At 37.8% G+C, this 72,089-nt stretch overlaps 2 protein-coding genes and 1 pseudogene across 5 annotated transcripts; 2 read left to right on the plus strand and 1 right to left on the minus strand.

Moving 5' to 3' along the window:
• Nucleotides 1-4,230: 4,230 nt before the first annotated feature.
• On the minus strand, nucleotides 4,231-24,664 carry LOC145163763 (protein NRT1/ PTR FAMILY 8.1-like). Of its 3 annotated transcripts, XM_079082614.1 has the most exons (5): nucleotides 24,516-24,664; nucleotides 21,845-21,908; nucleotides 6,746-6,866; nucleotides 6,402-6,619; nucleotides 4,231-5,739 (listed from the first exon to the last, which is right to left on the minus strand). In XM_079082614.1, the coding sequence occupies exons 3-5, from the start codon at nucleotides 6,837-6,839 to the stop codon at nucleotides 4,339-4,341; spliced, it is 1,713 nt and encodes a 570-aa protein (XP_078938740.1). In that variant the 5' UTR covers nucleotides 6,840-6,866; nucleotides 21,845-21,908; nucleotides 24,516-24,664; the 3' UTR covers nucleotides 4,231-4,338. The 3 variants fall into 3 exon arrangements, with proteins under 3 accessions (XP_078938740.1, XP_078938700.1, XP_078938683.1); XM_079082574.1 differs by lacking the exon at nucleotides 21,845-21,908 and having other exon boundaries at nucleotides 24,516-24,663; XM_079082557.1 differs by lacking the exons at nucleotides 21,845-21,908; nucleotides 24,516-24,664 and adding an exon at nucleotides 6,937-7,693.
• A 4,393-nt stretch (nucleotides 24,665-29,057) lies between these two features.
• LOC145163899 (purple acid phosphatase 2-like) lies at nucleotides 29,058-32,324 on the plus strand. Its single transcript, XM_079082656.1, has 8 exons — nucleotides 29,058-29,368; nucleotides 30,101-30,301; nucleotides 30,483-30,594; nucleotides 30,678-30,907; nucleotides 31,028-31,166; nucleotides 31,237-31,457; nucleotides 31,534-31,655; nucleotides 31,973-32,324. The coding sequence occupies exons 1-8, from the start codon at nucleotides 29,186-29,188 to the stop codon at nucleotides 32,169-32,171; spliced, it is 1,407 nt and encodes a 468-aa protein (XP_078938782.1). The 5' UTR covers nucleotides 29,058-29,185; the 3' UTR covers nucleotides 32,172-32,324.
• A 1,524-nt stretch (nucleotides 32,325-33,848) lies between these two features.
• LOC145104268 (purple acid phosphatase 2-like) lies at nucleotides 33,849-49,518 on the plus strand (annotated as a pseudogene). Its single transcript, XR_013707048.1, has 9 exons — nucleotides 33,849-34,068; nucleotides 35,061-35,261; nucleotides 35,343-35,454; nucleotides 35,549-35,778; nucleotides 35,900-35,928; nucleotides 36,686-36,795; nucleotides 41,360-41,580; nucleotides 48,916-49,037; nucleotides 49,295-49,518. The product of XR_013707048.1 is annotated as a purple acid phosphatase 2-like (transcript).
• The last annotated feature ends 22,571 nt before the right edge of the window (nucleotides 49,519-72,089 follow it).

The raw sequence follows: 72,089 nt of genomic DNA on the forward strand, positions 1-72,089 counted from the left end.
ACGCCACAGTGGCACTGGCACCAAACAATTCCGACGCTCGATCGGAAAAAGTAGTCAAGCAAGGATAGCCAAAACCCACAAGGCTGCGATTTACCCAGAACCACCGATCTTGCCAGTTTTTCTTCGGAGCTTTTTGATTGATGATGAATGCATGAACACCCCACATTTGGGAAAAAGTCCGAACACCGGACTGAGTGGAAGAATTGAAGAAAGCTTTGAATGCCCAAAATTGTGGCAGAACTCCAAGGGCCCGACAGATGAGTTCAAAGCCAACAATCTTGTTGATATCGGTGGGAGTTAGGCCGTCCACATAAAATCCATACTGACGCATTATCTCGTCAAAAAATTCCGTCGTCTGCAGCCTCAGACCAACCTCGAAGATCGGAATAGGGACCCCACTTTCCCTTCCAGCGGGCGAGAAATTATCGCCCCCTTTTGAGGATACTCCATGCCATGTTCATGAAGGAAACCAGACCGCTCTTGAAGAGCGGCAAACTCGCTCGAAGAAGGAACGATTCTGGTATTCGAGTAAGCCATTATCAGTCGAAGAGTAGAAATAGGAGAGAAAAGAAAAAGAAGAGCAGAAGTGAGAAGAACCAAAAAATGGGGCCCGACTCAAATGGGGGAAGTTTTAAATGCAAGCGGGAAGTCCAACCGTTTACAATGATGAAAACCGCCTGTGAAAACGCCTCCGTCGCGTCAGTAGTCGTCAAAAAGCCATCCCCACCGAACGCGTGTCCAGATCCAATATAGAACAACTCAGCTACCCTAAGCAAACGTTGTCATCTGCTAGCCTAGGGGACTTGTTGACGTATCCCATCAGGAATACGTCAGGTATAACGGAATCGTCAGTTTGATAGACGGTCTGGGCAAAAGACGACGTATGCCTAACGCCACGTCCTCGCCCTCTCCCTTCACAACCCCGTATTCATTCCTTGGCGCCCAAGTGCCAAGGCCAGCGTCAAGAAAAAAATAGTACAAGTCGTCCTCCAGAGTAGGGGTGAGCAAAACCGAACCCAGAAACCGAAAAACCGAAAAAAACCGACGAAACCGAAACCGAAAAACCGAAACCAAACCCAAACTGTCGGTTTTGGGTTTACATTTCTTAAAACCGAAAAATTAGGTTTGGGTTCGGTTTTGTAAATATAAGAAACCGAGCAAACCCAAACCGAACCAAATATATGTATATATATTCTGTGATATAAGAACATAAAAAGAAGCTTGGTTCAGTGGTTAAGGTTTATGATCTCCGTCTGTAATGTCCCGTGTTCGAATCCCATGGGTTCCCATATATCGCTTATTTTATATTGAAAGTAAAGTCGCCTCCCATAAACTTATTATTTCTTAAACTTTCAACTTATTTGTCCCACATCGCCCATGATACGAAACTGATAACCAACATCCCTCTTATAAAAGAGAGGTTAACTCCATTTCTTTTAATGTATCAATTGCGAGGAATCCCACATCGAAGGTGGGATTAAACTCAAGCAAATTTCTTACTCTATGTAATGAAGTCTTTTCCTAAGCAAAACCTGGAAATCGGTTACATTGGGTTTAACCACGAAACCAAACCGATTGAAAACCAAAAATCAAAAAACTGAACCATTGGTTTCGGTTTAGTTTTTTGAAACCGAAGCTTGTCGGTTTGGGTTCAGTTTTAGGTCAAAACCGACCCATGCTCACCCCTACTCCAGAGCGACACGTGTAACGCTCAGGACGATGATCCCTTGGCAAGGCTGCACCAATAGCAAACAACCACTCACGGGGTACGATCTACCAATCGGAAGTCGTCTGTCCCTACAAGACCTGAAAAAGTTGAAGATACGGTCAGGGTTCTGTCCCCCTGATTCCAGTATAAAAATGTCCCTTTTCCTCCAAGAGAAGGGACCAACATTAACCATTTGTCTTATACTTTCTTACCCTCTCACCAGAACCACAAACTAACTTGATCGTCGGAGCCTCGTTCCGGGTGAACCTCCTGGACGACGACTGGCGGTCTTATTTTCTTTGTTGTGATTCTCAGACCCCTCATTTCCATCCCTCGAGGAGAAGGAGTCGAGCCGGAGACATATCACAACAATGATGTTGTAAGAAAACTCCACCATAGGCAAATGGATATCCCATCTCCCACCATACTCAATAACACAAGCTCATAACATGTCCTCTAGAGTCTGTATTGTCCTCTCGCTCTGCCTATCAGTATGGGGATGATAGGTTGTGCTCAAATGCACTCTTGTACCCAATTCCTCCTGAAGTTTCTGCTAGAATCTTGAAGCAAACTGACTATCACGATCTGAGATGATAGATAGTGGTACCCCTTGTTGAGTAACTATCTCCTCCATGTATATCTTGACCAACTTTTCTAACTTCTCATTCTCCCTGGTTTCCAAAAAGTAGGTACTTTTCGTCAGCCGATCCACGATCACCCAAATCATGTCATTACCCCGCGAAGTCTTCGGTAACTTTGTAACAAAAATCCATCGTAATTTTATCCCATTTCCACTTGGGAATCTTTGACTGCTGTAACTCACCATAAGGCTGTTGGTGATCAGCCTTGACTTGCACATAAGTCATACATTCTGTCACATACTTTGCTATCTTCCGCTTCATACCCTACCACCAATAACTGACTTTCAGGTCTCGATACATCTTCGTCGTACCTGGATGGATCGAATACTTCGATCTATGTGCGTCTCGTAACAGCGTGTCACAAACACCACCCACCTTAGGGACCCACAATCGCCCCTGAAAGGTTCTAAGTCCTCGATTGTCCTCAACCAAACGTGCCTGCAGCTTAACCATTACCTCTTCCTTCACATTATCTTATTTCAAACCGTCCGTCTGAGCAGCCCGTAACCGCTCAAATATACTTGGTATCACAACCAATGCCATAGACTTCAGGTGATATGACACCCTCGGGTCCTTACGACTTAGAGTATCAGCTACCACATTTGCTTTCTCTGGGTGGTAACTAATCTCACAATTGTAATCTGCAAGCATCTCTACCCATCGTCGCTGCCTCATATTCAACTCTTTCTGGTTCTAAATATGTTGCATGCTCTTATGATCAATATGTAGCGTGCACTTCGTTCCATACAAGTAGTGTCGCCATAGTTTGAGCGCAAATACCATGGTTGCCAACTCCAAATCATGTAACATCTAAAAAATTAGATTGATACCACAATTTCCTTGTATATAAAAAATAAAACTAAAATAAAAAATAAGTAAATAACTTGAAATACTAAATAAAGAAAAATTTAAACGGTAAAAAACAATGTAACGATGTTTTCATTAAAATGTTAAGATAATATATTTATCAATAATTGTATGAAAAATTCAGTGTGCTTATAGCTTGAGCCAGGGCTGACAATTCTCGACACGACCCGCGACACGACACGAAATAAATGGGTTTGGGTTGAGTTTTTCAACCCGCCAACACGCTAACCTGTTTATTAAACGGGTCATATATGAGTTTCTCAAAAAATAAACGGGTTGACCCGCCAACCCGTTTATATTTTTAATAAAAAAATTATTTTATTTTTAAATGTATTTATGTATCAAGTATTAATATTTAATAAGTATTATATAATAAATTACTTTAGCACTTGAATTATCTATGTTTGTATTAATGTTTAGTTTGAACATGTTTCTATGAATGTTTTAAATCTTCATTTGGATGTTTAAGACTTAAGTGTCTAAAATTTGAATATGTTTGCATCAACCATCAAGAATTTATTCATATTTAATTGTCAATTTTATTTATGGAATCTGACCCACAAATCCAAATATAACTCACGAACCCGCCAACCTGTGAACCCGTATAAATAAATGGGTTGACGGGTCATATATAGGTTTATGTTCCAAACCCGCCAACCCGTGACCTGTATATTTAAATGGGTCGTGTTTGGGTTGACATATTTTGACCCGCCAACCCGCGACACGCCAACCCGAACACGACACGATTGCCAGGCCTAGCTTGAGCTTTATTACATGTTGTCTTTTAACGAAGACTCTCTAACATAGAACAACTTTTGTAACAGTTTTAAACACCCATCATCAAAGATTTATTGAAAATCATTCAAAAGCTTTTATGAAAAAGAATATAAGGTTGTAGTTTGTCCTCAAAGCATATCAATGAATTCAAGTACATATTGTTTAATTATATAACGATTCAAATATTCAATAGTATCTTCGTGATGATATGTGTTCCACCGACGACCAAATATATAATGGACAAATTAACAATTTGGATTTAACAATAAAACGAAAATCAACATGACTTGGTAAATATATAAATAAAAAAACGTTTCATAACAATAAAAATTAAATGAGTTGTAATTAACTTTGATCAACCACTGTGGTGGATTCATCTCTAACACTTCCGATGGCACTTGCTCCATCTCTGCCCTTGTATCGTCGAGCAACCCACATATAAACCACCAAATTTACACCATTAATCGCCATCAATATCCAGAAGAAATAATCCAACTTACTCGCATTCAAATCGTTCCTCAACCACCCTTTCTCCTCATTCCCCGTTGCCCGTTGAACGATCTTCACAATCGCAGTACTCAACCAACTTCCGATCCCGATCTCGCTCAAGAACATAGCACTGCTTAGACTTCTCGTACCATCTGTAGCTTCGTCATAAAAGAACTCCAGTTGTCCCACATATGTAAAAACCTCGGCACTACCCATTAGAAAAAACTGAGGGAACAACCAGAACACGCTTAGGGTTGTCGGGTTTGAATGGGTCCTGCGTTTGTGCTCAACCACTGCAGCCGACGCCATGGCGAAAATGGAAATGAATAGACCTATACCCATGCGTTGTAGGGAAGTGATGCCACGACGGTGGCCGGTTTTGCTCCGGAGGAAAGGGACGATGAGCTTTTCGTAAATGGGAACCAGGATGAGGGCGTTAATGGCGGAAAACACTGGGACGGAGCCTGATGGGATGACGAAGTTGGAGCCTAGTTTCCGATCCATGGTAGCGGCTTGGCTGAGGAAGAAGGTGGATAACTGAGCGAAGGAGATAGAGAGAGCAATGGTGGTTGCCCAGATGGGTAAGACTCTTATGAAGCATTTGAATTCTTCGACTTGTGTCACTGTGCATAGTTTCCATCTGTTTCGAGTGATCGAGGATTCATGGTCTTCGATAACTGCTGCTTTGTCTAAGAATCTGTATTGTGGAGTGTGAAAGAGTTTTCTTGCCCCAAATATGTCTGATTCTTGAGTGGAAACCTCATAAAGTTGTCTATCGGAAACTACACGAACTCCCCGGAGATGGTTCTTGACGGAAACCACCATCACCTGTACAAATCTGGTGAAAGCACTCCCCATCGGCTTCTTGTACCGGTAACTCGAGAATCCGGCCAACAAAATCAGGATGGAGGTGAACATGGCTATGGTGGGGATTCCGAAACCCCAAGCAAACCCTTTTTCTTGTTGTACGTACACCAAAAGAGTGATTCCCAACAGTGCACCCATGTTAATGGCGAAGAAGAACCAGTTGAAGAATGCGTATTTTTTTACAACTTCCCGTTCATCTTCTTCGTCAAACTGATCAGCCCCGAAGGAGGAAACACAAGGCTTGATTCCGCCGGTGCCGACGGCGATGAGAGCAAGTGCAGTGTAGAGGAACGCCGTTTGACCGTCGGATGCTGGAGGGCATGGTCTTTTCAGGCAGAGTGGTGGACGTAAGCTGTCCATTTTTGCTGAAATTGTCAGCATCACCATTCCCTGATGCATTAATTACTTTTCATTAATCTCCAAATAACAATATTCCCTCCAATTACATAATTGAATGAAAAGGTTGAATTAGTTGAAACTTGAAATCGCTACTCGGTATTCAATAGATTAAACACTAAATAGTGTGATGTTAATTCCTTTTCCGTTTCCAAAAAATAAAATAAAAAATAAATATATACTGTAATAAATAAATAAATAGTACTCTTTTCCCCCACATCATCTTGATGTGGTGTTTTTATAATATTTGCCTATTTCCAAAAAAAAAAAAGAAAATAATAAATAAATAATCATGTGAATGTTATATTGGAGTTCAATGAGAAAAAAATTTAAACTTTTTAACCTTAAATAAATATCATAAATTAGATTTTGTAAATAATATTCTTTTACATATTTTTGGTTAAAGTTTGTGGAGTTCTGTACTTCTGTTGTAGATACTTCAATTTATCATATATTTCTCACTAATTTTTGCAGTTAAGTAGATCCTTTACCAATTTATGCTCGTATAAATTATGAATTTTTAAAAAGAACTTAAAACATGGTTGTATAACCGGTGTGAAAACTATATCGTTGCATAAACTGATATAAAAAAAAAATGAGAAACTGTTCTATTTATTTAACTTAATAGTTTAATAAATCCAATATATTGTTCATACCCCGAAGTAGATGAAAGAGAAGACGATGATGGTTAAGAATCGCCCCAAATAAGCATCGGCGATGAAAGCCCCAACCAAAGTAAGCACGTAAGCAGCTCCAATCCAATCTGTCACATGTGTGACGGCATTTGGTAGCGATTGGTGCATCTCCCTCGCCAAATACAGTACCATACTCACTGCAACTGCGAAGAATGCTAGTCTTTCTGCCACCTCATTCACTATCAGAAAAAAACACCATAATTCAATTGGAGAATTAGATTACAAAACTTAGAACTATAAACAAAATATACACTATTAAAAAGATTGTTTGATATATTCTTTGTTAAAGTGTAACTATTTCATACCAATAATGAAAGGAGATGCCCTCCATCCTCCGGTTTTTCGCTTGTCAGCAATTCTCCCTCTATAATTAACACAACCGTTGCTTACTAATGTCATAGTTGAGATTGGTATCGGCTCTTCTACCTAAAAATCCCAAGAAAATATTTGTTAGAACGATGATAGAAAATAAGGATGGTATCATAGTGTATGTTACCTTATACGATTGTTGTTTTTTTATATGATCCATTACAATCGATGGCTCTATATATGATGATTTCTCAGACCTTTCACTAATCGTATCCATGATATTTCGATGTCTTTGAACTTCCAATTTCAGTTCTAACACTGAATATTGTATATCGTTTTAAAATGTGTTTCACATGTGACTTCATTTTGCTTTGTTAGGAGGATATAATTTATATTGTAGGGTGTTCGGATGTTTGAGTAGTAGTAGGACGGCAGGAGTTATGGATTTGCACGACCCGACCCGTATAAATCTTTATTTTGTAAGATTCTTTTGCCAATATCAACGATTGATACCCACTTCAATCCAAAAGCATTTGAGAGAAAGTGATTCTTTAGTTAAAATAGTAATATACTTAGCTTTGCATTCTTTAATCTTCGAAAAAATTAGTTTTAGAACTTAACATCAACATGGGTGATGCACCCAATGCTGGAGTCGTTGGTTATTACTAATTAAGTAGAAGACTTGACAATTGAGATGTGGTCAAACTGCCGCTCCAGATGTCAAACAAATACCAAGTCTTAACCTGTAAAATATCCAGTCACTAAACTGCAAGTTCAAACACAACGAATTGTGCCTCCTACATTAGAATATATTTAACTTTAGTTGATCTGTTGGCGACAACTCTTGGTGGGTTAAATCAATTACTTGCTAAGAGACAGAATACGTACCTAGAAAAAGAATCATATTGAAAGTCCTTTGAGGCTTTGGCATATGGAACGTTGATGGTAGAACTCAAATATTTTTAAAATAAATAAATAATAGTCATTTGTTGATCAATACTTATATATTAAATTCCACTTCTAGATGTTTAAGTTCTACTCAGAATTTATTATGATATAGTTGAGCTTTATAACAAAAATAACATATTAGGCTAATCAAAATAATATTTTTTTTTAAATTAAACATAAATTAACAAAAATTTCGAAAAAAGCCACCAATTTCAAAGTTAGCATATACGAATGGGTGATAGCATTAAAGAATTAACCTGTTTTATTAAAAAATTTCCAAAAATAACCTCTAATTTCACAGTTAGCAGTAGCACATACGAAATCGGTGATTGCATTAGAGAATTAACCTTTTTAATTAAAAGAAAAAAATTCACCCATTTAATGGATGGCAATTGCAAGCTAGCACTATGAAAAAGTCATATTTTAAGTATTTTTATTTTTTCTTTGGAAAATTTACTGAAAAGTCCTTATATTTAGGCCTCATCGATTTAATATTTATCCTTTTTTTATTCAATTAATTTCCAATAACCAAAAATTGTATTCATTTTGACCCATATATCCGGTCAGCAGTCATTAAACTTAAAAATATTAAACTTTTGGCCTAGATTTTATTTATTTATTTTTTAATTTTGGTTCAAATTTTATACTTTTAGCCCGTATTTCAAAATTTTATTACGAGTTCATCCTGAATTTATTTTTTTATTTTATTTTATTTATCTTTTTATAAATATTTTCTAAATTTTATTTTGAATATGTATTTTTGCTTTATAAAATCATATTTATGCAAAAAAAAAACATATTTTTACATAAAAACATTATTTTTTCTATATAAAAACCTTTTTTTAACACTTTTGTATGCGAAATACCTAATTATAAAATTATGTGTTTATTAAGTACATAAATAAATATAAATTTGTTTTTACAAAAAATGAATACAAACAAGTATTTTATAAAAAAAGGTATAGAAACACATATTTTATAATAAATGTTGTAACATTCGTTTCCAGAATAGATCAGTTGAGGACTTGGGGGGGGGGGGATCAAGGTAAGGTTTTTGGGAAAAACCTGGTGCGACGACGTGGAGTATGGAGGACCACAACGTGGTATGTCCATTATGAGAACGCGTGTTTTGATGGCCGCCACGACATGGCAGCTGATGCAGCCCAAGCCCATGATTTTTGGGGTTTTCTCCATATTTAAGTATCTTAACTTCATAGTTAGGTAATTCTATATAGCCTCCACCATCTTATATCGAAAACCCTAGCCTCATTTGAGTGTTCTTGGTGTGGTTGTGGTGTTCTTGAAGTGTTAAACCTTGGATTGCAACTTGAAGAAGAAGAAGAGGGTGCCTTTTGAGCAAAGATCCAGCAAGCAAACCTCCTCACCACCTTCTTCCACATCTTCTATACTTTTGTAGGTCCCCAAGTTTCTATCTTTATGTGATATTCTTCTAGATTTAAGCTTAAAAGCTAGTTCTTCATGATTCAAGGTGGGTTGAGTGGGTGGTTGTTGGATTAGTGTCTAAGCCCGTAACTATATTTGGTATGTGCTTGACCCGGTTGTGCATGGTCCTTTTGGGTTGCCTTCACCAAAGCAACTTGACAAGGTAATTTGATATGAGAGAGAGGATATTATGATTTATTAATATATTATAAGAATAATATATTAAAGGAGAAATCATATTTATTTAATTAGTATTAGTCATAAATTAATTAGGAATTAATTTGGTGACTAAAAGAGATTAATTAAATAAAGGGGCATAAACTGTCAAATGTGTGATAGTTGAGTTTTGGGCTGGGAAACCTAATGGACTAAGGGGGAACAAAATTATGATGAAGGATCATCATATTTTCGTCCAAGGCCTCATTCCAGAAGGTTCCTTGGGCTGCTTGGTGGCTAAGCTATCCATTAGGGTTTAGACTGAAACCCTAGCACCCTACAGTATAAATAAGACCCAAAGGCTTCAATTTTCGGCCACTTGTTCCCAAGAGAAACCCTAGGGCCGAAATTAAGCATCCTCCCTCCTCTCTCAAGTTACCTTCTTGCTTGTGTGGTGTTTGTGATCCATTAGAGGAATTACAATTGTGATTCTAAGCTCAAGAGAAGAAGATTCAAGCTACTATTGAAGAGGTAAACATCTAGATCTGATGTTATTTGTTATTTTGATATTATGTATGCTAGATTAGGGTTTGCAAATCTTGGATTCAAAGCATGTACAATAGAGAAACCTAGATCCAAGCATTAGGGTTTGTATGAACACATAGGATTGTTCTTATGCATAAAACCCATCAGTGGTATCAGAGCCTTGATTGGTTTCTGTTGTATGTGATGCTTTAACTGTTTGCATGCTGGAAATCGTTTTTTCTGGCTTCTGTTCGACTGGACTCGGCGAGTCGGCCCTACTCGGCGAGTCCATGAGTGGCTCGGCGAGTCGGATCGTCTGACAGAGGATATATCGGGATTTCTTGCTGTTTTTGTTATGGAATAGTTGCCTAATCTGTTTTTACTGATAAAATTCGAATTTTAATGATTTTGTGAGACTATCCTTGCCAAAAACAAAAGATATTTACCAATTGATTAGATAATAAATTCCTTATATGATTAAAATTGATTATTTGTATTAATTGGGTAACTTATCTTGCAAGAAATTGAATTAGGTCAAATATAGATAATCACTAAATTAATTGTTTGATTTATATTATTTGTTATTTGATCCCTTGTGTTTTGAAAAGTTCAAAACTTGTCCTCAAGTTTTGAAATTTAAATTTTGTGATTAAAAGTTTAATTTTGAATGATTTAAATTTCAAACCCTTAGAATTTTACAAGTTTAAAATTCAACCCTATACTATTATATTATTACAAGATTAATTAATATATATGTATAAGAATTAGCTAGTCTTATCACTAGTAGGCCTCATTCACGAAGCCAGTCTATAAGGTGGGTATAAGGTTGCTGCCTATAAAATGGCGCTTAATGGGTGTACACTCACACCTACCGCTTGCTTGACTGGTGGAGGGTCGTTAGCCGAACGGATAGGATAGGGCACTTAATTCCTCATTATAAGTATAATGGAAATATTAAAGTAACTACATTGTTTTATAAATTCCCAATCTTAGTCACTTTAGGGTAAAATGTGAAAAAGATGTTATTCCATGGAATTACACTTTGTACCCCTGTCAAACGTTAGTGGAGCGTGCGTGGCTAACCGGCACACTAATTTGGGATTGACATCGGTGACAAAGGGTGGCTCGATGTTTATCATAGATCAATGGAGCGTGCGTGGCTAACCAGCACATTGATTAGGTGATAGAGACATTGGGTGCACCATGTTGATTCGCATGGTTATTCACAACTTGTTTGCGATTCTCGGCATCCCAGTCGCAAATTTGAAGTGCATATCGAGATTTAAACATGCCATTGAAATGTTCAATGAATCTCAAAAGAAATCTAGGAATTTTCAAATACATTTAAAACTTAATCTCTTTTCGTTTTTCATGGTGAGAATTAGTGAATCGTCATTCACTTACCTTCAAATTATTTACTTTTAGATTACGGCATCCCTTTTCTAAGTTGTAAATAATGTTGTTGGATCCTAGCCCTAATTTCTCATTTGGGTGTTTAATTGGGGATTCATTTCTAATCAAACTTTGTTTCTTTCTATTTCAGATGTCTAACGCAAACGCAAACAACAACACTTATGGGTCATTCTCGTTGATGAACCTGTGTCAAAAGGTGACATTTGATGGCTTGAACTTCAACGAGTGGATGAGATACATTCGCATGATAACTCGCTACGAGGACAAAGAATATGTCCTCGACGAGAAGCTAGAAAAGATCAACCCAGAAGAAGCTACTCCTGAAGAGATGGCCGCCTTTGAGGCCCACGAGCGTGATGCGACGAAAGTTCATTGCATCATGTTGGCCACCATGAACCTCGAACTCCAAAAGTCCTATGAGGACATGTATCCATATGAGATGCATCAAGATTTGCTGGACAGGTACCACCAGAGCGCGAGGCAAGAGCGCTATGAGATCATCACCAACATGATCACCGCTAGGATGGAGAGTGGAGAATCCCTAACTGCTCATTTGCAAAGAATGCAAAGGTATGTTGATCGTCTTCTGAAACTTAATGTTAAGTTTGATGAGGATTTGGCTATCGACATCATCCTCCATTCCTTGCCTTCCTGCTACAACCAGTTCAGAATGACCTACCTTATGAACAAAGAAGAGGTCACCTTGAGTAAACTTCAAGGGCTCCTGAGGACAGCTGAGAGCAACCTCAAGGACAAATCTATTGCATCATACTCTACTGTAGCTGCTCCTGTGTTGGCAATTGGCCAAGGAAAGGGAAAGAAGAGGAAGACTCCTTCTAAGAGCCACCATAAGGGTAAGACCCAAGATGGTTCCTCTTCTAGTGGGACCAAAGCAGGTTCTGTTAAGCCCTCTTCTGACCCCAAGGAAGCAAAGTGCTTCTATTGCCACCAGAAGGGCCACTGGAAACGAAGCTGCCCAAAATATCTGCAGGACATCAAGGATGGGAAGATAAAGCCCACCTTTGCAGGTATGTATTTAATTAAATCTAATAACTCATCACTTGCTACTTCATGGGTCCTTGATACTGGATGTGGTTACCACATTTGTTCTGATTTGCAGGGGCTAAGAAAAAGTAGGGAAGTGGAGCATGGAAGGATAAACTTGATCATGGGAAACAAGAAGTCTTCACTAGTAACCAAGATCGGAGTTTATTCCTTAGTGTTGAGTAATGGGTTAGGGCTAGATTTAAATAATTGTTGCTATTCGCCAGATATGGCAAAGAACATCATTTCTTTTCATGGATTGTTTAGACAAGGTTTCAGATATTCGTTTGATAATAGTAATGGTTCTATTAATGCTTATTTGAATGGTGTCTTTTATTTCAATGCATTACCTTGTAATGGGATTTATGAATCTGTGTTAATTATAGATAATTTAGGAAATGATGTTTTGAATATTGATTCGTCCACAAGTTTGGACAAAGCATGCTTGTGGCATTCTCGCCTTGGCCATGTTAACAAGAAACGCATAGCCCAACTCCAAAAGGATGGAGTCTTGGAGTCATTCGACCTTAGGGACGATGACGTGTGTGAGTCTTGTTTACTTGGGAAGATGACCAAGTCACCCTTTACTGGCTCATGTGAAAGGGGTGAGGGTGTACTGGATCTCATACATACAGATGTATGTGGACCCTTTAGATCCACCACAAGGGACGCATGTCGCTTCTACGTGACTTTTACAGACGATTATAGCAGATATGGATATATCTACTTAATCAAGCAGAAGTCAGAAACCTTTGAAAAGTTCAAAGAGTTTAAGAATGAAGTGGAGAATCAGCTGGGCAGGAAAATCAAGATGCTTCGATCTGATCGAGGAGGAGAGTACCTGAGTCTTGAGTTTCACGACTATCTAAAAGAATGTGGAATAGTTTCGCAATTGACGCCTCCTAGAACTCCACAATTGAATGGTGTGGCTGAGAGACGTAATCGAACCTTGTTGGACATGGTTCGTTCTATGATGAGTCGTGCTTCGTTACCAATCTCATTCTGGGGGTATGCCTTAGAGACTGCCGCCCATATCCTTAACTTAGTTCCCACCAAGAAGGTTGCCAAAACACCTCATGAGATGTGGACAGGGAAAGCTCCCTCGTTAGCACATATCAAGGTTTGGGGTTGTGAAGCTTTCGTAAGACGAGAGACTCACGACAAGCTAGAACCTCGTAGTGAGAAGTGTTATTTCATCGGCTATCCACAGAAGTCTTTTGGCTATCTCTTCTATAGACCAAGTGACAATGTTGTCTTTGTTGCTAGGAGAGGGGTTTTCAGAGAGAGAGAACTCATAAGTCAAGGAGACAGTGGGAGTCAGATTGACCTTGAAGAGCTTCAAGAGTCAGGAGATGAAAGAACCTCTGACACTGGCATGCAACCTGAGGAGGAAACTCCTGTTGAACCAATTGACCAGTCCTTACCTCTTAGACGTTCGAATAGAGTTAGTGTTCCACCCCAGTTTTATGGTTTCCATATTACTACTGACGGGGATACGTTAATTAGTGATAGTACACTAATAGATCTGGATGAACCTAATAGCTATAAGGAAGCCATGGCGGGCCCAGAGTCTGCTAAATGGAAAGAGGCGATGGACAACGAGATTCAGTCCATGTATGACAACCAAGTTTGGAATTTGGTTGATAATGTACCAGGTCGTAAGACAGTCTGGTGCAAGTGTATCTTCAAGAAGAAGACAAACATGGATGGGAAAGTGCACACTTATAAAGCGCGATTGGTCGCAAAGGGCTTTACTCAAACTCCTGGAGTTGACTATGATGAGACCTTCTCGCCAGTTGCTAAGATAAAGTCTATTAGGGTAATGCTCGCAATAGCTGCGTTTCATGATTATGAAATTTGGCAGATGGATGTAAAAACCGCTTTCCTAAATGGGAAGTTGGCTGAGGATGTTTACATGAATCAGCCAGAGGGTTTTGTCGATGCGAAGCACCCAAATAGAGTGTGCAAGCTTGAGAAATCCATTTATGGATTAAAGCAAGCGTCTCGCAGATGGAATCTTTGTTTTGACGAGAAGGTCAAAGAGTTTGGCTTTCTGCGAAGCGAAGATGAGTCATGTGTGTATGTCAAGGCCAGGGGGAGTATAGTGAGCTTCCTCGTATTGTATGTCGATGACATACTACTCATAGGAAACGACATCCCAACCTTGCAGGAGGTCTAGTCCTGGCTTGGGAAGTGTTTCGCTATGAAGGACCTCGGAGAGGCTTCGTATATTCTGGGAATAAGGATAGTGAGAGACAAAAGTAAGAGACTGATAGGACTCAGTCAGGATACGTACTTGGAAAAGGTACTAAAACGTTTTAGTATGGAAAATTCCAAGAAAGGGGAGTTACCAATCCAATGCAGTACCAAACTGAGTAAGACTCAGATCCCAAGTACAGAAGCAGAGATAGCTGATATGAGCCGAGTACCTTACGCTTCCGCAGTTGGCTCAATTATGTACGCTATGACCTGTACTCGCCCTGATGTGGCCTTCGCTTTGAGCATGGTCAGCAGATATCAAGGGAACCTTGGTAGGGCGCATTAGATTGCTGTCAAGAATATTCTTAAGTACCTACGAAGGACCAAGGAATGGTTTCTAGTCCTCGGTGGGAGTGATGACTTAAGGGTGCGAGGGTACAATAACGCTAGTTTTCAGACGGATCGGGATAATTACCGATCGCAGTCAGGCTGGGTCTTTACCCTGAATGGAGGAGCAGTGACTTGGAAAAGTTCCAAGCAAGAGACCGTAGCTGATTCAACGTGTGAATCAGAGTACATTGCAGCAAGCGAAGCATCAAAGGAGGCTATATGGTTGAAGAACTTCATAAGAGACCTTGGAGTTATGCCATCCATAAAGGAGCCCATGGGAATTTTCTGTGATAATGAAGGAGCGGTTGCCTTGACCAAGGACCCAAGGGATCATGGCAGATCTCGACATATCGACAGGAAATACCATTTTATTAGACATTGGGTAGAAGAGGGACTCCTCGTTGTGAAGAGGGTATCGTCAGAAGATAACCCAGCATATCCCCTTACGAAGGGACTGAGTAGGGTAAAGCATTTGAAGCATGCTAGGAGCGTTAGGCTAAAGGACGATATTAGTTTAGATTAGATAGGTAGGAAATTTGTAATGGATAATTTTGTATTCAACATTTTGATGATTAAATAAAGGTGTGTTATTTATAAGAAAGTTGCTATCTTGTGTTGATAATTTATCTGTTATTTCCAAATTTTGCATGTTTTGACTTCCTGAATAATAAGATTGTTCAAACAGTCCACAATCGCTCATATGTTGGAAGTAGATATGAAAGAAGATTGTCATAAATTTGTTTGTAGATTGTCTTAAAGGTTTTAGACATAGCAAAGGTTTGCTACAAAGTTTATGAGTGCTTATGAAATATGTTTTGAGCATTGGAATAAACCCGCACTTGTTAGTATCACTTCTTGAATGTTATCATAGGTGATCGCAAGATGATAATATCATATAATCTTAAAACCTAGAGATATGGTTATTGTTTGCTAGTTGATTATATATTGATAATACGAAAACGCATCAGTAACTTGATGTTATAAAACGTATTATTGTGTGTAACTTAGCTAGTAGATAATAAAAGCATATAAGTCGAAGTTTATCTGTTCCTTTCATTCTAGGAGGATAAAAGCGATATCTTGGCCACTCGATGATTTGGTTTGACTTATGTGTCGGGCCCGGTCAGGATGAGGTTGATGTGTTCAACTGAATTCTATGTCGAACGGATCAGAGATCGAGAAACAAAATGCTAGACAATAAGTATTATCAGCATGATATCTAGAACAGAGGATTATACGATCCCTTATCTGAAGGACAAGATTTTGATCAGAGTTGACAGAAGCGTATAAGAGATACGATTGCTAATCGGATTCTGAAGTCGTATGTGAGATATAGTTACTAGACTTATCCAAGTGGGAGACTGTTGGATTAGTGTCTAAGCCCGTAACTATATTTGGTATGTGCTTGACCCGGTTGTGCATGGTCCTTTTGGGTTGCCTTCACCAAAGCAACTTGACAAGGTAATTTGATATGAGAGAGAGGATATTATGATTTATTAATATATTATAAGAATAATATATTAAAGGAGAAATCATATTTATTTAATTAGTATTAGTCATAAATTAATTAGGAATTAATTTGGTGACTAAAAGAGATTAATTAAATAAAGGGGCATAAACTGTCAAATGTGTGATAGTTGAGTTTTGGGCTGAGAAACCTAATGGAATAAGGGGGAACGAAATTATGATGAAGGATCATCATATTTTCGTCCAAGGCCTCATTCCAGAAGGTTCCTTGGGCTGCTTGGTGGCTAAGCTATCCATTAGGGTTTAGAGTGAAACCCTAGCACCCTACAGTATAAATAAGACCCAAAGGCTTCAATTTTCGGCCACTTGTTCCAAAGAGAAACCCTAGGGCCGAAATTAAGCATCCTCCCTCCTCTCTCAAGTTACCTTCTTGCTTGTGTGGTGTTTGTGATCCATTAGAGGAATTACAATTGTGATTCTAAGCTCAAGAGAAGAAGATTCAAGCTACTATTGAAGAGGTAAACATCTAGATCTGATGTTATTTGTTATTTTGATATTATGTATGCTAGATTAGGGTTTTCAAGTCTTGGATTCAAAGCATGTACAATAGAGAAACCTAGATCCAAGCATTAGGGTTTGTATGAACACATAAGATTGTTCTTATGCATAAAACCCATCAGTGGTTTCCATAAAGTTGGTAACTTTATGGATCATTGAGGTCCCTTTATGGTTATATATTCTAGATCTAATGTTCTATGGAGTCCTTGGTCCCAAGCATGAGCTTTGGAGTTCATTTCTTTCATTAGTGACCTAGTTTGGAAAGGACATGCATTGGACATGCATGAACCTAAGTAACATCCCGAAATTTGCAGATATTTTGGAATCCTCCCTTCATTATTATTTTGTTATATTTAGTCCTTGGGGATGGAATGATGTAGCCATGAGATGCCCTAATGGCTAGCATTGTAATTTTGGATCAAGAAGAGTACGCCGCACGTACATAAGGGTACGCTGAGCATACTAGGCACGCCCTAGTATGCTGGGCGTACTCACGTCAGATGGAAACCCTAATATTTAGGGTTTGGGTGGTAGATAAACATCCTTATGAGCTCATAACCCTCTATCATTTCAGCCTCCATAGTCTTGAGCCGTTTTCCCCAAACCCTAGCCCCTTTCTTGAGTGTATAAGCTAAAAGTGTGTGTTTTGAGTAGTTGAAGAAGAAGAAGTTGCATCAAGGAGTTGGAGAAGGAAGGAAAGCTTGAAGATCTGAGGTTATCTTGTCCTCTAGAAGCTCTACGAGGTAAAAAGCTTATGCTTTTGTGCTTATATGATGTAGATCTTGCCTTAATAGCTTTAAGACACATTTCTTGTCCCAAAAAGTCTCAGTATTGTGCATGTTGTGTTTTGGTCGTGTTAAGCTGTCCTTTCAGACCCTAGGAAGGGTTCTAAGTGATAAAAATGAGGTCCCAATGGCTAGAAGTGTCTCATGTGAGTGGTAGAAATATCTTAATGGATTAAGACCTTGCATTAAGGACTTTTTGGACGTTCAAAGCCTTAAAGTTTGAGACTTTATGGTTCTAAGACACATTTGGTCGATGGATCTGGAATATGGGCTTAAGTGCTTAAGCCATTAAGCACTTATTAGGGTTTTGGACTCAGTGAGGGTACGCCCCGCGTAGAGGGCAGTACGCTTCGCGTACGCAGTCAACGTCCCCGCTTTCCAGTCAACGTGCCCCGCTTTCCAGTAAACGCGACGCTCACGTACGCACCGCGTAGCATCGGAGTACGTCCAACGTACGTCTTCTGTTGGGCTTTTGCGATTTAGGCTTTGAGATTGGGCCATCTATGGGCTAGTTGGTTTGGACCTTTATTAGGCTTTCTGAATAGATGTGTTTTAGGCCAAATATGGAAATGGACCTTTATTAGGCTGTCCTGATGTGTACGAAAGGCCAAGATACCCAGGTGGGCCAGCGGTGTGTTGTATGCCAGGTTTGGATTAGTTGTATGTTGTGGGAGAGCGGTCCAGGTGTACTGTCAGCCTTGCGAGGTGGTCCAGTCAGATTATAGGCTCGGGAGAGCGGTCTAGGCCTGCTATAGGCCTTATGGGGCGGACCAGACAGACTGAAAATGGTATAGGCCTCAGGTACCGTTGAAGATTCCACATTTATTATATTACTCAGGTACAGACTGAAAATGCTATAGGCCTCAGGTACCGTTGGTGATCGTGAGAAGATAAAGGCGTAACTGTACACACTTATCAACAACATTGAAGATTCTATATTTATTATATTACTCTGATTTTCAAACAATTTAATTTTGGAACAAATGAGTTTTTATGAAAATGGTATTTTAACTTAATTAAAAATAAAAAATTGTTTTTGGAAATGGGACGTTATGTATACAAACACATTTTTATAAAAAAAATGTATAAAAAAATATATCTTTATAAAAATATATACAAATACACTTTTATATAAAAAAATATACAAACACATATTTCATAGTAAATGTATTTGAATATATTTATGTATTTAGATGCACATAAATAGATGTTTTATACTACCTCCGTCGCATATTTATTGTCCACTTTTGACTTTTGAAGTCTTTATTCTTTAACTTTGACCTTATTATTATTTTTATATATAATATTTGACGCAAAATATATGAATAGATTGTGTTTTAAATGCCTTTTCATTCTTATAAGTTTCATCAAGTAATTTATAAAACAAATAAAAAATTTTAAGGTCAAAGTTGAAGAAAAAAGATTTCAAAAGTCAAAAGTGGATAAGAAATATGGGACGAAGGGAGTACATTTCTTTTATAAAAACGTGCTTCGATACATTTTTTTTTATAAAATTGTGTTAGTATATATTTTTTTTATAAAAATGTGTTTGTATATATTTTTGTAAAACACGTGTTTGTATACATTTTTTTTTTCTAAAAAACGTGTTTGCATACATTTTTTTTATAAGATCGTGTTTGTATATATTTTTATAAAACACGTCTTTGTATACAATTTTTTTTATAAAAACGTGTGTGTATAAATTTTTATAAAAACGTGTTTGTATAAAAATACATTTATTATAAAATATGTGTTTGTATATAAAAATTCTTCCTAATTTAATCTTATTACAAACACATACTCGAAATAAAATTTTGAAAAAAAAGATGTAATAAGATTAATTTAGGAAGAATTTTTAACAAAATATTGAAATCTATGCCAAAAGTGTAAATTTTGGACCAAATTTGTAATAAATTTTAAAATGTGGGCAAAAAGTGTAATTTTTAGAAGTTAGATGACATATTGACCGGGTAATAAAAGGATAAAAAGAAATACAATTTTCGATTTTTGTGACGAAATTGACTAAAAAAAGATAAAGACTGAATCGATTATGAGACCTGAACATAAAGATTTTTTAGTAGATTTTCCTTTTTGTTTCCAAAATTATATAAATATTACGTAGAATGTTTTGAAATATGTCGATTTTAGTTATTAAGTTAAAATAAAAATGGAACCTGTACATAAATATTAGTATAAATATTAGTTTAGTTTTGTTATTATAACTAATGTTTGGTGTTATTGTGGATATAAATTTATTGGCTTTCTATTTCAAATATGATATAGTCAATTTTTACAAGCAGGACTTGTACACAAAGGAAAATGCAATTAACTTGAATATCATGCGATCATAATGAATTCAAACAATTAAGATACAAATACAACAATAAATTAATATAGCGATATTTTTTTTCACAATGGAAAAGTATCCATCAACACACCAAGGACAAGGAGGTCGGGCATCATGTGTCATTTCCAACTAAATACGAACAACCAAAAGAAGTCATGCATGTTTTACCATTATTAATGGACAGATGCCAAGCTGGATATTCATGAAATCATAACCGTATCTCATGCCAAGGAAAAGGTTGGATAGAAAAAAATACAATCATTGCCAACATTTGTGACATGCACGCCTAAGGTGTCTATCTTTGTTCCCAACCAATACAATAAAGTTTGAATCATCAAGTATGAGTAAATTTTAAGTTTAAGACTAAGTCTAAGTCTAAATTGAATGTTAGTGATGATTCACACTGTATTGTAGCGATTAGACGTGTGTGTCCCATCTGTTGGCAACAATGACATTTTTTTGTATCAGGTCTTATCATTGGGATAAGATACGATTATGGTTTTGTAGACGTCTTGGCGTCTGCCCATCAATGACAGTAAAGCCTACATGACTTGTTCCATTTTTTTTGTATTAAGTTGAGTCTAACACATGATGCACAAATCCTTGATATGTTTGTTCAATACGTCTCTATTGTGAAGTACTACTCTACCAATTTATCATAAAGTTTATACCTTAGTTTTTTGAAATTCGCTATGGCATCACCACATGGTATACTAGCCAATGACTATTTATACATGAACTATGTCCAGGCTTGTAAATCGACTATGACATATTTCTATTGCTCACTCATTCGATATTTTTTTCTCATGCATCTCGTATACGCTCTACGTTGTGGACTTACAAATCCTTCTAACCAGAACCTTTTCCGTATAGGGGTAGTACTAGCTTTTGAAGTTCCGCTACATATAAATAACAACAAATTATCATGCAAGCTATGCTCATCCATAAGTCTATGGACTTAAATGTTTCCGTAATGCTACATTTTATAACTCTTAACTAATGTTTTAAAAACTGATTTGAACCGGTCAGTTGAACCAGTTGGATCGGGAACCAAGGAAGGAAGTTGTTCAACTGGCACCCGTTTTATGCCTATTTCCAATCCGAAACGAACCAGACGATTTTTATAAAGATCCGATTGAACCGATTAAAATTTAACACGATTGAACCTGTTAAATTGAATAAAAACACATGTAAAATTTATGGTTATGTGTTTTTTAATGTATTTGGATTAATCTTGTATTTTTAATGTTTGAACTTATGTACATCAAATTCTTGATTTATTTATGTATGTAGTATTTATGTACATCTGTTTAGGAAAATAGAAAAAAATATGAAAATTATAGAAACCGGTTGACTCGGTGATTGAACCGGTTGAACCAGAAACCGGTCACCATACCGGTTTAACTAAAAAAAAACGGTTTTGTAAACATTCCTCTTAACTGCCATTTACAATTTTTAGCGGCTAAAGTTGGAGCTGACACTAAAGTTGAAACTAGTTCTCTTTATGTACCAGTTTCGTCAGTGTTTTTTTTGGGCTTGGTGTTACTGTCAGTTTTAGATAAAACAACTAGTATGTATATTCCTTGAATTCCTATAACCTGATTAATCATTGTATGATTGAAGCCTTTATGGCTGAAGTAGTAAATCTCTCTCTCTCTCTCTCTCTTTCTCTCTCGTGTTTGCGTGGACGTAGCCGATCATCCGATCGTGTAAACCACGTAAATCGATTATGTTCTATTTTCGTTATGCTTTCATTACTCTATCATAAATCGTATATCACTGTTGTTGAAAATGCTTAATTCGTAACATAATTTACATACTTGGTTACTCCCGCCATTGGACGTCCCATTACCACCACAATGATTTTCCCCAAGTTAATCAAACCTAACAAATTTGATATCAGTGGTTAAATCAAACACCAAGTATATGCAATTTGGAGCATAACCATCTATTTGCCCCCATTGTCCACTACAAACATGTATTCCAAAAAACTGATTATATGAACTCATTCTCAATTAACTTTTTAAACCTTGAATATAGGTGAGTGCACCCTTAAAAAATATCATTTTTAATGTCATTTACCTCTAAGCTTATTATTTGTATAGGTATTTAAATACTTATTTAATTCTTGGTAATATAATACCAACTAGTGGGGTGGCTATGTTGCGCCGAATTTATTAATCTTATATTTTTCATACACTTTTTTTAATGTTTTATTAAAAATAACATTTATATACATTTTTATTAAATAATGACCATTTCTCTGGTTTTGTTTTGCGAAATTAATAATTTTTGTATTTTTGTTTTTGGTAGGGATTATAACTGTGATGTGAAGAGCAGAGAACATTTCTATTGTGAAACATAGGGCCATTTATGTAGGTAGGGACCATATCTTTAACTTTATGAAACATAAGAATCATTTCTGTAAATTTGTTAATAGAAAGGGACCATTTATATAACGTTTTGAAATATAGGGACCATTCTTGTAAAAATAATTCTATATAGGGACCTATTCTTTAAATTATAGGACCTTTTTAGTAATTTGGATACCATGCACTTGTATGGACCATTTCTGTAATTTTCTATTCCAAGGAGTTATAGAATATAAAACTTGATCAATAATTAAATTTAAATATATACTTTATTTTGATCCACATATTATCCGATGTTAATGTTAAAGTAGATCTATTCGAGTCGAATATTTACCAACGGCTTTTTGAATTGTTTAATTTCCGAACGATTACAATACAGTGGCCATCTTGATGATAAATTTATAATCTTAATTAACTTAGATGTATATTAATATCCTTTTTATTTGAGTTTTGTTTCTTCTTTCATGTAATAAATTTATCAAGTCAGTAAGTACGTACTACCCAATGACACAAATTTGGAGCAACAAAAATGAACATGAAATTATGTCAACACAACTTGCAGGCTACAAATTAACTACACTGAAGTATTTATGACACATGCACGCCCATATGATAAAATATAATAATACCTTTGTAGTCGCAACTCGCAATGAACTATTTTACGTATAAATCGAAACAAACAACTTATTGTTATAGATTAATTTAAAAACCATCACCAATATGATTAAATGAATATTAGGCATGAAATTAACTCTCTAAAATGAAGTTTATCCATGTTCGAAGCAAACATATATAGCTTCCTTTCAGAAAAAAAAATAGATTTTGTAAAATAAAGAAGGGAAATATACAAAAAAACCCAACGCTTTAGCATTCATTACTCATGGTCGTCCATGGCACATACGAGTGTGTATATTCTAGTCATTCTCATGTATTGTATTGATTTTTTTATTTTGAAGATATAGAAAATAATCACAATTAATTTCCTCTTTCAATTCGTTTTCTCTTTCTCTTTAATTTTCATCACATGAAAATTCATATGATATCAAAGGAGTACATGGATCGTTATGTACAAATCTATAAGTTCTAAGCAAGCTCCCATTGAAAAAATAAAATTCCTTTTCAAAATGATCTCTCTAACTCAATATTAGATCCCATTTTTTATATTAAATTTGATGTAAAATGGTTTTAAACCAACACTATTTCTTATCAAAAATGGTGTTTGTAAATAATAGAACACTTGATATCATGTCATGCTATACATTTAAGTTATATTTAGTGTTAAACTTTCTTTTGTATAATTTGGGTTTTCAACTTTAAATTTAATATAACTTTGGTTTTTTATTTGTATAATGATAGTTTATCTGTATTGTTTATTACTTGTTACAAATATTGTAAAACTGATATTTATTTGTGATTTATATGTATTATATTTATTTTTTATGTTTTAGTTTTATTTTATTTTTTTAAAAATGTTTATAACATAATACATCTCTAAATAATTAATACACCTGACAAATATTATAATTGTCTAATAATATATTCTAGAAAATTATTGTATGATTCAAATTTGAAAATAAATAAATAAGTTAATAAAACTTTAAGAAATACAACTATATTTTAAAATCTATATAAGTTAGAAACAAAACATTTAAAAATTTTCTTATGTAATTAAGAATGATATAATAGATTTGAGATGAACTTGTAATCAAATGTTTGGATGGACATGTGACTATGCTCAGCGTATATTTACGTTTTTCTAGAAAGCAGAATTAATAGTGTATCTATTTTCATTTTCTTTAAAGTTTGAAAACGATGTGTTCAACATTCGATTATAACTATTTTAAACTTTCGAAAACAATAAAACATAACTCATGCTTTTATATACATTAATATTTATAAAATGGTAACAGTACTATATAATTATATATATAGTCTTATCAAACAACAACTATATTATATCCGGAAAATGACCTAAAGTACCAGTACTCATTCGTTTTAATCTTTGATGTCCAATTCACATCAAACAGATTCTATTATGGTGCACACGCGCGTGACATGTTGCTAATTAAAACCCAGCACGAAAACGGTAATTAAGAAGAATAGATAACTAAAAACCAACCTTAACAAGAAGCGAAGTCACCTGATCATCATCCACAATCTTTTGTCTTCAGACATCCTGATAAATCTCATGCTGTTGTGTAAATTTTGTCTGTGTGTATATGTGTTTGAGAGAGGGAGAGAGAGAGAGAGAGAGAGAGAGAGAGAGAGAGAGAGAGAGAGATATGGTATATATTTACATATGGAAATGTATAGGTAAAGAAGATGATCCGAAATTAAAGTTGATGGGCCGGTTTAATTAAATGAGGTTTGTTGGGGTTAGGTAATGTATGGTTTACTACTACTTGACTTACTAGATAAATCTGCATGCAATCACAACGCTCAAGGGCTCAAGGTTGGTGTGAACATTTATGGAGCCTTGGCTACAACTTCTGCCATTCCAGCTCCTCCTAAGACCTACCATCACCACCAGTGCACGTACAAATGTCAAAGCAATGAGTAAAAGCTGTTGATACAATTAATTACAGGGGTAATAAGGGAAAAATGGACTGGGAAACTTGGTGTAGTAATCCAGTAATGGCTTGCATGTTGCAGTTTTTCGGTAAAATCAATTTGGGGTGGGGGTGGGGGATTGTACATGCCAGTCTCACAATTTGGTTCTGGGTTTTGACGGATTTGCCCTGGTGGATGTACACCTGTTCAGTGTTGCTGTTGAGTGAAGTTGGTGAACGATATAATCTTTTGGATCGAGTTGGAAAATCATCTGGTTGTTTTTCTCCTTTGAGGTTTGACGATTTTGCCCTTGCTGGTGCTATGAGAAGACATGAAGTCTTGATACTATTCAGGTCTTTATCGGGCCGCCATTCTTTTTTCATCAAAGTGGTGTTGGTCCTAGTGTTTTTCTAGTTGTTTGTGTGTTTGCTTAATCATTGGACTCTTTGTGTTCTCGGTCCATCTTTATATAATTTTTGCAGTTCAAAAAAAAAAAAAAAGTTATTGAGAAAAATTGACATTTTTTATTTTCATCTCCAAACTTCAATGGATCCTTATAATCTTTAGGTGACAGATTTCCTATTTTTATTCCAAGATAGGCCGTTTCAGTATGGAGGTCAATTTCCAATGTTTTCCGGGTTTGGAGTGAGTGTGGCCTGGATAAGTAGAATTTCTCTACTAACCTTGTAGTATGATTAAGTTTAATTATATGTAAGACTGAACTTCGAGTTTGTGAAAATGAATATTAAAAAAAAACAAAATTTACATTTTTTTATAACTTACATGAAAACCATTATGTAAAAAATGTTTTTTTTTTGTGTGTGTGTAAAAAAAGAAGTTAATTTGTTAAAACGGAAAAAACTTAAAAAAAATCATAAAACTAAGGGTGACAAATCGGACCATCGTGTCGTGCTTTTGTCTGACACGACACAACACGACAATGTTTTATGTGACACAGACACGACACGATACGATATCGTGTTTTTTTAACTAACACGAAACTAACCAATTAAAAAACGACAAAGATAACATAATATAACAATTAGTTTGTTTAATTAATATTTAATAATACATAACACGACAAACACGGAAAACACGACAAAAATTGCTAAATCGTGTCAATTCGTTTCGAATTTTGAACACGGACACGACACGACACGACATCGTGTTTTTTTACACTTGACACGAACACAACGCAAACACAAATTCAAATATCAGTTTCGTACCAATTTCGTTTCGTGTCGTGTATATCATCAATTGCCACCTCTACATAAAACCATATGGTAAGCCAATGCACTAAGACCAGCCGGAGTGGGCGCGGATGAGGTCACACTCCCCTTGCCACATAAGCACAAACATCGCCCCCTGGGTGCGGTCCAGGTGCGGCTGATGCTGCGATGCGGCTTTCGGAGGGAGCGGTTCTTGCTTGGTTTTGATTGGCCAACCCATTTTGACTGTTGCAAACGGTCATAATTTGGGTTTTTTTTTTCTTTTAACCTTTAACATCTATTTAAACCTCTCAACCCTTCATTTTTTTTATCTTTCTACTACATTACCTCTCGAAAAAATCAAAAAAATGTCTTCGTCCGATTCTTCTAAAGAATTTGATGTTATGTTCGATGTTTTTGTCGCTGCTGCTAAATTTGCGGAACAAACGTATGAAGCAACATGCAGTAGGGCATCCGGCAGTGCTGAACAGAGAAACGGAAGATTTATTTGTAGAAATCGTGAAGATGCAAACCAACGTCTGATACAAGACTACTTTCAATAAAATGCCACTTTTCAAGGGTACTATTTTAGAAGACGCTTCAGAATGTTCAAACCATTGTACGAACGTATAGTCGAAGATCTAACGAGGGAGTGTGATTATTTCGAGCAACAACCCGATGCTAGAGGTACACCCGGTTTCACCCCTTTACAAAAATGCACAGTTGCACTTCGTCAATTAGCATATGACATCCCTCCTGATGTGTTGGACGAGAGTTTTAGGATGTTAGCTAGGACTGCACGAGATAGTTTACACTATTTTTGCAAAACTATTATTCAGTTTTATGGTCCAAAATATTTACGTAAGCCTATATGCAATGACATCATGAAATTGCAATCTCATCATGCTAGCGTACATGGCTTTCCCGGAATGTTAGGAAGTTTAGATTGTCTACATTAGGCATGAGAAAATTGGCCTACCTCACACCATAATCAATTTACCCGAGGTGATCATGGGCATCCAACGGTCATACTTGAAGCAGTTGCATCACAGGATCAGTGGATTTGACATGTTTTTTTGGTTCTCCTGGATCCCTTAACGAAATTAACGTTCTTAATCGTTCACCTATATTTAACAACATATATGACAAATCTAAACCAAATTCTTCTTTCCAATTGCGTGAAACACCATATAAATATGGTTATTATCTAGTTGATGGTGTCTATTCTGAGTATGCAGTTTTTGTTAAATCATTTACGTGTACGAATGATACTCGTCGGAAAAAATTCAAGAAAGCTCAAGAAAAGAGCTAGGAAGGATGTCGAGCGGGCTTTTGGAGCTCTCAAGAAACGTTGGTTTATATTGAAAAAACCAGCGATTTTTTTCAACGAGGAAAAAATGCATGAAGTCATGTATGCATGTATAATACTGCATAATATGATTATCGAAAATGAAGGAAGAACGATATGTGAGTATGCCGAAGAGAAAACCATTCCCGCGATACAAACAATAGAAATTATGGGCGACAAGTACATTGAAAAGAGAGCAGGGGTTCGTTGCAATGAAATATTTCACAATCTTCGTATGGACTTGGTGGAACACATTTACGGGATTCAACACATTAACCTCAATTTTGATCCGGAGGATGACCCGAATGACGAGTTCTCAGAGGACGACTTCATAAAGTGTGTTTTATTTTTAATCGTTTGATGTATGTTTTTTTAAGTTTGCACGTTTAAAATTTCTAGCTTTTTTTTTTTTTTTTTTTTTTTTTTTTTTTTTTTTTTTTAGGTTTTTAGGATTTTTTAAGCAATGGAATATAATGTTATTTTTATTTTGAAGTAATGAAATAAATGTTTTTTTATTAAAAATATAGTTTTTATTTAATTAAAATGAATTTTTTTTTTCAAGTGTGACACATTGGGTGTGACATTAAACCACACTTTTGTGATAAATGATGACGTGTCGCCTACGTGACAGTGAAGGGAATGCAACTTTTGTGGCACCACTTTTTCCGGACTAATAGCTATGTTCAGATCTGACCATGTTTAGGGTATGCGATCAGGGCCTCGCAACAACCGAGGTTGTAAATTCTAGGTAGGGGTGTAAGTGAGCCGATCTACTAGGGATCGACTCGTTAAAAGCTCGACTCGAGATCGAATTAAACGAGCTCGAGCCTAAATATGAGACTCGTTTATTAAACGAGCTCGAGCCGAACTTCAATTAGTGGGCTCGCGAGCCTAAGTGAGCCTAAACGAGCATATATATATATATATATATATATATATATATATATATATATATATATATATACACACACACACACACACACATATATATATATATATATATATATATATATATATATATATATATATATATATATATATATATATATATATATATATATATATATATATATATATATGCTCGTTTAAGCTCGTTTAGGCTCGCGAGCTCACTAAATCGTTCACGAGCCGAGCTCGAGCTTCATTTTAAGGCTCGAATCGAGCTCGAGCTTCTTCAAATTAAACGAGCCGAACTCGAGCTTGGTCAGGCTCGGGCTCGACTCGGCTCGTTTACACCCTAATTCTAGGGATCGTAATGTTGGAATTTAGTCATGACTCTTAAGATAACCAACATATCTGAATGTTTTCAATTTTAACCAATCGATTCAGTAATTGATAAATAGATAAATCATGAAACATATAAATAATACCGATTTTAAGGATCAAATCTAGATTATAAATTTTTATCTATTTAGATACTTGAGGACTTCTACATGCATATGCTCCATAGCAAGGGAATATTCCTCACTTGGGTAATTTACTAGAAGATGCACGTGTCCTCCACTTCATCAAGATAATCAATCAATAATTTTGCTTCTAAATTAAATCACACAAACGAGTTTATCCACACACGCATACCAAGGTCAGCACTCGCACCCACTCCGTATATAAGAACAAGAAACAAAGGGGTTTGTTTAATTTCTGCTATCTGGATTCGAGGTTTATTGGGTCAAGCTAAGATCCATGGGTACGAACCGGGTCGTCGTTGGATCCGTTTATCTAATAGCGTGTTTGATTTTAGGAGCTCTAAGATCATGCAGTGGAGGGATCAGCAGTAGCTATGCCAGAAGCAACAGCATTAGTGCTGATATGCCGTTAAACAGCGATGTTTTTGCAGTTCCTCCTGGTTATAATTCTCCTCAACAGGTTTCCAATACTCTCTATCTGTGCATTCATATATGTGTATATACATCAGTAGGTTTTGGTACCCTAAATTTGAGTTCTGATGATCTTATCATACATTTGCTTGGATTTGAAGTGGGTATTTTTGATGAAAATCATTGAAAATTTCAGTTGAGAAATTTTACTTATCACAAATTAATATTAATCTCACATTTGGTTTTGAAGTTCTACACAACTTTCAAATTCAAAATAGATTCCAATTTTAGTTTTGCAACTTTGAATATACGAATCGTGATTCAGATCATACAATTTGGCTAGATTCGTTAAGCAAGCTATGAGATTCTCTTTCCAATTCATAGAATTGGTATAGCGATTCTTGGTTTAATTCACCAATTTTCAAGTGTGCTTATGCATTTAAGTCCAACGTAATTATGAATTCTTTCCTTTATAATGTATAAGATTGTTTATTATAACAATTCCAATTTCATTTAAAAAAATCTGCCTACTTATAGCAACGCCACATAAAAAAAAAACTATTTTCACAGCTACAATTCTGTAGATTTTTCAAATTATATTGGCTTGATAAGAAAATGTTAAAAGTACAATGCTATAATTGGTAGATTTTTCAAGATAAAAGGTGTAGTACTGTAGTAGAACGAAAAGAAAGTAGTATGCTATAATTGGTAGGTTGTTCAAAATGTTAAAACTGCATTGCTATTTTTTGCATTTAAACCTTGTACCTAATTTTGAATGCAGGTTCACATAACACAAGGGGATCACGAAGGTAAAGGAGTAATTATTTCTTGGGTCACACCGGATGAACCTGGTTCAAGTGAAGTGATTTACTGGGCTGAGAATAGTGAGCTAAAAAAACACGCAGTAGGAACCGTTGTCACCTACAAGTACTACAATTACAGCTCACCGTACATCCATCACTGCGCCATCAAGAACCTTGAAGTAAGCAAAATCAATGCTTCTAGGCTCTTATGTCTGCCACCTAGCAGGCCACTGTGTGATCAGTGTGGGCCCACTCAGGAGTTGCTGGAAGAATCACCTTTTTGCAGAAACAAAACATATTATCATAATTTACAATGATTAACAAAGTAGTCGTATTAACCTTATTATATAAAATTTGCAGTACGACACCAAGTACTTTTACGAGGTCGGAATTGGAAACACTAAACGACAATTTTGGTTCACTACGCCACCTGAAGTGGGCCCCGATGTGCCTTATACTTTCGGTCTTATTGGTATAACATCAATTGAAATAATGCTGATTCATTGACCAGTTTGACCGAGATGGGACTTATTTGTTTCGGTTGTCTTTCAATAGGTGATCTTGGTCAAACATTTGACTCGAACCGGACTTTGACTCATTATGAGTCAAACCCGGCAAAAGGGAAAGCCGTGTTGTTTGTTGGAGACCTTTCTTATGCGGATGCATACCCGTTGCATGATAATAATAGGTGGGATTCATGGGCAAGATTTGTTGAAAGATGTGTTGCTTACCAACCATGGATTTGGAGTGCCGGGAATCATGAAATCGATTTTCTTCCTGAATATGTAAGAAATTTGATCCATTTGATTCTTATAAATATAACCATTTCTAAGTTAAGAATTTCTTTCTATATTAAGTAAAAAGGAAAAACACATTTATAGTATGTCTCCATTTTGATTTTGTAGGGTGAGACAGAGCCATTCAAGCCTTACACACACCGGTATTATGTACCATATAAATCATCCGGGAGCACATCTCCTCTTTGGTACTCAATCAAGAGGGCTTCAGCATACATAATTGTCATGTCTTCTTATTCAGCTTATGGTACGAATGTCACATGAATAAGGAGGGTATTTACATCTTTGTTATAGTAACATGTATTGTTGTTTTGTAGGAATGTACACACCACAGTATAAGTGGCTCATGAGTGAGCTACCAAAAGTGAACAGAAGTGAGACACCATGGCTAATTGTTGTTATGCATTGTCCATTATACAGTAGCTATGTGCATCATTACATGGAAGGTGAAACAATGAGAGTGATGTATGAACAATATTTTGTTCAGTACAAGGTTGATGTTGTGTTTTCGGGACACGTTCATGCATACGAACGAACTGTAAGCACTTGTTACGTTCTTTCTCACATTTGCCATAAGTCAAGAAAAAACTCATTACTTTGTTGATATGTTTCAGGGACGTGTATCGAATATTGCTTACAACATTGAAAACGGATTGTGCACTCCTAGAAATGATGGATTAGCCCCTGTTTACATAACCATCGGGGATGGAGGAAACCAAGAAGGATTACTCTATGAGTACGTTGCTTAAAATATGTGTGCCCTTGTTAATGTTATATGGGGACTTGAGTGGACTAGACAAGTTTTTTAGGGCTAGTTTCGATGATGAGGAGGGCATTTACGTCTTTTGTACTCGGGAGAGATCAAGAATGAGTCCATGTCCCACTTTTGTTCCACCTTTTTAGGTGGAGGAACAAAAACTTGCAACTTTTTTTTTCGTCTCAATCTCTGTATAATGCATGATAAACGTAGTACAACCTGTTCTGTTCTATTGTGTACTAGTCATGAATCTTCCAAAGAGATTATTGATTTGATATTTATTTATTTTTGTGCAGAATGGTTGATCCACAACCAGGGTATTCAGCATATAGGGAACCGAGTTATGGGCATGGGATATTTGATATCAAGAACAAGACTCATGCATATTTTGCATGGCATCGTAATCAAGATGGATATGCTGTGGAAGGAGACTCTTTATGGTTTGAGAATCTATACTGGAAATCATCACACGATTCATTGGCTACATCATTCTGAGTGGAACTTCATGATCATAACTTTGAAATCCACAAATGAATACGTTCATACGAATTGTCATATGATGTTTGTAATAATGGTAAATGTTAATTGTTATGGTTATGATCATGGTATAGACAAAAAGTATGTTATAAAATGAGTCATTTATACGAATTGTCAATTGTTGTTTGTAATAAGTAATAACTCTCCAAGCCATCTCCAAATCAAGTTCATAGTTTAACACTGCAACCTACACCGATATCTTTCATTCTTTCTTCAAATCAATCTCACTTTTATAGCTTTTCTTTCTTTGTTAGAGATGAAATTCAAAACTTGTAAAGTTTTTCACTGATGCAATGACATATGAAAATAATTTGGTTCGCATAATGTTTAGGAAGGAATTAGAATCTGTAAGGAATTGAAATCTGTTAGGAATTGTCATAGTCTATTTATGGAATTGGAATCTAATTCTATATTTTGTTTGGTTGGAAGAAAATAGAATTGGAACGATGTAAAATGACATAACTACCCTTCTTATTTTTTGCTTAATTTTACTTTGTTTTATAAGTTATATTTGGTGGTGGCGGCGGTGATAGGTGTAGTGGTGGTGGTAGCAGATGGCGGTGGTGGTGCCGGAGGCGGTGCATGGTGGATGTGGTGGTTATGGACTGTAGCGTAGCGTTATGGCGGTGGTGGTGGTGCTTGGTGGCAGCGACAGTGGTGGTGGTGATAGGTGGTAATTGTGGCCGTGGTGGCAGTGCCGGCGGCCGCTGGTGGCAGCAGCAGCGGTGGTGGTGGCGGTGGCGACGACGATGGCGGTAGCAGTGACGGTGGATGGCGGGTGGTGGTGGTGGCGACGGCAGATGTGGTTGTGGTGGCGGTAGGCTGGTGGTAATGGCGGCGGTGGTAGGTGGTGGCGGCAGTGGAGATGGCGGTTGGTGGTAGGTGTGGCATTAGTGGTGGGTGTTAGTAGTGTTGGTGGTAGAGGTTAATATTGTAATCTTGCACTTTCCCTCATGAGTTGGAATTAATTCCATCCAAACATTGAAGGAATTCATTTTCATTCATTTCGTGGAAAAAATTTCATTCAGGAATCCGATTTCATTTCAAAAAGTTGAATCAAAGATTGGAATGTGATGGAATTGAGTCCAATTCTCCAAATTCTATTACCCTCCAGCGAACCAAACAACCCCTAAATTACAACTTACGAATAAAGTTCTGACAACCTTGGCATTTAGTACGTTTTGAATTTACTACATTTTAAATTTTAAGATATAATTTAGCACGTTTTGAACTACAGACAACTAGAAAACACGAAAGTTCATATATATATATATATATATATATATATATATATATATATATATATATATATATGTCTCAATGATTAATACATTTGGTGATAATACCTGATTATAAGGATCAAATCTCGGTTATAAATTTTTATCTTTATTAGATACTCCACGAGTAACTTCTAAAGTTCTACATGCATTTGTTTCATAGCAATTGAATATTCTGGACTTGGATTATTGTCTTATTGACCAGAAGCTGCACGTGTCCCCCACTTCACCTCATGGAGCCAATTTGATTCAACATCAAGATAATGATATTTTTGCTTCTAAAACAGGCCAAACGAGTTTATCCAAACACGCACACCAGGGTGAGCACTCGCAACCCACTATGTATATATGAACAAGAAACAAGGAGTTAATTTGCTTAATTTCTGCTATTTGGATTGGGTATGAATTGGGTCAGCGTTGGATCCGTTTATCTATTAGTGGGTTTGATTTTGGGAGCTCTAAGATCATGCAATGGAGGAATCAACAGTAGCTATGCCAGAAGCAACGATATTAGTGCTGATATGCCATTAAACAGCGATGTTTTTGCAGTTCCTCCTGGTTATAATTCTCCTCAGCAGGTATCTATTAATCTATTTTTGGCTATCTAATCACATATTGTTAGACGATATATCTTTGTGTATATTTGTATTTATTTACTATGCATGTATTTCTCATTACCATGTATATGAGTATATCTATCATTATAATTGTCTATTTATTGAATGCAATGGGACACTTCAGCAAAGGCTGACAATCCCAGCCAGCAATTACCGGGTTGGGTTTAGATCCATTTATTGAAACGGCAACCCATCTAACCCGTTTAAATAAATGTGTTGGGTTAGAGTTGAAATTTCAAACTTATTTACAAACCGTCAACATGTTTAAATTTTTAAATACTTTTTATTTTTTATTTATTTAATATTATTCTTTAATTGATGATTATTTTTAATTTCTCAAAAAATACGAGTTGGTGAAAATGAAAGTCGAATTGTCGTAGAATTTAGAAATTAAATAATTATAATATTTTATGGTTGTAAACACTTGATTTGTGTTTGTGTTATGAACTTATGAACTCATACACTTATAGTTGTATTATTTTCAAGCTTGAACAATTATCAGATTTGGACTGTTTTTAAGAGGATTTTGTTTTGACGTGTGATTACTAGAAGTATTTTGTAACATTTACTTTCCGGAAGGGTTAAATGCAAAAATTAGCAACATACTCTCATTGATTAGCTTATTCTAACATCTAAATTTCATTTTAACAAAATATACCAAATTCTTGCAACGTCATTAACATTAAAATCAATTCTCACTCTTAAAATCTATAGAATTTTAAAGTATAATGTCTTAATAAGAAATAAATAAAAGTGCAATGCTATAATTGGTAGATTTTTCAATATATAACGCGCTAATAAGAAAAAGATTTCAAAGTTGTATTATGTAATAGAAAGAAATGAAAGTAAGATGCTATGATGCACAGATAAGTAAAATTGCATTGCTATGTCATGCATGCATTTAAACCTTCTAGCTAATCATGATTTCTGAAGAAATGTCGGTTTTCATGAAGGTTCACATAACACAAGGGGATCATGAAGGTAAAGGAGTGATTATTTCTTGGGTTACACCGGATGAACCTGGTTCAAGTGAAGTCATTTACTGGGCTGAAAATAGTGAGCTCAAAAAACACGCAGTAGGAACCGTTGTCACCTACAAGTACTACAACTACAGCTCACCTTACATCCATCACTGCACTATCAATAATCTCGAAGTAAGCAAAATCAATACTTTAACTAAAATCTGCAGTGATTAAAAAAGTGGTCATATTAACCTTTTTATATAAAATTTGCAGTATGACACCAAGTACTTGTACGAGGTTGGGATAGGAAATGCCACACGACAATTCTGGTTCACCACGCCACCTAAAGTGGGCCCTGATGTGCCATATACTTTCGGTCTTATTGGTATTGCAACAATTGAATTCGTGCTGATTCATTGACCCATTTGACCGAGATGTTATTTGGTGGACTTATGTCGTCTTTTGGTGTGCTTCAACAGGTGATCTTGGTCAAACGTTTGACTCGAATCGGACTTTGACTCATTATGAGTCAAATCCAGCAAAAGGGAAGGCCGTGTTATTTGTTGGAGACCTTTCATATGCGGATGCCTACCCGTTGCATGATAATAACAGGTGGGATTCATGGGCAAGGTTTGTTGAAAGAAGTGTTGCTTACCAACCATGGATTTGGAGTGCTGGGAATCATGAAATTGATTTTCTTCCTGATTATGTAAGAAATTTGATCGATTTGATTCTTATACATATAACCATTTCTAAGTTAAGAAGTTCTTTCTATGTTAAGTCAAAAGGAAAAAGCACATTTGTAATATGTCTTCATTTTGATTTTGTAGGGTGAGACAGAACCATTCAAGCCTTATACATGTTGGGTTTTGAGCATTCTAACACTCCTATGGTGTACATGCAACCCTATAAACCTTGGATCTATGTTTTCTCTATTATACATGCAAATATTAACTATTCCAAGGTTTCATCCTAACTAGCATATTATGAAGCACCTATACTACAAAGTTCTAGTTAGATGACATACCTTTTGATGTAGCTTGATGTCTTCAAGCTTTAAGAGCTTAGCCCCAATAGTGTGGAAGCCTCAAATGGAATCACAAATCACCAAAACACCTTGGAAGAACTTGAGAGAATATGTATGCACACTAAAATCGGCCCACTCTTATTTTCACACACTTGTTCCAATTTTGTGAGCCAAGGACCCCTTTATATATTATGGAGGATTAGGGTTACATCCATGTAAACCCTAATACCCATGACCTTTCATTTACATAGGATCCATGGGTTAAAAGCTCCATGGACCATCCATGAAAGCTTAGCCCAACCTAAATGAACTTGGCCCATTCCATATATATAAGAGTCCATATTTAATTAGTTCTTTTTGATCACTTAATTAATTCTAAATTAATTCTTGATCAATACTAATTAAATAATATGATTCCATATTAATATATTAGAACTTATAATATATTAATATAAATCATAAATATACTATTCTCAAAAGACTATCCATATAAATTGTGCCGGTGAAGTGCAACCCAAATGGACCATGCCGGGTCGGGTCAAGTACATACCAAATATAGTTATGGACTTAGACATTAATCCAACAATACACACCGGTATTATGTACCATATAAAGCATCCGGGAGCACATCTCCTCTTTGGTACTCAATCAAGAGAGCTTCAACATACATAATTGTCATGTCTTCTTATTCAGCTTTTGGTAAGAATATAAATGGAGTGTTTTCCAAAACGGAATTTATCAGAGTTCGTTTCAAGAAAATATTGAAATGTCTCATGAATGATGAGGCTATTTAGGTCTTTGTTATAGTAACATGTATTAGAGGTTATATTTGTAATTTAAACATAGAGGAAGGGTCAGTTTGTAAATATTGTGTTAGTTAGTTAGTTAGACAGTTGAGGTGTTAGTAGTTCAGTTAGTTTTCCTTCCTCTCTCTTTTGTATATGTACTGATTCAGATTCAGTTTCAATTCAACTGATTGATTTCCAATCTTTCAATTTGTAATATGGTATCAGAGAAGAAACGATAGCTTCCGTTTCTCTTTTTGTTCATGTTCGTTCTTTCCTGTTCTTCATTCACAAATTGTTTCTTGTGAATTACTGATTTTCTTTTGGCGATTTCAGATTAACAAATTGTTCTTGTGAATTGTTGCGTTTTTCATTTCCGATCAAATCACAAATTGCTCTTGTGATTATCATTGTATTTTCTTTACAATGGCTGCTAATAATTCGAATTCGAGTTCATCTCCAATCGACGATCGTATGTCTCCATACTACATGCATCATTCAGACAATCCTGGATGTATTCTTGTTTCTCAACCTTTAATTGGTGAGAATTATCCTTCTTGGAGCAGATCTATGTTGATTGCTCTTTCTGTGAAAAACAAAGTTGGATTTGTTGATGGATCGTTACCTGAACCACCGTTGACTGAAGCTATTAATCGTGATTCATGGATGAGAAACAATAAGCTTGTTATCTCATGGATTTTGAACTCTGTTTCTAAAGAGATATCTACTAGTATCATGTTTGCTGATTCTGCAAAGGATATATGGAATGATCTCAAAGATCGATATGAACAGAGTAATGGTCCTCGTATTTTTCAGATTCGTCGTGAAATCATGAATCTCAATCAAAATCAAGATGCTGTTGGAGTTTATTTTACTAAACTGAAATCTCTAACCGAAGAACTCGAGAATTTCAGACCAAGATGTTCTTGTGGAAAATGCGATTGTGGTGGAGTCAAGGAAATTGAAAAATATTTTCAATCTGAACAAATTATGAATTTTCTTATGGGATTGAATGAATCCTTTGCTCAAACAAGAGGTCAAATCTTGTTGATGGATCCATTACCAGCAATCAATCGTGTTTTCTCACTGGTAGTTCAAGAAGAAAAACAGAAGATGCTTTCAAACAATCAAAATTCTTTGGCATTTCTTGCCAAATCTACCCCTGTTAATTCTAACAGGAATGACAACAACTCTAATGCTGGTCAGAATCAAGCCAAAAAGTATCAAAATAACAAAGACAGACCTTATTGTTCTCACTGTAAGTTTCAAGGACACACGATTGAGAAGTGCTACAAATTACATGGTTACCCTCCAGGTTATAAACCTAAATAAAAAACTAATCATGTTGCTGCTGCTGTGATGAATGATGATATGAATTCTCCAATAACTGATGAACTTAGCAACATGTTTCGAGGATTTTCTTCAGCACAATGCCAACAAGTGATGTCAGCCCTGTCAAACCACATGATTTCTGTCAATCCAAATGAGAATACTTCAACATGTAAGTGTTATTCTCTTACTGTTAAAAACGGAATGGGTTCTCATATGTAGATATTAGATTCAGGGGCATCTCAACATGTGTGTCATGATATTAATTTGTTTATGAAAAAGAGAATGGTTTTTAATCATACGGTTACTCTTCCAAATAAAGTAACTCTACCTGTTCATATGATTGGAGATATCAAGATTGATTTCTTGTTCATATTAAAGGATGTTCTCTATGTTCCTGAGTTTGATTTGAATTTGATATCAGTTAGTGCTCTTACAAGATCTCAACATCTAACTGTTCAATTCATATGTCACAATGCATATATTCAGGATGTTCATCACAAGAAGATGATTGGCAAAGCTGACAATATTCAAGATTTGTATGTCATCAATGTGACATCCCCTAATTTCTCGGCCAGAAAAGACCGATTTAATTTATGCTTTTTAAAATAAAATCAGAGAAATCTTTTCAAAAGATGTTGCGGAATTGGTCCCCAAACAACATATGATAAAAGTTTATCAAAACCCTTCATTGAGAAGGTATATATTTTCCATATATATATCAAAACCTCGGGATGTCATGTTCCGATACAGATCAAAAGCATAAACAAGACATTATAAGCCTTACTACAGTTATTTACAACTGCTGGCCTATAATCCAAAAATCTCACGTCATCCTCCGACTATGCTCAGGGTCCACTACCTGTAATCATAAAAAAACTGAGTCGGTCAGGCTTGGGAGCCTGGTGAGCATATAGGGTTTTCAACCCACAATAATAATAACTTATTAAGTTCACCAATCAACAATAACCCTGATTACCCGTTCCCGTTATCCTCACTTTACGTCCCTAAACACTTTTCACAAGGGACCTAGCCTAAAGAATATCATCGGGATGGACACTACTGCTAAGGGGTTTCCTCAGCCATACATGTCCTAAAGGCAACCATGAGGGGGATGGAGTACAGCGAATGAACACTCTAGTCCATTAACACCTACAGGTTGCGGACCTGCTAATGTTTCCCACTGGACTGTCTAGAAAGTCCGTGGTCGTCATCCAAACTCCGCTAGATGACTGAATCACAAATCACATCGAGGCCTCTCATTACTTTTATTTTATCACACATCACTATCTACCCATGTTCTACCCAACATATTTGTAGATAAAAATACTTATACAGTTTAAAACTTGTATAAAACATCAACTCAACAGTCACCTCAAATAAACAATTAATATATTTGCACATAGCACGTATTATAAGGTAAATACTTCATATCTATGTGTCAAATGAAAGTGACTATACACTCACATGTTTTGATGAAAATCGGGCAGCAATTCGTTTCCTAAAACGTGCGTTTCTAATAAAACCGGGAGTTTTATTGAGAAATCGGGCTCTGCAAAGGTCGGGCTTCGAAACCGAAAAGATAAATTTTCCGGGCTTCACGGGCTCTTCGTGGCGTATTCTGGGGCTTATAATCAATACCGGGGCTTTGGGGAATGTTAAGATGAAGAAAATATGAAGAAAGGGGTGAAAGATGGCAAAATTCCAAATCTACCCGATAAGGCTCGCAGGACCCTTCTATTTATAGGGGGTCCGAAGTCCGTTCCGGTGGTGGAGTCCGCAGGCGAAGGTGCGCAGGTGGCTGCACGTGCGAAGGCCTCGGTGGCAGCTGCTGATTGGACCGAGGTCTAGTGGTCCATTTGCGAGGCTCGGTCTAGCTGCGAGCTTCGGATTGGGCCTCCCTTCGGTCGAATCAGAATCTGACACGCAGCTACTGTTCATGCGAGGAAAGGTGACACGTGGCTTCGCATGACTCACCAATTTCGGACACGTGGCACTCTTTCAGCGAAGGTGACGTGGCAAAACGTGACTATGCGAATTTTCTCGATTTTCGCGCCAAAACTTCTAAAATCCATAACTTTTGCATACAAACTCCGTTTTTGACGTTCTTTGTATGCACGCGTAGGTACAATTACGCTCTACAACTTTCGTTTAGACTTCGTCGGCTAATTTTGACTTTAATTTTTATATTATTATTTTTAACAGACCGGGACAGGAAATCCGTTAAAAATTCATAACTTCTTCATCCGACGTCCGTTTTCGTCAGACTTTTTACCATTGTGCTACTAATGACGAGACCTTCGATTCTCATTTAGGTCGTGTCGGCTAAAAATCACTCGATCTAAAATTCGAGTTTTTAGCTGTCTACTGCTAAGCTGAAACTTCGAAAAATCATAACTTCCTCATACGAAGTCAGATTTGGGCGTTCTTTTTATACTTACTCTCGGTTTAACGAACACTACAAGTTTCGTTTAGATCACTAAGGCCAAAAAGTAGTTTATTGAAAACTCACTTTTTACGACATTCGGCCCCGTGCCGGTTTGTCGCGAAACTTCGACAGGTCATAACTTCTTCGTTATAACTCGGATTTCGGCATTCTTTATATATCCGTAATCCTTGTCACGCCCACTACAAGTTTCTTAATAGATATCGGCTTTATCTAAAATTTAATTTTTGACGCTCATTTTTATTCTTAATTAATTAAGCCCTAATAATTAAGCATAAAACACATAATTCACATAATATTCACATAATTCCTTTTCATTTCTTCAAAATGAGTTACAAAGGTTAACCTAGACTATAATGTCAATATAAATGCCTAGACTAGAAACACGGGCATTACAATCAACAATAACGGACAACAAGTTTGTAATTCAGATTTAGATTCAAGAATCAATATTGTTTCTTTAGATTTGTGGCATAAGAGATTAGGACATCCATCTAATAATTGTCTTGTTCCTATTAAGACTTTGTTGGATGTTTCTATTACTCATAGTGATTGTAAACAACATTGTCCAATTTGCCATTTGGCAAAACAAAAGCAGCTTCCATTTCAGTCTTTTAACAATATATCTAATGAATCTTTTGCCATTATTCATTGTGATATATGGGGTCCTTATCAAGATCAAACATGTTTCGTTGTTTTTTAGGAAAGTCAACACCTCAGTATAAGTGGCTCATGAGTGAGCTACCAAAAGTGAACCGAAGTGAGACACCGTGGCTTATTGTTGTTATTCATTGTCTATTATATAGTAAGTATGTTCATCATTACATGGAAGGTGAAACAATGAGAGTGATGTATGAACAATATTTTGTTCAGTACAAAGTTGACGTTGTCTTTTCGGGACACGTTCATGCCTACGAACGAACTGTAAGAAGTTGTTACATTCCTACACTTTTTCCATAAATCAAGGAAAAAAAATTTCTTTACCTCTTGAAGGGTACAGTTAATGGTTTGGTCTAGGCTTTCATTGTATTTTGTTCAGTAGGAGTCTGTAATACAGTTTTTGAGTTGTTTATGTGTTTGTGGTCAGAAAGTGTGTTTGCGACCGTAAACAGAGTTTACGGCCGTAAACACGTTTACGGCTGTAAACCCAGTTTACGGTCGTAAACCCTGTTTGCGGTCCTGTCTAGTATAAATAGCAGAGGTGTAGGTCATTGTGCGGTTGTTGATGCCATTGCGTTTACAGAGTGTTCCATCGAGCTATACCTGACGTTTTTCTGAATATAAACGTGTGCAAGCTCGATTTCTTTTCTTCTTATTCTTCTATCTGTGATTGTTTGTTGCTTGATCATTAGTAAAGATCCTTTTCAGGACCTTACAATTGGTATCAGAGCAAAAACCGGTGTCAAAGCTTCACTCAATCGAGATTTGGGGTGCTTAAACTGATATTCTTATTATTCGAAGATTGGTTTTAGTGTTTTAGTGATTAAAGGAACTAAATCTACTGGAAAAACGTGTTTTTGAAGGCTTTCTGGGAGTTTACTGCCAACCGTAAACCCTTTTTACGGTTGTAAACTCAAGATCTTCAACAACCGTAAACTGTGAATCTTCAAAAACCGTAAACCAAGCTTCATTAACCGTAAACGCTTAAACCGTAAACGTACAAACTGTAAACTCATCAACCGTAAACGTAGTTTATGGTCGTAAACAGCTCAACCGTAAACCCAGTTTACGGTCGTAATCACTTAAACCGTAAACCAAGTTTACGGTCGTAAACTCTTCAACAGTAAACCCAGTTTACGGTCGTAATCATCATCAACCGTAAACTCTTTTGTGACTTCAATCTGCTTTAATTTTAAATGGAATCTCAAAGTCAAAATCATTTTCACGAACTTGATACTGTCATGGGCACTACTACGCGTATTCCAAGATTAATGTCTGCAGATGGTTTTCCTGAGTGGAAGTACAGAATTGAAAAATACATTAAAATGAAGGATTTCAAAGTCTGGAGAAGCATTCTCAGAGGCCTTGTTAGAATCACTATGACAGTCGGAGGCCAAGTGATTGACAAGGCTGTTGAAAACTACACTGATGAGGAGTTTGAGAAAGTTGAAGAGCGGGAAAGGGCTTTAGCCACTCTAACCATGGCATTATCTCCTGATATTGCTCAAGGGTTCCGAGAGTACACTTCAGCTAAAGATTTGTGGGAAGCCCTAATTGAGGTATATGAGGGCAATGAAGATATGAAGGAGAGTCGCCAGGACATGTTGAGACAAAAGTTCAATATGTTCAACTACATTCCAGGAGAGACTCTTGAGGCTCAGCTGCAGCGGTTCACAACTCTCACCACTGACATGAGCATATCTGGGATTTTCTTGAACAAGTCAGAGATTAACAAGAAGCTTCTAAATGCTCTTCCTAGATCATGGGATATGAATGTTGCCGTGATTAAGAAGACCAAGGATATAAACCGCCTTACTCTTGCTGAAATCATGGCGATCATCAAAGCTTGTGATATTGATGACAAACAGAGAGAAATTAACCATGTGAACTCGTACTCTACTGCGAATCTTGGAATCTCATCCAACAATGCTCTCTCATCAATCATGACTTCCTCAGGCCAAGTGTTCGCTGCTCAACAACCTCAGATTCAAACCTTTGCTGCTGCATCATCCATTCCACAAAGTAAGCCATTTATCACTCCACAAGTTGTTCCCTCTCCAAATGTGACTGTTGTAGCCTCTTCTTCAAACACTAAAGACACTGATGAAAATCTGGCTCTAGCCACTGGGCTTGTTAACTGCTACAATGCCTTTGTAGCTGGAGAGCTTCCACCTCAGCTGTCATTTGCCGACCTGGATCAGATTCATCCTGAAGATGTGGAAGAGATGGACATTACATGGCAGATTGCTATGGCTGTTTTCAGGGCCAAGCAGTTTGCTAAGAAGACAGGGAAGAGCAACTGGGGCATGAATGCTGACAAGAAGGTGGGATTCAACAAGGGCATGCTGTGATGTTTCAACTGCCACGAGCCGGGTCATTTTGCTCGTGAGTGTCCAAAACCAGATCGTAGGACGAACAACAACAGGACGATGGTTGCAATGGGAAACAACCGTGCAGGTGGTGCAGTTAATGGTGAAACTGCTATGGTCGCTCAGTCTTTTGACTGGGAGGACCAGATTCAGGCTTTGAATATCTCAGGGCTAGAAAATGCTCACCTAGCTCAGATTGATGATGCTTACTTGAAGAATGATGCAGCTGATCCCGAAGCAGAAATGATGGAGCTGCAGTTTGCTCTAATGGTGTCTTCTACTTCCGAGCCCAAGAAAAGTGAGGTAAATCTACCATCTTGTTCTCAGGCTTGTAATGAATATGTCAAACTTCTTCATGATGAAATTCAATTATTACGTAAAGAAGTAGAGGACCTTAGATATGAGGGGTATCAGCTTAGGAAAGGACAGAAACCCCTTAAGGCCCAGTTAGAGACAAAAATAAAGGACTTTAAGAGAATTCAAACAGAATACAGTGAAAAGTGTGAGCTTTATGATTATGTTACAAGACAAAATGATGCGCTAATTACCGAGCTTGATACATTAAAAAGGCAATTTGAAACTGCAAATTTTGATTTTAGAAAATTTGATGGATCAAGCGAGGTAGTTGCCAACATGATAGATCACTGCATGCAGTTCAAACGAAATCAGTCAAAGGGTTTAGGATTTGATAGTGTACCTCCTCCTTATAATCATACATATCAGTATCAACCCTTATCCAAGGATGAGATTGCCAATGAACAGTTTATGGTTTATGGCAAGCCATCTGGTTTCGTTTAAGGAGGATTTATTAATGTTGAAAGTACTGACATTTCTACTTCCCCTACAGATCAACCATTAGATCAGGCAAAGCTTGCAGCTGGAGAATTTGTTTCTGTTTCTGTTTCTAATTCTGATATTTCTGTTTCAAATGCAAATGTTTGTGGTTCTGATGTTAAGACTGATAATGTTTCATGTGATGTTTCCACATCTGCTACCGTTGAACTTAATTTCATTGATATGTTTGATGAATTGTTTGGTAATTCTGATGCTTGTGATTCTCATGAAAACCCATCAATTCCACAAGTCACACCATCTGAGGCACCCTCACTTATCTCACAACCTATTTCTCATGCATGTTCTTCTGAGAAGAGTAAGAGTGTCTGTCAAGAAAATAAATCTGAGAAATGTAGTACAAGTTCAAATAATAAACAGATTTGTTTTAATTGTGGTGTTGGTGGTCATATAGCTAGGAATTGTCAAAATAGGATCTTTGTGAACTATTTGTCACCAAGAGGAGAGAACGAATCTCGAGGAAGGTCTTTAATTAGAAAATCCTCAAGAACTCGTTCTCGAAATGATGATTGGAAAGATAATCGAAGCAGAAAAAGGGCTGTTTTTCAAAAGAATAAAAAGGTTTTTACTAACAAAGCTCAAAATAGTTTGCCAAAACCGAACAAGGCTCCGCCAAGATCGGTTTCGTCAAAAAGCAATTCTGGATCTTCAACCACTTCGGGTAGAACATCCAGAGGCTCTGTGCAAATTCATAAGAAACCTATTTCAAAACCACCTGAGAATGTTGTAAAACCTAAATATCATTGGATGCCCAAATCAATTTCCAATCCATCATCTCCATCCTCTGAAGTGATTAGGAACGAGGATCCTAATTTGAAATATTTAAAAGATAAATCAGAGAAAGCGAAAAGGAAACCCAGGACAGTGATGACCTGGGTTCCCAAATCTAAATGATCCCGCTCATTTTGCAGGGACAGTTGCGGAGGAATGTCGTCCGTCGTTGGTACGTCGACATCGGCTGCTCCCGGCATATGACTGGAGACATCTCCCAATTGAGCGACATTCAATCTTTTAATGGGGGTTATGTTTCCTTCGCGGGCGGATATGGTGGCAAGATCACTCAAAGAGGAACTGTTACAAATGGAGTGCTAAGCTTTGAGAATGTCAACTTTGCTCCCAAGCTAAAGCACAGCTTGTTGAGTGTTTCCCAAATTTGCGACAAAGGCTATTCTACCCATTTTACCGATAAAGAATGCATGATTCTCAAGCCAGGCATTGTCATCCCGGAAGAGTGGATTCTCGTCAAATCTAAGCGGGATGGGAATGCTTACATTATTGACATGAAGAGCAACATCCCTGAACAAGTCACTTGCCTATTTTCAAAAGTCTCCGAACAAAACGCAATGCTGTGGCACCGACGACTCGGTCATGCTAACGCGAAAAACCTGAATCGCCTTGCTAAGAATGAGATGGCCCGAGGCTTACCTGTCAGAGACTTTATTACATTTGAGAAGTTTGTGTCCTGTGCCCAAGGAAAGCATCATAGAAAACCACACCTGCCCAAGCAAGTCAACTCAATCAGTCAGGTGCTCCAACTATTGCATATGGACCTATTTGGTCCGGTCAACGTCCTGAGCATCAACATAAGCTCGTACTGTCTAGTTGTGATCGATGATTTCTCTCGTTTTACGTGGGTCTTTTTCTTATCCAACAAAGCGGGGGTTGCTGATCTGATAAAGAAGTTCATTTTGGATGAGTTCTTGGTAAATATCAACGCTATAAGCTGGGAGACCAGAGATGCATTCTTGCTATATCCGATATTTATTCAGATGTTCATCGACAATCAATTCCCAGAGATGATGAAAGATGGTGACAAGCTGGATATAAAGTCATTAGGCCCACACACGATTGGTCTCATCAAGCAGAATCGAAAGGGCAAAGTCGTCTTCCAAGGCCTACATCCTCTCGTGAAATTCGGAAAATTTGCTGAAATAGATGAATCTTCCGAATCTCATGGAACGTCTGACAAGATGTCTTCTGAGCCCACTTCCTCTGAGAGAGTTATTTCTGAAGATGTCATCACAGTTTCATATCATGATGAAGAAGAAACTCCAGCTGCTAATGCTCAAGTAGCTGAGGAACACGAATTGACATCTGTTCAGGTACAAGGAGATTACAATGAGGGGTCTGGAATGGAGACTGATTTGTACGAAGGCCTCGACCTCACAAGATTCGATAACGATGAAATTCCTCTCAACTTCGGTAGCAATGAAGATTTCATGACCGGCGTAAACCTCAACACCCTGCTTGAAAATATCAATGAAGTTGCTCATCCAGCAACGGAGATAAGGGAAAAAGAAGACGTTCTCGAAGCCACGCCTCCTCCTACCAATCCAACGGCGGAAATAGCAATTCCTATGGTGACAGTGTCAGGGATTCCTCCCCTTGATATTGTTTTACATACAACTGAGCCTTTGGAAAGTGATCACCCAACTACACAGGTCTCTCAACCTCCAACAAAAAGACGAAGACTTGACCCTAGACAGGGAATTCTTGACTCGGGTACACTTCAAAGTTTTACAGCTCCACCAACAACAACTCCTATTATCGTTTCATCTGAACTGTCAGTGAAGGTCCTAGTACCTTCTATGAAGCTGGTGGCTCTTCCTTCCCCACGAATTTCTCTCCTCCCAGGCCAGAGCATGATGCTGCCTCGGTTAAGTTAGCCAGGCTTTTGGCCAGAGAACAACTCACAACGCCTCCCTCACATGGCAAAGGAATTTCTATTGGGGGTGGCAGCTCAGGAGAAGAGAATCCTTCACTTCTTGGACTCCAGAAAGAGATCGATGCTCTGAATCAGAAAAATGTTGATTTAGATTAGAGAAATATTGAGCTAGATATCAAGGTCGCAGACCTTCAGACTGAGAATACAAAGCTCAATATTCAAGTGACCGAACTTATCGAAGACAAAGCTATGAAGTCGAAGCAAATTACTGACCTTCAGACGCATTTCGGCCTGTTGACTGCCAGCTACTACGATCTTAAGAAGAAGCTGGAAGAAAACTTTGGCGACAAATTCAAGTCATCTGTTGACGAGCCAAAGATCTATCTTCCTGATCAAGATACTCCCATAGTTCCACAACCTACAAGGACGACCACCGTCGTTAATCGTTTTGAGAAAGAACCGGCTCAGGCTCCAAGTGTAATGGCATTAAAACGCGCTAAATTGGCCAAGTCGACTGAAAAGGGTCAACTTCTATTCAAAAGGAGCGCATATCATAATGCCCCCTGGGATCAACCACAGATCACTGTAACGGATCTGGGCGAACATCGTTTCAGAGACGTTTATGGTGATAGGTCAGGAATCATCTCGTGGGGATTCCATGACACTATGAATATGTTTATGGTGAGAAGAAAGAGCGGCAATACTGAATTATACAAAGATGCTCACGATTTTCATTCCTTTACTAGGATTGATCTTACGGAGCTGTCTAAAGCTCCTTTCTCAAATCCATCAAACAATCCCAGGGCGACTCAGCTCAAATCCTTTTTGGAAGATCAAGTAGCTAAGGGTTTCCCTTCAATGAAGACTGCAGAGTCTATTATCAAGATTTACCATAACGTTATTGATCCCAAAACAAGTCAGCCTCTTCGGTTAGTGATGTGGCCCGCTACTGCTCAAGTAAAGCAGATCCCCGTTCTTCAAAATTATCCAGATGGATCTCTTGCATCCATGCAATACTGGGTGTTTGATGAATCTGCTGCTGCTGCTGTCATCAAGCTTAAAGACGACTATATCCGCTTGTATGACAAGAGGGATTTGCTTCAATTTGGCAAGTGGGACATACATCAGCTCTCCATTCATCAGATCAAGGTGGTTGAAGACATTTTTGAGCCCATTGCAAAGGAATACACTTCGATGGTTGTTGAGATTATCGAGAAGGAGATGTGGAACGGAGCTATGGGAAAATCTGATGTGCTGGTGGTCGACAAAAGCTGAGTCCAAGCTAGCACCAAACCAAGGGGGAGATTGAAGGGTCCAGTTAATGGTTTGGTCTAGGCTTTCATTTTATTTTGTTCAGTAGGAGTCTGTAATACAGTTTGTGAGTTGTTTATGTGTTTGTGGTCAGAAAGTGTGTTTGCGACCGTAAACAGAGTTTATGGCCGTAAACACGTTTACGGCCGTAAACCCAGTTTACGGTCGTAAACCCTGTTTGCGGTCCTGTCTAGTATAAATAGCAGAGGTGTAGGTCATTGTGCGGTTGTTGATGCCATTACGTTTACAGAGTGTTCCATCGAGTTGTACCTGACGTTTTTCTGAATATAAACGTGTGCAAGCTCGATTTCTTTTCTTCTTATTCTTCTATCTGTGATTGTTTGTTGCTTGATCATTGGTAAAGATCCTTTTCAGGACCTTACACCTCTTTAATATTTTCAGGAACGCGTATCGAATATTGCTTACAACAGTGAAAACAGATTGTGCACTCCTAGAAATGACAGATTTGCCCCTGTTTACATAACCGTCGGAGATGGAGGAAACCAAGAAGGATTACTCTACGAGTATGTTGCTCAAAATATATGTGACTTGAGTGGAGTAGACAAGCTTTCTAGGGCTAGTTCCATGACAAGGAGGGCATTTATGTCTTTTTTACTATGGAGAAATCAATAATGAGTCCATGTCCCATTTTTGCTCTGTCTTTTTGGGTGAGACAAAAACTTGGAGTTTTTTTTCAAGTGTCAATCCTGGTCTAATGCATTTCAAACACATAACAACCTGTTATGTAGTGGTCATGTTCCCGGAACTGAATATTCTAAAGATATTTGATAATTATTTGGTACAAAATGATTGATCCGCAGCCAGGGTATTCAGCATATCGGGAACTGAGCTATGGGCATGGGATTTTTGAGATCAAGAACAAGACTTATGCATACTTTACGTGGCATCGTAATCAAGATGGATATGCTGTAGAAGGAGACTCTTTACGTTTTGAAAATTTTATATTGGAAAGCATCACAAGATTCCTTGGCAACATCGTTCTGAGGTGGAACTTCAAAATCATAACTCTGAAATCCACAAATGAATACTTTCGTTGAAATCGTCATATGTTGTTTTTAATAAATTAATGTGTGTGTTATAAAATGAGTCGTTAGGTTGATCTCATCAATGTTCATGTTAAACATTATATGGAGAAACGACGACTGAAGTGACAAATCTACAACTTAATATTTCATTTGGATTTATTTTGTAATTTTCCACATCAAGAATCATCATATAATTTTCACACAAATATGTCAAGATTTGAAGAGGAATACTTCAAATATGGCATAAATGATTCTAAGGCCAGAGGAAATGTGCCACGTATGGTGCACTATTACTTCAGCTTTTTGTCTGCTGAATTTTGCCAAACACCATCTTCACCGTGACATTTAGGTGGGATGGGTTAACCTACCATTTTTTTTATTTAAACAACTAAATTTTATAAAAAATAGATTTTATTAGTTGAATGGAAAATTACACTGGTTAAAACATAAAAAAAAACATAATAAACTATTTAAAACACGACTTAAAACATGACTTAAAACATAAGAAAAACATAATGAAATACGTGTAAAATTTTATTAATTGGAGGGTTTGAGAGAAGTAATTGTGTGTAAAATTTTATTAATTGGAGGGTTTGAAAGAAGTAACTGTCTAATTGAAATTTTGAAGGTTAGAGTGTGATAAGAAATAGAGGTAATGTTAGTATGTATAGTGGTTAAGAAAAGGTTAAAATAAATGATTTTTTTGGGTAAAAAACACCTTTTTAAAAAAAAAATTAAACACAAAACTCTTTCTCTCTCCTCACCAAGCTGTTGCCGAAGAGGTTGTCGTTGTTGAGCTTGCCGACACTGTGGGGCGGTGTTTGTTGTAACATCCGTTTTCTTGGATGTAGCGAATTAGGGTTTCAGAGGGTCAAAATGTTAGATTTTGGAGGAAAATGGGTCCTCACGATGTGAGGCATGGAGCTCACGATGTGATGAGGGTCGCATGAAGATTCCATCCGGGACTGAGCTCACTACGTGAGCAATAAGAGCTCACGACGTGAGGATCGTTGCAGCCCAAGCCCGTGAAGTTTTAGGGTTTCACACGTATTTAAGCCCCCTTAATTCGGTTTTAGGGTTCATTTCTTATCCTCCACCTTCCCCTAACTCAGAAAAACCCTAACCTTAATCCATCTTGGTGATTTTGGATCCATTTTAGTGTTTTGGTGGCTAGAAGAAAAAGAAGAAGAAGAAGAAGAGGTTCTAGGGTGTTGGTTCAACAAGAAGGTTTTATCATCATCATCTTGTGCACATTTTGGACCATTGTAAGTGTCCAAGATCCAATCTTTATGAGCTCAAATTGATAGATCTAAGTTCTAAGCTCCTCTTTGCATGTTTATGTGGGATTGCATTCTTGGGATCCATAAAGTTGGCAACTTGATAGATCAATGAGTCATTCTCTATGATTTAGTCTTATGGATCTGAAGTGTGGTTAAAATTTATGAATCTTGTTTGAGTTTAGGACCATTTATTGTCATTTCGACCTAAGATGGGTTTAGGACATGCTTGGGGCATGCATGTCCATTAAGTAATCATGTTATTGGCCTTTAGAGTCCTTGTTAGCTTCTGAAAGAAGTTAAATTGAAGGCTTAATGGATTAAGGACTTAAAAGTTAGGTTTTGAGCCTCAGACTGTTCTCATGACGTGAGACACAAGGTTTCACGATGTGACAAGCCTTTGGTCTAGTTTCTGGTCATCTGCTTGGGGCTCACGACGTGAGAAAGGCTTCTCATGACGTGAGGGCAGCCCGTTGACTTTCCTTTGACTGAGTTAGCTAGGTTGAGTCGTGATGAGTTGGGATCTTATTGAGTGAGCTCTCACGACGTGACCAATGCTGGTCACAATGTGAGATGTGGTTTTTGAGATTTTAGGCCTTGTTAGGCCCTAGTTTTATGTATGTGGGCCTTTTTGGTGCTTGTCCCATTTGGAGCTTTGGGTATCATTTAGGAATATTGGGTCTCCTTGGATTAGGCCCAAGATGGGTTTTGGGCCAATTAGGAAGTTAGGTCATAATGGGCTTCTGATGCTATTGGCGGGCCTCAGATTTTGGGCCAAGTGAGGAAGGGGTAAAATGGACTGTTACCCTTGAGTGTTGAACAATCGGACTTGGATCCTAGCTATGGGTTGTGGACCAATTATTAGTTTGGTATTATTTTTTGGTGCTAGCGCTCGAGGATTTTTCAGATCGGCAGTCCGAGCTTTTATCTGAGATATTCGACAGCTTGAGGTGAGTCTTCCTCACCATGTTTAGCGGTTCGAAGGCATCAATGCTGACCTAAGGTTTATTATCTTAGAGTGCTAGATGTCTGCGTGACTCTTGCATGTGTATGTGTTCGTATGCTTAGCGGGCGGGGCCCAAGGGTTATTCTGTAGGCTATTACTTGTTATACTTGCATGTTTGTATGATGGGCGGGGCCCGTTATACTTAGTGGGTGGGGCCCGTTATACGAGTTAGGGCGGGGCCCATTATACTCAGTGGGCAGGCCCCGTTATGCGAGTTAGGTCGGGGCCTGTTACACTCATTGGGGAAGGCCCATTGATCGACAGATCTGTATGTCGGGTGGGGACCGATGACGGGCGGGGCCCATTATGTGTTTGATATGTATGTTATGTGGTGTTTTGGGGAACTCACTAAGCTTTGTGCTTACGGTTTTTATGGTTATGGTTTCAGGTACTTTCGGTTCGAAAGGGAAGGGCCCGGTAACGCATCCACCCATGTTTCCGCATTATGATGATTTTGGGATTGTACTCTGATAACTGTTTTCTTATAAATTACTTTTGAATATTTAGAAAAAGGATGTTGAATGTTGACTTCAAATATAATTAAAGTTTTGGTTGAATTAAAAATGAATTTTTTACCTCATAATTTTGGGTCGTTAAAGTTGTGCTTTGTAAGCCTTGCCGAGTACGCCTTCCAACCTAAGAAGTCATGATTAATATGTCAGAGAATTTGGAGGAGACATTAAGGCTATTAAGTTGGATGAAACTCGTTGATTTCGATTACTAATTAATAAAGTAAACTATATGAATAGTCTATGTGGTTTGGGGTATCTGCATGTTTGTTTCCTAACTATACTTTTAACCGGGAACATTCCTATGATTTAGTTTTGTTTCAGGTTTAGTCTCTAACATATATGAAATGACTATTATATGCGTTCTAATTTTTTAAACTTAATTTGATAATAATTATAATTTAAAAGGCCCATCATATGCTTTCTCCAAAGTCCACACACTAACTTTAAGAGATGTATAATTCATCCCCCCCCCTCTCTCTCGTGTTGTCGAAGAACCGCTGATCTGAGAGCCGCCACCACCCTGTCAGAGTCTGTCACTGTTAGGAGAGTATCACCTAAAAACTGCACAAAAGAACAAACACAAAGAAATTTGGCTGATGCCTATGTTTAACATAGTTTCCTTAAAACAAATTCACCCTATATGTGTGTTTGTTTCCCAGGATACAACAACAAAAAGTGACTCTTGTAGGTCACCCAAACCCTCACTTGGCCTGGAAAATACCTTGGTTGCAGCAAAATATGGAAGAAGAAGCAGAAGCGCAAGAGAGGAAGATGAGACTATTTTTAATTCATTCGGTGTAATCTAAACATGCAAGGAGATGCTCTATTTATATTGTAAATTGTAATTGATGTCATTAAACATCAAAACGTAACGGTTAGTTAAATGGCATAATTAATTGGTAGATCAAAACCAAAATCTATTATTAAAAGCCTTTAATTTAGTGTTTGCAACTGTTAAACGAAAAGAAAATAATTGCAAAAAGGTCTTTGAACTTTTTGGTCAACTGGTGGTGCATTCGTACCTGCAGGACACGCACTCACACACAAGTTCAGTGAACCGAAGCCAAACTGGCTCCTATTTGCACCCCTCTATGTACGCACGCAAGAGAGAGACTTAGTTCCACAAGTCTTGCAAAGGTAGATAGTCTTTGTATTTATTAACCCACTTCCTTTTCATGCTCCCACTAATGTGGGATGGAACAAAATCCAATTAACTTCTTTTTACACAGATGTATCATACTCTCTCCTTATGATACTGCAAGATAAGATAGTTGAATTAGATGTCAGTTCCTCTAGAAGACAAGAAGGCCGTCAATAAAACTCATCTTTCATAGCTTGGCTAATTGAATTCCTTTCCATGCTCTGGTATGAACACTATAAGAGATTGAGCTAAGAAAGCTGACTAAATCGGGTTTGAATGAGAGTCTGGAATCCTTAGGGATCTGGCACTACCTTCTATGTTTGGTTGGCACACAAGATATTCCTTGAACGACAGGAATATGGGAGAAGTCAATTCCTTTTTTCAATGCTTTGGGGATCGATCACCTAACCTCTTTCAACTACCTTACTTTGATAAGTAATTTCTCATTCAATTTTAATCCGTTTTGTATGTGTAATATATCACAATGAAGGTAGCACAAATGAGAACACGAATATATAAAAATTTGTCCTTTTTTTTATTACATTTAGAGTTCACAATTCGTGCTCAAAAATAGGAAAACCCCATTTTTGGAAATTAGCAAAACTAATTTTCCAACAGTCCCCCACACGAATGAAAATTGCTTCAACAATTTCAAGCTGCTTAGGTAAAATCTAGCAGTTGAATCATGTATAGGATAGGTAGGTGTTATCTTTTGAACTTTCCCTTAAGATACATATTTATTTTACTGGTAGACCAGTAGACTCGATGTCCTTGAACTATTCCTCCATTGTGTAAATAATCAATACATATTTCACATGATTCTCCCTGGCTTAGTTAGATTCTCATTGATGTGTTCGTTATGGTCATGGACACTTGCCTGGTTCTGTAAGAGTTCTTAGGAACTTGTCCATTCAATTCCCTTTGAAGCGACCCCAATTCTCTCTCTCACAGAGGTGATTATATCATAATCATTAAAAGCTAAAGCTTGACGATTTCCAACTTATCGTTAACTACTATAAGCTTAACCTACATCACTATTTATTTATAGGAATGGGTTGGGGTTGACCCCCACATTGATCCTACATATGTTATATGCAAGTAGGTTGTTGCATTGAACCTAGATCTTGGGATCTCCAGTCAACTAGGTTGGGTTTTCATTCATAAAAACTTATTCATTCATGGGTTTTAATCCCATTCCTCTTGACAACTTTGCAACTAACTCCCTATTTAACCCTTTGGTTAGCGGATCCGTAATGTTATCCTTGGACTTTATGTAGTCAATTGAGATAACTCCAGTTGAAAATAGTTGTCGAGTGGTGTTGTGGCTTCAACGAATATGTCGAGACTTACCATTAAACATAGCACTTTGCGACCGTCTAATTGCCGATTGAATATCGCAATGGATTGATATTTTAGAAACTGGTTTAGGCCATCCCGGTATATCTTCCAAAAATTTGTCATGTCCATTTAGCTTCTTCTCCACTTTTATCAATGTGCTATAAACTTAGATTCCATGGTGGATCTAGCTATAATTGTGTTTTTTTTGAAGATTTCCATGATATAGCTCTACCTCCAAGTGTGAACAAAAACCCGTTGGTTGACTTGGAATCTTTAATGTCAGATATCCAATTTTCACCACTATACCCTTCTATCACCTCATGATATCTTGTATAGTGCAACCTATGATTTCAAGTATACCTTAAGTATTTTAATACTCATTTAATACTCTTCCAATGTTCATCACTCGGATTACTAGTATATCTACTTAGTTTGCTTATTGCAAAAGCTAAGTCAGGTCTGCTACAAGTCATAAGGTACATCATACTACCAATAATTCTTACATATTCGACTTGTGCAACTCCTTGACCTCTATTTTTACTTAGACGGTGACTTGTATCAATTGGTGTCCTAGCCACATTAGTATCACCAGAGTTGAACTTCTCAAGTATTTTGTCCATATAATTGGTTTGACTTAAGGTAAGCCCATTTGCAGTCCTTGTGATTTTCACACCAAGGATGACATCTGCCAAACCCATATCTTTCATGTCGAATCTTGCCTTTAGTATGTTCTTTGTTGATTGAACCATTTTTTCGTTTCTACCAACAATAAGCATGTCATCAACATAAAGGTACAAGATAACATAACCCTCACTTGTGTTTTTAACATAAACACACTTTTCACATTCGTTAATCGTGTATCCATTTTCCAATATTACATGATCAAACTTTTGATGCCATTGTTTTGGGGGTTGTTTGAACCCATATAATGACTTCACTAGTTTAAAAACCTTTGATTCTTGTCCTGGGGCAACATACCCTTCTGGTTGTTCCATGTAAATTTTTTCTTCTAAATCCCCGTTTAGAAAAGTTGTTTTAACATCCATTTGATGTACTTCAAGATTTCTTATAGAAGAGATTGCAAGTACCAATCGAATGGATGTAATACGTGTGACAGGAGAGTATGCATTAAAGTAATCAATACCACTTTTCTATATATATCCTTTTATTACTAGCCTTGCCTTGTACTTGTCAATGGTTCCATCTGCTTTCATTTTCTTCTTGAAAATCCGTTTATAGCCTAGTGGTTTGCAACCTTTAGGTAAATCCACTAGCTCCCATGTATGGTTTTGCAAGATGGAATCCATTTCTATTTTAATTGCCTCTTTCCATTGAGCTCCTTCTGAAGAGGTAACTGCCTCTTAGAAATTTTGAGGCTCTCTTTCAACCATGTAAGTGTAGAAATCATTTCCAAATGATTTCTCAACTCTTGCCCTTTTACTTCTTTGGGGCTCTATTTCTTCCTCTATTTCGTCTTCATGAGAGGTTCATTTTGCTCGACTATATTTGTAGCACCTGTCTCAACCTTAGCAAGACATAGAAACATATTCTCAAATAATGATGCGTTTCTTGATTCCATTATTGATCCTTTGTGAATTTCCAGTATTTTTGAGTCATGCACAAGAAACCAATAAGCGCTACTGTTTTGTGCATATCCAATAAATATGCAATCAATAGTCTTGGGTCCTATCTTAACCACCTTGGGTGTAGGTACCACGACCTTTGCAAGACACCCCCACACTCGAAGGTATTTGTAGGATGGTTTAGACCCGACCATAACTCATATGGTGTTTTATCTAATTTCTTTCGTGGTACCTTATTTAAAAGATATTTAGCTGACAATACAGCTTCCCCCACATTGAGGGTGGCAAACCAAAAGTTAAAAATATGGTATTCATCATTTCGTTTAAGGTATGGTTTGTCCTTTCCGCGATGCCATTTTTTTGTGGTCAATAAGGTGCAGTAAGCATATGTATCATACCATAATGTGCACAAAATTCCTCAAACGGTGATACATATTCACCTCCACAATCACTTCTTAGTACTTTAATTTTCTTTTTGAGTTGATTCTCAACTTCACTTTTATACACTTTAAATTTCTCTATGGCCTCATATTTACTTTTAAGTAAACAGCCGTAGCATAATTTAGGGCAATAATCAATAAAAGTGATAAAGTACTTATTTCCATCCTTATATGGAATCGATTTCATACCACACACATCTGTGTAAATTAATTGTAACATCAGTCAAATTTAGGTCAAAAATAAATTGATCAATAATCATAATTGGGATGAACAAAGTGGTAGAGATTGTAATAAGGTTTCCAAAAATATAAAGAACACTGAAATGCGAGTTATAACGAAGAAGTTATGACCAATCGAAAATCTACGACAAAACCGACAAAACATTGTTCGGTGTAAAAAGTGAATTTTCGATAAAAGGCTTTTTAGCCTTACCAATCTAAATGAAAGTTTTAGAATATGTTAAACCGAGAACTTTCATTAAAAGAACATAAAAATCTGACTTCGTATGAGGAAGTTATGATTTTTCTAAGTTTCGGTTTAGCAGTAGACAGCTAAAAATTCGAAATAAAAATCAATCGATATTTAGCCGACACAACTTAAACGAGAATCGAAGGTCTCGTCAAAAGTAGTACAACGGTAAAAAGACAGACAAAAACGGACGTCGGATGAAGAAGTTATGAATTTTTAACGGATTTCCTGTCCCGGTCTGTTAAAAATAATAATAATAAAAATAAAGTCAAAATTAGCCGACGAAGTCTAAACGAAAGTCGTAGAGTATAACTTTACCTACGCGTTCATATAAAGAACGTCGAAAACGGAGCTCGTACGCGAAAGTTATGAATTTCGCAAGTTTTTGGCACGAAAATCGAAAAATGTTGAAAACCGGGAAAAATCGCATGGTCACCCTTCGGCCACGTCACCTCGCATGCTAGGCTTCCCCGTGTCCGACGCGTGTCGCCTTCTGATTGGACCGAAGCCGCAGTCCATTAGCCATCCGACGCGCCTCGCCTACGTGTCTCGCTTCCGAGCTTCGCACAACCTCCTCCGACTTCGGCCTCGTGGCTCCATGCGAACCGAACACGTGGCTTCCTTCCCTCACTGCCACCTCGCTGATGACTCTTCCTCCCCCTCGCCACCTGTCCGAGACTTCGAACTATAAATAGGAGGTGCGAACCCTCCCGGTTCCTTCACCATTTTTACCCCAAATTTCACCATTTTTCACATTTCTCACCCCTTTAAACTTTCTTACAACCCCCCGAAGCCCCGATATCATATCTAAAACCCGAAGCAAGCCCCGAAGCCCCGGAATTCTTGAGAAGCTAACCTCTTTCCAGTCGAAGTGCTGCCCGCGTAAAGCCCGGTTTTTAATCAAAAACTCGCGGTTTCTTCGAGAAAGATCATCTATAAAAATGAAACGCTGCCCAAATCACCACTTATCAAGTGAGTTCATACCCCTATAATATACCTTTTTAAATGGTTTTAAATGCTTTATAAGGGGGGGGGGGAGAATACAAGTTGAACACAATATAAGTTGCGTTAATAATTGTATGTGATAATAATCACACAAAGGATTTTCTTATGCTTTTAAGGATTACCAAATACTTCCAAAATGACTTAAAGCCATGTTAAATCTTTAAAGTCATGTAAACTCTTTTAATACTGTTAAATTCTTTGAAAAAGGTTTTATAAACTATTTCAAATTATAATTATCAATATCATATTCATATATGTATAAGTATATAAATAAAACTTAAAGGGCTTAGGACTAAAGAGTTGCCTTATCTCCTTTTCCTTATTTGGATGTGGATTTGAGGTGGGGTTAATTGTCCGAAGGACGTTTCCTTCTTAATTATATACGTTATACATATGGGAATATAAAAGGTTACTTCATTCGGTATCATTACCTTTGTATCATGCTGAGCAAAGGTGTTAATCCATGAGAAATCATGCTAATCAGATACAACATATAAATTATAATAGGTATAATTTATGGGTCAATTCTCAATATCAATCATCTTAAACTTATATTAGGAAAGGAAAGTACTAGCAATTCATTTATCTATACCAGGATACTTATAATACTTTTAGTATATGGATAATATATTAAAGAAGTAATAATACATCATACCGGGTTTGCATTAACAAGGGTACAAATACAACATACCATGGTTAGCAATCACGGGGTAATAATACATCATACCGGGTTTGCATTAACAAGGGTACAAATACAACGTACCAGGGTTAGCAATCACGGGGTAATAATACATCATACCGGGTTTGCATTAACAAGGGTACAAATACAACGTACCAGGGTTAGCAATCACGGGGTAATAATATATCATACCGGGTTTGCATTAACAAGGGTACAAATACAATGTACCAGGGTTGTCAATCACGGGGTAATAATACATCGTAATCTCGTTGAAACAATAAATTTGTGAGACTCTTCATGGTGTACTTATCTAAGTACGACCTTAAGTCCTGACTTATTAACCAGAATCTCCTGGAGGGAGAGAGTGAATTTGTGTATAGATCTATACGGGACTGACAATCCTGCACCTTCACTGTTCGCTACAGTTTAGCCGGCAGGCCTAGGGTGACAAATTTCATATCGTTTCCGACGCCTGAAGAACGTCGCATCAGGCACATCAGTTATATTAGTATAGTTAATAGAACTCACATGGATAAAACAACGATTGAATTACTTAGTAATATACTTCTCTTAAAACAGTAAGAAAAGATAATTACATCCTATCTATTTTACTGACCAAATATACCTTCTGTTAGTTTTTTTACTTATAGTAAAAACTACGTATCATGAAATCAAGTATGGAAAATATACTTGTACTTCTGGTTTTGGAACGTTTAAAACCACAAATCAGTATTATGGATAATATAATATTTTCCAGGATTAATACCAATGTTTTACTGTAGAACGGATATAACTAAGAATACTTTTACAAATGAAACGGTTTATGGGATTAAACTACTTTTACAAATGGAACGATTTTATGGGGATTTAAAACTACTATTCAGAAACGGTTTTATGGGGATTTAAAACTACTTATCAGATGGAACTTAGTCATTCACTCTCTTTAAACTAGTATAACATAAATGACCTTTAGTGGTTAATTCTATAATTCCTTAGTTTTTACATCAGAGTTATATATAAGTAATATCCGATTGACAGTGAAATGTGTGACTTCCGCCTTACTTCCTGTTCCTTGTTTGGTTGTGGGCTTAGGGCAGATACACCCATTTAACTGTCCATTCGATATTAGGTTATATATAACTAGTATAAACTAAGTAATTGCAGAGGGAACTATTGAGGTTATCAGTTTATCACCTCAGGAAATATAGGATCTTCTGGAGGAACCAGCGAACTTTTCCAAGAACTTAGAGTATACTTTATATAACTAAAATAATTATGAACTCACCAGCTTAAATGCTGATCTACTCTTTCAAAATAACTCGTATTTTCAGGAATCCAGTAGATAGGTACACCCCCGAAGCTTTTGAGAAGACTACCTAGTACCGTACTGCGACTCTTGTCTTCTACTGTATCTACTTTGGTGTTTGAATATGTAATGTTTAAACACTTATGTAAAACTTATACTTATTAATGCAATGGTTGTTTGTACTTTGATTACTATATTGCATGTGTTGTGATACTTACATGAAGTCCTCCGCCCCGAACGTTTCCGCCGTTCTGGTTTGGGGGTGTGACGTCCAAGTGGTTCAATATTCCTTTGAATGGACTTGAAAGATTGTCTTATTAATTTCGATTCAACACAAGTGTTGCATTTGTATTTTGAGTCAATGTGAAAGTGCGGTATGTGTTCGAGTTTAATTAAACGTTGAAGAGTATCAAAATTAACATGTCCTAATCTAGGATGCCAAACATTTGAAGACTCAAGCAAGTAAATAGAAGAGGTATCATTTCATTATCATTTGGTTTAAGATCCATTACACAAAGTTTGAACATACCCCTATCATCATACCCCTTACCCACATACACAACATTTTTGGTTAACACAAATTTATCCGACTCAAAAACCAATCAAAAACCATGCTTGTTCAACAACCAACCCGACACAAGATTATTAAGAATTTCGAGTACATACAACACTTCATTCAAAGTCAGCTCTCTTCTCGACGTCATCTTCAACACAATCTTCCCAACACCTTGGATATCAGAAGTTGTCGAGTTTCCCATAAACAAATTATCACCATTGTCCACAACCTTGAAGTTTTTGAACCATTCTCTATTCGAGAAAACATAATGGGTAGCTCATATATCAATCCACCACTCCCTTGGATTGGACTCTACAAGGTTAACTTCAGAAATTACCACTGCTAGATCGATGTCAGACACATCTTTGGTTATCTTCTCCACAACATTTACCTCTTTTGCCTTCTTTAGAAGCTTGCAGGTAGCAGTCTGATGACCCCGTTGGTCACAGTTATGGCAGTTTCCTTGAAACATTTTGTTGAAAGTTCCACCTTTGGCTCCCAAGTTTGAACCCTTGCATTTCTTTTGGAATTTTCCCTTTCCAGATTTGTTCTTCCCAAAACATTGACCATGCTCCACCATATTAGCTTTCTCATAAGTAAGGTTATAACTACTCTTTTGAGCCATCTTATCGTCATCTTCAATTCGAAGGAGAACAATAAGGTCCTCAATGGACATCTTCTTTCTCTTGTGTTTCAAGTAATTCTTGAAATCAACCCAACTAAGGGGTAGATTCTCAATTATGGAAGCAACAGAAAAAGGCTCATTAAACTCCATACCCTCGACATGCATGTCTGTAGAAACAATAATCAAGATCGTTTAATTCTATAAACAATAACGAGAATATAAAAGACAAGAACGAAGACCAAAAAGGTGCCAAATGATTAGATTAACAAAGCTCTAGAAGAGTTCAACATGAACTTCTCTGTGAGAGCTAGGTAGGGCGATACAATTGTTAACCCTAGAAGGATACATGCATGCACATTAAATAGTCTAACCCTAGCAAACCATAATCACGGATGGACAGGACCAACCCATTATAAATGAGACTATTCGCATACAAAACATTTGACACAACACATTAATAACCCAACAATATCCTCCTTTGTATCAAATAAAGAAAGGAGATTATTCATTGTTGTTTCTTTTGAACCTTGAACAGCTTGGTCATCAAATTCAGAAGGATATTTATGATCACAAGATAACACCTGATCAAATCATTGAAGCATTTCAGGTCTGCATCATTATTTTCTTTGCATGCTACAGTTAAACCCATGATGTTGTTCAGTGCAGCAGTGGAGTATAAATGTTTTTCTAATAAAAAGAACAAACTTTTCTGAACTTATCACCATCTTTTCTTTGATATACCACGCTCCAATCTACTTTCTTAATCTTACCCAGCCTCCTCTTTGGAAAGTCCATTGTTTCTTCTTCAGGTTTCACAACTGGCCTTTTCTTCAACACTGAAGCGATTTCCACATCCAATTTTGCAACTTCATGAATGTAGTAAATCATCATTCTTTTCAGATGAGAAACGATTGGGTCATACTTCACTTCATCTTTCGACAAAATCAGAAACAAGGAAATCCAGTCATTCGGATTCATACATAGTAGATCAGCAAGTGTGAAGTCTTCTTTAATGCGACTTGCTCCTCAAAAACCCTTAAATTTGATGTTTGTGAAGTGTTCGGTTGGAAAAAGAGCATAAACATTCAAAGCAACCATCTTCTTTAGGTTCCATATCTTGAACTAAGGCTGTCCATGCTTGAGATAAAATGAGAAAAGCATACGGTTAGACTCATACAAGAGATGTGCAATAGGGCCAAATCAATCCTTCTGAGATTATTTAACCTTTGTAGCATGTTAGTTAACATATTCATTTAATAGTTAACTCACATCAATGAGAGTCCCACAAAGCACAAAGCAAGCAACATTCGTGCAGTAGCACTCCAAGCCACAAATCAATCAAAAAGGCATACCAAACTCACTTGCTACTACCACTCTTACTATCGGTTGCCTTATTCATGCAAACTATACACAATATGGGATCAAATAGACTATGAAATAAAAGATTCTACCATAAGACCACAACCATACAAGGAACATGAAATAAGGTTAAATCAGTCATTCTAGGGCTATATGATCCTAACCGTATATAGTTTTTAAAGCATACACTTAGCTATCAATTCCACCAACATAGATTCCAAATCTAACATAGCATCCAATTCCTCCTAGGCTACAAGGCATCACAAATCAGGCCAATCTATCATGCAATTCCTAAAGGCATCCTTAGCCTTATCCAAGCATACAAACATTCCATATAATATACCATATCAACATGTTTGGGTATTCTGGGAATCACTTACTTGAGCTCAGATGATTGCATGCACCACACCCCTTTTTCTTTATAAAAATCTTTTTAGAAACTTGTTTCTTTCAAAAGATTACTAATTCCTTACTTTGAGTTCAGACACACCCGAGAGTATACCCAAATCCCTCAAACCAAGGCTCTGATTCCAACTTGTAACATCCAAAAAATTCATAGTAAAATTTGGGAAAACTGAGGATTCGGGCAGACTCTCGGGTGTGTCTGAACTCAAACTGAGGATTTGGTAATGTTTTAAAAAAGAAACATATTTTAAAGAAAAGGTTTTCTAAAATAAGAAAGGGTGTGGTGCATGTAATCAACCGAGCTCAAGTAAGCTGTCCCAAAATACCTATACATGTTTATGATATACTTTGAATTGTGAATATGTGAATCGCATGCTAGATTGGGGATAAGGATCTAGGAGAGATGCCTTTGTATGCCTGCTGTATGAGCTTGTAGACTTGCATGCTGGTACTGATTAGTCAGTAATAGGATGGCCTGATTAGTTATCCTTTGTTCTGATTACTTAATGCTCGAATGCTGTCTGCTTTGTGATTTTAGGAGTTCTAACTAGCTTTAGATAATCGGTAAACGAATATGCTTAGTTACATATTATGGGAACTAAATAATTTTAGAAGGTTAGGTTTTAACTCTATTGCATAGTTCTTGTTTAAGTCCAACCATTGTAGTGTGAGACCTCTCAATCGAAGAATTGTCTAGTTTTTGGTAATATGTAATTGTATTCGTGGGCTAGTTAGAGGAAGTTAGCAGGAGTTCCTTCTGCAGTTGATGGCGGATAGTGGTGTGAAGTTTGCCCTAGGAAAACCTAGGATAAGATTTAGTGTTGGGAGCCTTATCTATGAGGGAATTGTTGGATATAAAGTAACTTGGCTAAGTTAAGGCACTTCTTGAGGAAAGTACGGATAGATGTGGAAGGTAGTATGGGCCCGTACTACCGGAAGCAGAGGATCCATACTCGATCCAAGGAGGGCTGGGATGAAGCCACGAAGCTTGTGGAGTTGTTATTTCCCCGATGTGTATATTTTTTGGTGTGTATTCTGATGGTTTGTATGGTCTATTTTCAGTATGGTGGTATTGCGAGGCAGACCAGTGGGCAGTTCCGGTGCTGGGGAGGGTTCAGGCTCAGGTTCTGGAGCCGGGCAGCTTGATGACTAGACGAGGAAGTTCATCTCGTCTAAGATTACGCATAGTATCCTTGAGCAGACTCCTTTAATATTTGGCACGATCATGGAGGGTATTCTAGAGATTCTTGATGAGCGGTTGAGTACCTTTGGCACTGAGAATGTGGCTTTTGTCGGGACGTGTTCTCTAACTTTTAGGGTGTTTCGGGCATGTGGAGCGCCAGATTATCATGGGGAGAGGGACGCCATCGCAAGCAGCATGTGGTTAGCAGATGTTGCTAACGCCTTCCGTACCAGCCGATGTCCCAAGGGGGACAAAGTCAGACTAGCTTCCTGCCTCTTGAAGGATAGGGTACATTATTGGTGGGAGGAGTTAGGGCATGCTATAGGAGATGATGATGCTATTGATTCGATGACCTGGAGTGATTTCTCGAACAGGTTCTGAGCCGAGTTTGCACCATTGATTGAGGTGCAACAGCTGGCACGAGAGTTCCAGGATCTCCACCAAAGTATTGAGGCGATGGTTGAGATCACCGCTATGTTCAGGGAGAGGGCGCTTCTGGTTCCGTGGTATGTGGCGGACAAGGAGATGAAGAAGGAACGGTACCATGAGATACTGAGGAGTGATATTTGGCAGTTTGTTAGCCGATCCAGCTGCAAGACGCTGGAAGACATGATAGCGAGGCTAGAGAGAGGGATATTAACTTGGAGATGGTGAAGAAGAGGAAGCCATATTTGGTGTCGAGTGTTGAGGGTTCGGGTAAGAGGCCCAGGGTATCTGATTCTATATCGAGAGGCCATCATAGTCGTAGCCGTTGTGGCAAGTGCGGCAAGGTGCACGAGGGGACGTGGAGAGTGGGTGGTTCTTACTGCTTCAACTGTGGAAAGACTGGTCATATCAACAGGGATTGAACTGCTTCCACCACCACCACTCAAGGACCTGATCTGATTTGCTTTCAGTGCAATCATAGGGGCCACAAGAAGGACCATTGTCTGAGTTTGGCTGCAGCAGGACCGGTGTCAGCACCCGCTCCTATGACTCTTCGGATCACTGACGACCACCAGGGTCGGGCAGATATGCCTACGGCGAAGAGCAGGGTTTTCCAGCTGACGGAAGAGGAGGCGCGTGTAGCTCCCGATGTTGTGACGGGTATGTATCTTCTCCTTATACCTTTATTTATATTGAATTGTTGCTTATGTTTATGTGTTTTATTCTAGGATCGTTCCTTGTGGACGGTATCTCTGCTTTGGTATTATTTGATTCGGGGGCTACCCGATCATTTGTATCTCTTTCTCTTAGCAAGATATTTGTTGGAGCTCCGGGGGAGTTGGATTATTATCTAGATGTGGATATTGCTGATGATAGGTCTATTCGGGTTACGAGGGTTCATCAAGGTTGTACTCTCTAGTTATTCAGCGAGCAGTATCCGGTTGATCTGGTTCCCATTCCTCTACATGGGAACAAGGTTATCATGGGCATGGATTGGTTGAGCCCTAATGGGGGTAGTGATCGACTGTGAGTAGCAATTAGTTCGGGTTCGGACCCCAAGCGGGGGAGCGTTGGTGATTCAGGGTGAGAGACCGCAACGTGGGCCGATTATGTGTTTAGCAGCGAGGGCCAGACGATATCTTCATCAGGGTTGTTCGGGTTTTGTTGCCTATGTCATGGATATCCGGGGTAAGGGTAAGGCGACGGTGGATGATGTGCCGATTGTGCAGGATTATCCGGATGTGTTCCCGTAGGGTTTGCCATGGGTACCTCCGGAGAGACAGGTGGAGTTCAGGATTGATTAGGTTCCAGGTGTGGCTTCGATAGCCAAAACATTGTATCGGTTGGCTCCTCTTGAGATGCAGGAGTTGTCTACATAGCTTCAGGACCTGTTAGACAAGGGATTTAGTAGGCCGATCAATTCGCCTTGGGGAGCCCTGATTTTGTTTGTGAAGAAGAAGGACGGGTCTCATCGGATGTGTATCGACTACCAGGAGTTGAATAAGGTAATGGTGAAGAACCGTTATCCCCTCCCAAGGATTGATGATCATTTCGACCAGCTTCAGGGTGAATCTTGGTTCTCTAACATTGATTTGCGATCGGGTTATCATCAGATGCGGGTCCGGGATGAGGATGTGCAGAAGACGGCTTTCTGGACTCGATATGGTCATTACGAGTTCGTGGTGATGCCTTCTGGGCTCACCAATGCTCCAGCCGCGTTCATGGATCTCATAAACCGCGTGTGCAGACCGATGCTGGATCGGTTTGTGATAGTATTCATTGATGATATCTTTGTTTATTCCAAGACTCAGGAGCAGCATGAGGAGCACTTGAGGGAGGTGCTGGAGACCTTGAGGAGGGAGAGACTTTTCGAAAAGTTCTCCAACTGCAAGTTCTGGTTGCTCGAGGTGTAGTTTCTGGGGCACCTTGTATTCCAGAAGGGTATTCTGGCCGATCCGGCAAAGGTCGAGCCCGTGATGTAGTGGGAGGTTCCGGAGTCTCTATCTGTGATTCGGAGCTTTCTTGGTTTGGCTGATTATTATCATAGATTCATTCAGGTTTCTCCAAGATCGATGTTCCCTTGACCGGACTGACAAAGAAGTCGGTGACTTTTTGATGGGGGCCTGAGCAGCAGACAACTTTTGAGATTCTTAGGCAGCGATTGTGTGAGGCGTCGATTCTGACCCTGCCGGAGAGTGTTGATGACTTTGTGGTTTATTTTGATGAATTGATCATAGGTTTGGGGGCAGTGGTGATGCAACGGGGTCGTGTGATCGCTTACGCTTCGAGGCAGCTGAAGCCTCACAAGGCGAATTATCTGACGTATGATTTGGAGCTGGGGGCCGTGGTTTTTGCCCTCAAGATTTGGCGGCATTACCTCTATGGGGTCCGGTGTACCATCTACACGGATCACAAGAGCCTGAGGTACTTGATGTATCAGCCGAATCTGAATATGAGGCAGCGTCGATGGTTGGATATAGTGAAGGACTATGATTGAGAGATCCTGTACCACCCGGGGAAGGCCAATGTGGTGTTCGATGCTCTCAACTGTAAGGCGGTTGCGGCTCCAATCAGAGACCTATGTTTGAGGATGACCGTGATCACTCCATTGTTGGAGCAGATTCGTGAGGCACAAGTTGAGGCTATGAAGGAAGAGCACCAGAAGAACGAGCGGATTATGGGTCAGGTGGCTTCCTTCGATTATGATAGCTGCGGAATGTTGACTCTGCATCGGAGAGTCTGGGTTCCGTATCAGGGCGGTGTGCACCAAGTTTTGATTGAGGAGGCTCACAATTCGAGACTCTCCATTCATCCCGGGGCGACGAAGATGTATAGGGATCTTCGTCCTGATTATTGGTGGCCCTACATGAAGCGGGATGTAGAATGGTACGCGGAGCGGTGCTTGACTTGCAGGAAAGTTAAGGCCGAGCATCAGCGACCTCACGACAAGATGCAGCAGTTGGAGATTCTCGTATGGAAATGGGAAGAAGTCACTATGGATTTTATCACGAAGCTTCCCAAGACTGTGTGCGGAGTGGATTCTATCTTGATCATCATGGATCGATTGACCAAGAGCGCGCATTTCATTCCGATCCAGGAGAGCATTTATGCAGAGAAGTCGGACGAGATTTATGTCTGGGAGGTGGTGTCACGGCATGGGGTGCCGGTATCAGTGGTTTCAGATAGGGATGTCCGTTTTACTTCCAGGTTTTGGAAGCGGTTTCATGACGATGTGGGCACTTTTCTCCATTTCAGCGCAACATTTCATCCGCAGACCGATGGTCAGAGTGAACGGACTATTCAGACTCTTGAGGATATGTTGCGTGCATGCGTGTTGGATTTTGGTGGGAGTTGGTATATGTATCTTCCGTTAGCGTAATTTTCGTATAACAATAGTTATCACGCTAGCTTTGATCGACCTCCTTTTGAGATGATATACGGGAGGAAATGCAGGACCCCGATTTGTTGGGGCGAGGTCGGTCAGCAAGTTGTGAGGAGTACCGAGGTGGTCTTCAAGACCACTAAGCTGATTCATCATGTTCAGAGCAGGCTCCAGACAGTTCAGAGTCGGCAGAAGAGCTATACTGACAGGCACCGTTCAAACTTGGAGTTTCAGGTGGGAGATATGGTTCTCCTGAAGGTGTCACCTTGGAAAGGTGTCATCCGGTTCAAGAAGCGGGGCAAGCTGGGTCCTAGGTATATTGGTCCCTACAAGGTTTTGGCACGGGTGGGCCGAGCAGCATATTGTCTTGATCTTCCAACCGAGCTCAGTTAGATTCATAACACATTTCAAGTCACTCAATTGCTGAAGTGTTTAGCAGATGATTCCGCAGTCGTACCTTTGGAAGATATTCAGGTGTATGACCGCCTGAATTATGTTGAGATACCAGTGGCAATTTTAGATCGGAAGATAAAAACCTTGAGGAACAAGGTTATGGAGCTAGTGAAGGTGCAGTGGCTGCACTATTGGATTAGGTGTCTAAGCCCATAACTATAATTGGTATGTACTTGACCGGATAGTAGCATGGTCCATTTGGGTTGCATTCATCAAAGCAATATGTTAGGAAGGATATTTGAGTAAGAGGTTAATTATGATTTATTAATATATTATAAGTACAATATATTAATTAAGGAATCATATTATTTAATTAATATTGTTCATGAATTAATTTAGTGATCAAAAGAGGCTAATTAAAATGATACATATGAGTTGGGCTAAAGATCCATGGTTTGATTTGTGATGGGCTTATGGGTTAATCCATGAAGTATTTATCCAAATCAAATGGATGGATCATGGGCTAACGTGTATGGATTAGGGTTACACATGACCCTTGATATTCTACACACACACACACATATATATATATATATATATATATATATATATATATGTGTGTGTGTGTGTGTGTGTGTATCTCTAAGTCCAAAATCGGCTACCACTTAGATTTTGAAGAGTAAGAACCGATTTTAGAGTCTCCATATCCATCCTAATTGTTCTTGGTGTTTTGTGATTCCATTTGAGGCATCACACCTGGGGTGCTAAGCTTTCTTAAGGCCAAGTTATTCAAGCTACTACACAAGGTAATATTCTAACTAGTTTTTATGATTCAAATATCACATTGCATACTAGTTTAGGCTTCATGCTTTGGAAAATGATTATTGCATGTATAATTAGAGAAAACTTATATCCAAAGCATTAGGGTTGTATGTGCACCATAGGAATGTCAGAGTACATAAAACCCAATAGTGGTATCAGAGCCTAGGATGTTTTCAATTGTATTGATGCAACTGTGTAATTTTCCAAGCTGAAAAAAACTGCAAAACTGGATTCTGCCAGGGCCTACTCGACGAGTCCATATATGAACTCGACGAGTAGGTGCCTTATGATGATGAAATCGTCAAGTTCATAAGTGCACTCGACGAGTTGGACTGTCTGTGGGCAAAATCTTCGAGTTTTTGGCCTGTTTTGGATTAGGAACATTACCACAAAGTTTTTTGGTTCATAAAATTCGATTTTAAATGATATGGTAATGTTAATCCCCATCCAATAACAAGATGTTTGTCAAATTCTAAGGTAACTACTTGAATTTTGTGAAATACTAGTTATTTGTAAAATTTGAAACTATCTTGAATATGAATCAAATTAGGTCAAATTGGTAAATGATCATCATATCATAATTGGACTAGTTAATTTGATCCATATGTGTTCTTGAAATGTTCCATAACTTGTCACAAGTTATGGAATATGAAAAGTGTTTATTAATGAAACCATTAACTAATGTAAGTTATAGAATTGTAAGAGTCTTGGAAGGTTTCATAACTTGTACACAAGTTTGGAATTGGAAAGGTCTCATTCATGCAACATAAAAGTTCATAAGTTATGAATTTCAAAAGTCTTGACAAGTTACAAAATTTACCCTCAAGTTTTGGAACTTGAAAAGTTACATTAATGAAACTTTAATTCCAAACCCTAGAGTTTTAAAAGTGTAAAATTCAACCCTTATACTATTATAATATTAAAGTTTAAATACTTATATATATGTATAAGACAATTCAGTCTTACCATTAGTAGACCTCATTCATGAAGTCGGTCTATAAGGGGGGTATAAGGTTATTGCCTATAAAATGGTAGTTTAATGGGTGTCCACTCTCACCCACCGCTTCCTTGACTGGTGGAGGGTCGTTAGCCGAACGGGTAGGATAGGACACTAATTCTCATTAATAAGTATAATGAAAATTATTAAAGTAACTAAACTTTTATAAATTCCCATTCTTAGTTACTTTAGGAAAAATGTGAAAATGATGCTATTCCATGAAATTGCACTTTGCACCTTGTTAAGTCATTGGTGGAGCGTGTGTGGTTAACCGACACACTAATTTGGGACTGACAATGTGTGGCAAAAGGTAGCTTGATGTTAATCATGGATCAATGGAGCGTGTGTGGTTAACCGGCACATTGATTAGGTGATTTATAACATTAAGTGTACCAAGCTAATTTGCATGGTTATTCACACCTTGTTTGTGATCCTCGGTATCCCAGTCACAAACTTGAAGGGCATAATCGAGATTTAAACATGCCATTGAAAAGTTCAATGAATCTCAAAAGAATCTAAGAATTTCAATTCATTTAAAACCTAATCTTCAATTTCGTTTTTCATGGTGGAAATTGGTAAATCGTCATTTACCTACCTTCAAATATTTTGCAATTGGATTACGGCATCCCTCTTCCGAATTGTAAAATATTGTGTTGGGTCCTAGCCATAATATTCCATTTTGGGTGTTATATTAAGGATCCTTATCTAATCTAAACTTTGTTTTTCTTTTCAGATGTCTACTTCAACCAATGCCTCCAACCAAATCCCTTCCGTCTCTTTCTCCCTCATGAACTTATGTGGGAGGGTCATCTTCGATGGATCGAATTTCAATGATTGGATTCGAAACATCCGAATGGCTATTCGTTATGAGGAAAAACAATATGTCCTTGATAAAGAGCTTAAGGAGATTGATGAAACTACTGCTACTCCCGAACAGATTGCTGAGTACAAAACTCATGAGAGGGACACGACCAAAGTGTCGTGTATAATGATCGTTACCATGACTGTTGAGCTCCAAAAGTCATATGAGGACTTTTGGCCTTATGAAATGCACCAGGACTTGATGGAAAGGTACCATCAAAGTGCTCGGCAGGAGAGGTATGAGATCATTGCCTCGATGATCATGACCAAAATGAAGGATGGAGAGTCCATCACGGCCCACTTGCAAAAGATGCAAAGGTTTGTGGACCGCTTGCTGCAATTGAATGTTAACTTGATGAAGAGTTGGCCATAGATATTATTCTACACTCTTACCTCCTTGTTATGATCAGTTTCATATGAATTATCATATGAACAAGGAGGAGGTCACTCTAAGCAAGCTTCAAGGTCTCTTGATAACTGTTGAAAGCAGTTTGAAAGGGAAATCTTTTGTTCCTACTCCTACTGCAACTGCCCCTATCTTGGCAATTGGACATGGGAAGGGAAAGCAGAGGAAGACTCCTTCCAAGAGTCATAAGGGAAAGTCCCATGCTGGGTCCTCCTCTAGTGGAACCAAAGTTGGTTCTGTCACACCCTCTTCCAACCCAAAGGAAGCCGAGTGCTTCCATTGCCATGAAAAAGGGAACTGGAGACGAAGCTGCCCGAAATACTTGCAGGACATAAAGGATGGTAAGATCAAACCCTCCT

The sequence above is a fragment of the Lactuca virosa genome, chromosome 1 (assembly GCF_052849685.1).
Source record: "Lactuca virosa cultivar CGN04683 chromosome 1, Lactuca_virosa_CGN04683_v6, whole genome shotgun sequence".
NCBI classification, from domain to species: Eukaryota; Viridiplantae; Streptophyta; class Magnoliopsida; order Asterales; family Asteraceae; genus Lactuca; species Lactuca virosa.

Coding starts and splice junctions, on each gene's coding strand:
- LOC145163763 (XM_079082557.1), bottom strand. CDS start 7,026: ATGGATACGATTAGTGAAAGGTCTGAGAAATCATCATATATAGAGCCA. Junction 6,620..6,745: donor GGCATCTCCTTTCATTATTG/GTATGAAATAGT, acceptor TTTTTCTGATAG/TGAATGAGGTGGCAGAAAGA. Junction 5,740..6,401: donor TCTCTTTCATCTACTTCGGG/GTATGAACAATA, acceptor TTAATGCATCAG/GGAATGGTGATGCTGACAAT.
- LOC145163899 (XM_079082656.1), top strand. CDS start 29,186: ATGGGTACGAACCGGGTCGTCGTTGGATCCGTTTATCTAATAGCGTGT. Junction 31,167..31,236: donor GTCTTCTTATTCAGCTTATG/GTACGAATGTCA, acceptor GTTGTTTTGTAG/GAATGTACACACCACAGTAT. Junction 31,458..31,533: donor TTCATGCATACGAACGAACT/GTAAGCACTTGT, acceptor GATATGTTTCAG/GGACGTGTATCGAATATTGC.